Source organism: Pinus tabuliformis, chromosome 3_2 (genome assembly GCF_031772625.1).
Source record: "Pinus tabuliformis cultivar Carrire ecotype Pingquan chromosome 3_2, CPIR1, whole genome shotgun sequence".
Lineage (NCBI taxonomy): Eukaryota > Viridiplantae > Streptophyta > Pinopsida > Pinales > Pinaceae > Pinus > Pinus tabuliformis.
Window position 1 is genome coordinate 1,073,754,936 of NC_142302.1, and position 72,089 is coordinate 1,073,827,024.

Here is a 72,089-nt window from a genome sequence, read left to right on the forward strand (position 1 = left end):
AACCCAAAAACGATGGATGAAGCAGTCCGGAAAGCTCGGATCTGCTACTAGCAAATGAGATAGAAAGGCGAAGTGCATAAGTATTGGCAAAGTAAGAAGGGGCAGAAAATTTTTACAAATAATAAGAACATGAAGAGTTCAGGAACCAGATTCCCAGGACGTAAAGTACCAAATGGACACATTAATTGAAGTAAATATAAGTATAGACCTTAGAACGATATAAGACAAAATGAGGGATCAAGTAAGTTGGAAACCAGTCAGGTTCCCCGACTGTCGTTTTAGCGTTAGGGCTGCGAGGAACCCCATTACTACAAGAAATATCCTCATAGAGGGAGAATAGAACCTGTTGCAAACATTCATGAAGCTTCTGCTATGGGTGACGTGGCACGAAACGTACCTCGAATCAATGTAGCATTAGAAGATCACCAATCGGATTATCAACCTTCAATGGTGGAACTTGAAGGTAAAATATCTGATCATCCTATTTCCATTTTAATAGATCCAGGTGCTAGTTTGAGCTATGTTAGTCCCAAAATAGTTGATGAATTCCATCTAAGAAGTTCAAAATTTAATAACCCTTGGATTGTTCAATTAGCTACCAGTGCAAAAAGAAGAGTGTGTACAAAAGTAGCTAAGAAATAAAATTAGCAGAACAACAAATTAGGACAGATTTAAATATATTACCATTAGGCTCCTACGATGTCTTGATAGGCATGGAATGGTTGGAGCAGTAGTGGGACTTAGTAAACTGTAAAGATAAGACCATTGATTTTTTGTCTAATGATGGTACTAGAATAGAGATTCAGGGAGTCAAGGGAGAAGTCAAGTTATGATTTGTTACAGCCCACCAACTGGAAAGATGTATGCATAAGAGCTGTCAAATCTATGCGGTTCAAGTGGGATTTACAAACTCCAAAGATAAAGTGTCAGCATTAGAAAAAATACATGTAATACAAGAATTTAAAGATGCGTTTCCAGAAGATATTCCTAGACTACCACCCAACAGAAGCCTCAACTTTACCATAGAACTGGTCCCTGGAGTGGCACCAGTATCAAAGGCACCCTACAGAATGAGTGTTCGTGAGTTAACTAAATTAAAAATCCTGTTGCAGGAGGTGTTGGATAAAGGGTATATCCAACCCACTGTATCCCCTTGGGGAGCCCTGGTTCTGTTCATAAGAAAGAAGGATGGTACTTTGTAGTTGTGCATAGATTTCAGACAACTAAACAAGCTGACCATAAATAATAAGTATCCCTTACCCCAGATCGATAACCTCTTTGATCAAGTTAAAGGAGCAGTGGTATTTTAAAGATCGACTTAAGATCTAGATATCACCAAATTCTAATTAAAGACGAAGATATCGTCAAGACTGGTTTTAGAACCCGCTATGGCCACTACGAGTTTGTAGTCTTGCCATTTGGACTTACTAATGCCCTAACAACCTTTATGAGCATGATGAATGTAGTTTTTCATTCCTATCTGGATAAATTCATCCTTATATTCATTGATGACATTCTCTTATATTCCAGAAGTATTAAAGAACATAAAGAACACCTTTTGTTGGGCATGGAATCCCCCCACAACATGTTTTTTGGCTCAAAGCTCAACTTTTGGTCAAATAATATTGTAAGACTCTGCGAATAGTGGGTGCGGAGTGCAAAATGTATGATGAGTCATAGGGTTGTCTGCCCTAAGATTTGTAATTTACTGTCAGCCTACCCATGGTCTGCGAACCATGGGATTGTATGAATAGAGTGAGGCTCTAAGTTCTAAAGGGAATTAGAGATGAAAAGGAATGGAGTCTAGAAGATAGCCATCATACAGAAAAGGTCTAAAGTCTCTTGGGTCGTAGTAGTAGGAAGAGTCTCTGCAGCTGAGTGTGCAGAGGCCTAGTAGAGTCAGGAGCTGAGTGCCCGGACCCCTGCAGCTAAGTCTGCAGGGCCGAGTCGAGTCTATAACCCAAGAAGAAGAAGAATAAAGAGAAGTTTGATTCTCAATTACTGTGTATCTTCTTTTGCATTACTTTCTATGCATTTATATTGTTTGTTTATCATGTGCACTTATCTAAATACTGAACATTGTTAAGTATAATTTGGCTCATACAGATAAGTTAAGTAATCGGATACTATCGGGTTAATAGTAAGGAACTTGGGTAATAACACAGAGCACCCCTCAAACAAGGCTACGTGAAGGCAGCATTGCAGGCTGCATGGGACCGATAGATGCCTGTAGTGACATGCGCGTATGGTCAAACCGCGGACCACCGAAAAACCATCAAACATATCTAGGGTGTGGAAACCTAGTTCTAGCACCCTCCCCTACTATTTCGGATGAGACCTCAGTCTGCACCCCACAAACTATTGCTAAAAGAGCCAGTAGTACCGAGATTTGTTTGGCTAAATCATCTTTGAACCTCGGTCAGGCCCCTATAAGCCAACAAATGGTTCCGTTGTCGGGACTGAGATCCACATAAGGGATGTCTGATGTTGTGTCACTAGAATCAACCAAGGAAAGAAATTGAAGGGTAGTTGGACAAGAATATTCACAAGTTCATGGCGCAGGAAAACAGGAATCCGTGAGTATCTAAGGAACAGTGGTTGGAGCGCCACTTATATATGAAAATCCACAAAATTTTCTTTTCATCCTTTCCTTCTGAGCTGTATGAGTGGATCGCGAAGCTAGCAGATAGTTAGGGAAGGTGTAGGCTCGACAAACCAATCATGTGGACTCTGGAATTAGTGCACAAACTATAAGCGTCAGGAGATAAGATCGCGCGAGCTGTGGACCACTGGCATGATCAAATTATAGGAGGATTTGTCACTGAGTTTGCGGTAGATATGACTATCAGCTATAGTGAGGCGGAACGACACATCCTCAAGGGACCGCAAGGTAAGTATATTAAATCTTTGAACACTTGGATTAAGATGCTATTGTGTGAAAAGCGGGTTATGCGAGTAAATTGATGTTTGGGACTACGTGAAGTGGTAAGATCTATAGAAGTGGAGGTAGTGAAGAATTAGAAACCAGTCCCTTAATTTCACCCTCGCGAGAAAGCGAGGAAGAGCTCGCAAAATTTTCTCCGAGAAGCACGGTCAGTTTGATAAGGCAATGAATTCCTCGCTTACCACCTCAACCTACACCGCCACCTGTCTCACCCTCCTCACCTCCATCTCCACCCACACCACCTCCGCCACTACCACAGTTCAGTATGGCAAGTGCGACAAACTATCGGTATTCGGAGGAATCAGGAATGAAGATTTGGACTAATTTTGGTTCGTAGTAAGGGCGGTATGGGAAGCATAACCCAGCGTGGATGACAATATCAAGAAGGCTACACTGGTAAGAGAGTTGCAGGATCACGCATTAACATGGTACATCAAGCATTCTAATGACCATCCAAACGTAGGAATCGAAGAAATCCAGACCGCGCTAAATAGGGAATTTAGCAAGCCAAAGTCAGAGACACAACCAATTATCGAGTTTAAGGAGATCACGATGCTCCCGGACTAGACCCCCTGGGATCTGGACCAATGAATGAAGAGTATGATTTGCAAAGCCAATATGAATTTGACAGATGGACAATATCGAACATGGTTTGTAGCATCACTAACATCGCGTTTAAGGATGGCGCTGTCACAACAAAAACTTTCCACCCAGGCCGAAGCTTTGGAGATGGAAATGAGAGTGCATGAGACCCCTATACAAGACCCTAGTTTGGGAGTCCAACAAATCCACGTGCAACTGTAGAATCTATGTCTGGAGATGCAGAGTTTGAAATAGGACAGGACACCTCAGCGAATGGTGTGCGAGGAGGTATGGTGCATAAAATGGAAAGGTCAATGGCATGACAAGGACCACTGTCCAGTGTTCATGAATTACTTGGCGGGAGGACAATCGATGCCGTTAAAACCTGAGGCACAAGCAGGACCAAGCACGGTGCCTACACTATGCTGCACATTCTGTCAGATAAGAGGAAAACAAACTATGGATAATATTCACCTATTGCAGAAGTATACGCAGACATCCCAACAATCGTTTTGTAATTTCTATAGGTTGGTAGGCCATGATGAAGGCACCTGTAGAAGCTACAAAGTAATGATGGATCAGACTCTTGCCTACAGGGTTCAGACCGAAACACGAGTCCTCGACCCAAATACAAGAATGGTGCGCACTAGTTTTCAGGGGCGTGGATGAGGTCGAGGTGGAATGGGACCAACAAGGGTTCATAGACAACTAATTTGTTACAATTGCAGAGGGCCAGGGCACTATGCCTAGTGATTGTAGAAACTCGACAAGGATATCATGTTTGTATTATACTCAGTTTGATCATGAGGTAGAAGATTTCCCTACATTGATAGCGAAGCTGCGCAAAAAAGACGTACTCCAGCCTCCTCTGACTCAGAATTTGGAGATGATGAGGTCCGAGTCACGCGAAGAAGACCCAAATGTAAACATAGTGCTCACGAGTGGTATGACCATTGGCGATGATAAAGGTAAGCAGTCAGAAGAAAGTGTGTGGGTTAACAAGGCTCCTATAAAGGAACCTGAATTTGATTTAGAACGCGCGAAGGAGACATTTATGGAAGCTAAGAAGAGCTTCATGGAGGCCTCCACTTCAGGTAGTAAGGATCAACCAGAACCAGGGATGGATCCTTCAATTCTCACTACCTTTCTAAAAGACATGCATGAAACTGCTACACGATAGAAAGGCAGTAAAAGGACTACAGGAACTTATCACGAGGTGCGTGGGGTTAGGAGAACCGCACGTGGTTTGGAAACTTGGAAAGCATGCATTGTGCATAGGAAGGGAAATGAGGTTGACTACTCAAATCGGCGATTATGAAATGGATCAAGTAAACCTGGATCTTGGATCAGACACGAATGTATTACTGAAACAAACAAGGGAATGCATGGGTAGACCCACACTATAATGGTCTCCTATTTAGTTGTGAATGGCGAACCAAGAGAAGATCTTGCCCATGGGAAGATTGCAAGGCATAACGGTGGATATTGAAGGTGTGAGATTGTAGGTAGATTTTGAAGTGATAGAGATTATCGATGATAACAGTCCCTATCCCGTGCTACCAGGAATAAACTGGGCCACCGATATGAACGGAGTCATAAATTTGAAGAAGCACAAAATGATTTTTTGAGAAAAAGTCACTACGCATAGTAGTACCACTAGATCCAGCCGAAGGAGCGTGATACACTAAACTGGTGCGTAATGATGATAGGATGATGATATTGATTGCATCTACAAGATAACTGCATGAGAGCAGGATTGGGTAAACCTGATTGCAGATGGTAAGATCTTGTGGGAGTGCGAAAGCTCATACACTTTGATTCAGATGAAGAAATAGAGCGATGGCAAAATCAGCTACAGGAAGTAACAACACTTAATTGTAACACGATGGTTAGATCACTGCGTTGCATGACAACAAAGGCAAGGGATCTGCATATGTATGATGGGTTGATAGTGGTGGATGAATTCCTGAACAAACTTGAAAGCGCAGTACCAGAATAGCAACAGTTCAATGCTTTGAAATGGGCACTGCATGCAATTTCCACAAGGTGGTGGGGTACGCATTAGGAAAGTATTGAGGAATGGCACGGATGCAGAAGGATCATGTGCCTATGATTTGGGAAACCACAGATACGGCTAGTAGACAAATATGATGGATGGATGACCCATGTACACACCTCGCGAAATAGAACAAGGTCTACTAGGAAGAGCCACAGCCTAAATGGGTACATTTATTCTATTATTCCCTGGATGTCATACCCATGAATTTATATACTGAGATGGAGATCTGCAATGGTATGAGTGAATTAGATGTCTTACACGAGGAATTTCTGTCAACTTTCACGTTTTAAGTTCATTGGTGGGATACTCTTGACGATGTGCTACAGGTAGTAAAAGTAGCTATCTTCAAAATACCCTAGGAGCCAATGGAAGTACTTCAGCCAGAATGGGTGAGAAAGCTAAGCTGCACACTAAACTGTTATAATGTAAATGTTGAGGAGGATGATGGGGACCCACAAAATATTAACATTCTAGAAACGGAAGGCTATCACGAGATTCATGGACAATCAATTGAGGATCCCACATCACTGTGTCGCTAAAAACAAAGCAGGTAAACATTGGAATGAAGGTGGAGCTGAAGTACACAATGCTTGGGGACTATTGGGATGATGCCATTGTGGATAAGGTCGCTGAGTTACTCCACGAATAATAGGAATTGTTCTCAACCAAAATTATAGACTTAAAAGGGATCATTGGCGACTTAGGGATGATGAAGATTACCCTGAAACTTGATGCGAAGCTAGTTAAGCAGCGACCTTACTGCTTGAATCTGAAATACAAAGAAAAGGTCCGTGAAGAATTAAACAAAATGCTCGCTGCCGGAATTGTTGAGCCAGTGGAGGAATCCGACTAGGTGAGTCCTATGGTAGTAAATGAGAAAAAGAAGAAGGGCTAAATAACAATATGCGTGGACCTCAGGAAGCTGAACGACACCTATGTACAGGACCCATTCCCGACACCATTCACAGATGAAGTACTGGAGAATGTTGGTGGTCAGGAAGCATACTCATTCATGGATGAGTTCTCAAGGTACCATCAAATGATTATTGTGCCAGAAGATAAGAGAAAAACGACCTTCACAATACAATGGGGCTGCTTTCAATACACTGTTATGTTGTTTGGACTGAAGAATGTGCCAGCCATCTTTTCGCGCATCGTTGTGGTTGCGTTCAAAGAATAGATCCACAAGTTCTTGGAGGTCTATCTGGATGATTGGACTATCTTTGGACTAGTTAAGCACCATGTAGCAAGCTTACGCTTGATGCTGGATACTTGTTGCAAACACCAAATTGCGTTAAACCTTAAGAAGTGCACATTCCCCATTCCCTTTGGAAACCTGCTGGGACATGTGGGATGCAAACAAGGGCTGATGGTGGATCCTGTGAAGATTGTCGTTATTCTGAATTTGGAAGAACCACGAAGTGTTAAACAACTACGCGCTACCTTGGTACACACCAGATACTATAGGAAGTTCATAAAAAGTGATGCCCAAATAACAATGCCAATGGAAAAGCTATTGAAAAAGGATGTTACATATTGTTGGAATGATATTACATGAAGAGTTTGGATGACCGAAGGGGAAATTGGCCTCCGCTCCAATCTTAGTCTTCCCAAAATGGGATGTGGAATTTCATGTACATGTTGATGCATCCTATATTACACTGGGAGTAGTACTCACACAGGAGGGCGTGGAGGGCGTGGATCACTTGATCGCGTTTGCAAGTCAGAGATTGTCCAAAGCATAAAAGAACTATTCCACCACCGAGTGCAAGGGGTTAGCGATGGTGTACGCAATCCAAAAATACCGACACTATTTACTTGGAGGACATTTCAAGATGTATACCGACCATTCCGCGTTGAAATACCTATTGAATAAGCTTGTGTTGGGGCGGCGCATATGCAGATGGCTCTTACTATTCCAATAATATGATTTTGAGGTCATAGTCAAGTCAGGACACCTAAACACAGGACCAGATCACTTGTCATGAATTGAGACGGGCAAGGAACCCATGAATTTGGAGGGAATACCTGATGCACAGCTCTTTGCAGTGCATGTTGTTATCACCAAAATAGGACCCTAATAGGCTGTTGATTAGGTTATCTCCGTGTAACTATTTCAAACCAATCTTTTAGCTAAGGCTTAGCCTCCTCAGCCTGAGAGGGCTCTCTCAAAGGGTTAATGATATTGATTAAAGATATGGATAGATGGCTAACTCTATCTTGGTTTTATGTGTTTGTAGGTTGAAAAGATGAAGGCTTGCTACCATTGGGATATGGAGTCAAAGTATGTTTTAGTACCACAGCAAGATCAGATTAACATGAAGTCAGGGCATAAAGAGTCTTTATACATCAACAGAACAAAGATACAATGCAAGGAAACACAGTTTATAAATACATGAAGGAAGTTAGAGCATCATTGATGAGTTCTCAGTAACATGTATTCATACCACTGCAAATAAGTGAAAGAGGAAAGCTATGAGTCAATAGGACATTAAAAACTCTCTTTGAATCCTGAGTAGTGAAGCCAAAACATTCTACCTAGCATGGAAGTCAAGGCATTATAGAGTTCAAGTGCAGAAATGCAAATATAAAACAGTGAAACACAGTTAGTTTATCTATGAAGGAAGTCAGAGCATCACTGATGAATTCTAAGTATCATAAGTAAACACCACTGCAATTTAAGTATTGGAAGATTCCATCAGAACAAGAACATACAAGAACTCTTCATGAATCTTGAGTTGTCTATGTAGAAATTCTGCATTTGGTTAAAAATATACACAGTCTGCACATAGAGCAGCAGTTGAGCCAAAAAGCCTCCAACCCTTTGCTAATTCGACCTCTTGCTATATATAAAGCATTTAAAACATGTATTCCTCCATCCCTCATAAAGAGAATTCGAATTTTCTATGAATGACACCAATTCTAACCATAAAACAAACCATTAAATGCATTTGACAACTAACTAACAGTCCTAGTTTCCTAATACAATTAGGAGTGTAACTCCTTATTATGATTACAAAAACCTTATCTAAAAATTTAAATCATTCTTTGACACATAAAACTCGATGAAGTCAAATTTGATGGTGCTCATAACCTTCTAGCTGGCCATTGATGACTCATCCTTTTGTTGTTCCTAGAAACTAGGAGAGTGTCCCTTGCTCTGTTCTGGCCGAAAAATAGGTCTTGGGACAGACCTCATAACTTCTAATAAAAAATGTATTTGGAAAAAATGAAGGAGGATTTTGTGAACCAATCCATTCTAAACAAAAAACTTTCTTGGTTTTTTGAAACATCTTTCCTACTGCCCAGAATGAGTCTTTGAAAAACAGGTGTTAAAGAGGAGAAATATGTTTGTGAAAAACTGCACCTACAACAGTTTCGTAGCGCAAGTTTTATCGTCCATTTCTACCAGATAATAATGGATTTGAAGAAACTGAAAGAGGCTTTTTTATTTCATTAGGTTAGAAATAAAAACCTCTTTCAATTTTCCAAAATATTCTATCAGTTTCTCTAGAGACCTCCTGGAATTTGACTACTTAAAACAATTTTTCTCCTGAAAAAGGTTGCTTCAGTGATTTCGTAGCGCAAGGTTTGGTATGTGTATATGTCTTCATTTCTTGAATTTACCTTTTGATTATGGCTCAAACTTCTCAAGTTATCTTATTACACCTCTACAACAACATCCCTTTCAAAATAATCCTCTCTTTCTTTCAAGGTAGATCCTCAAAAACAAAACTGTCACCTTCAGCAGTTTTGTAGTGCGCTACGAAATTGCTGTGTGAGTCAAAAACACATAGTTATGTTTTTTAAAATTGTCTTTCTTTGGATTTCAGTGACTGCAGATATAACCTCTGGAGAGATTGGTAATTCAAGCACTCCAACCTTTGAATTAAATCCTGTGAAATTGGAAGCAAATTCTTTGGTGACTTGAATGTGACCTCCTTGAAGTTTTTGCAGAATCTCCAACGTCCAACCTGTTTGAAAGCTTGTTCAATCTTAGACACCTGCCTGACCTATGATCCTTCTTTTCTGTAAACAACTCCATGGAATTCCTGCAAGATGAAAATTGAAAGAGCTTGCACCATCTTAATCTCAATCATTGCCTCGCTTGAAATGAAAAGGGAAGCTACTTCACTTGGACTTCAAAGAATTCTAATTAAGTGCTTGTTAATTTGCTTCTCATAGATGAACCCATACATAATCATAACTGAAAATACTTGGCTCCTTTTTTGAAATTTGAAACTTGAGTGCACCAAGACACCTAACGAACCTAATGATAAGAATGAGCAGTTGAATGTGATAGGCAAGGTGTATGGATTGACAATTGATGATGAAAATCTAACAAATTCTAGTAGATTTGATAGTTGGATGAAATTTGACACGGATCTGCATGAATCCCTGATTTCTTAGCGCAGCGAGTGCAAATTCTGGGTTTTGCGCTACGAAAACTCCTAGACTGGGTTTTGCATTACGAAAGCACCTAGACAGTTTCGCTGCGCATAAGAACTTTGAAATAGTATTGACATATGGAGCTTCGGTGTGATGTGAGACCAGTTATGGATGAAAATAGAGTGTTGACCTTTATTTAAACATATCAACAAGACTCCTAGGACTTAGACACTAAAGCAAACATGGAAAAATTAAACTCGGACTAACACCTAGCCTTTACAATCAAACTGATGTGAACAATTTAGAAATTGTTTCCTAAGTGATAATAGTGGCTCCACATGGGATAATGTGCTCCTGTAGTTGGTGGGCTCCAGTATTGTAGCAATAATGCTACAACTCCTGCGGCTTCCTATCTCTAATTTTATCAACCCGGTAGTTCGTACAAACTTGGAAGCGACGGTGCTGTATGCACAAGTACTAGCTCTTGTCACAGCTGTCACTTGGTCAGCTGGCACAAGTCCGCTAGGGCTCAAGCCAACTTCTATATACTCTCAAAAGAAGCTTTCTAAATGATGGACGAAGGCGATCTCAAGGGAAATTGATCTACTTTGCAAAAATGAACTGAAAGCCAACCAAAGCATGGAAACCCTAGTAAACCCTAATTTGACTAGTTTGACCTCTATGATGCAATAGTGAAAGTGCAAATGTCTAAAAAGGATGCCATTACTTCTAATGATGTGAAATGCATGAACTAAAACTACTTCCATCGAAAAGAACATTGTTTTTGTATTTTTGCTTAAGTGGATGGAGTGATTATGGTTTTGTTTCTTATTAGGGTTTGGCTGTGCAGAGGTGGTGCGAAGGGAGAGAAAGCTCGGGAAAGGTCAGGATGGCTGGGAGAGGTCCCAGAGGGTCCCTAGCATCAGTCCACAGAAGTCTACAATGTTCAGATGCTCGGCAACCAAGTTTGCAGGCTTCTACAGGATGTCTGCAGGGGATCCTACAGGAAACTCAGGGATTTCTACAGGAAGTCTGCTAACTTCTACAGGATGTGCTGTAAGTGGAAGTTTTGGGTGATGGTGAAGTGATGGAACGGTATGGGTGGATAGGTAAGGTGGAGATGGAGCTTGTGATGACTCAGGGGCAGAGAAACAGGATGGAGAAAGAGTGCACGAAGTTGGTTGGTGAGTAGAAGGATGGAAACAACGAAAGGTCAAAGAAATGAAGCTACGTGGCAATGGATGAGTTAGAAGGTAAACGAGCTGAACAGAGGTCGAGTAGGTGGCTTGAGGTGAGGTTAAGAAGAAGAAGAAGGAAGTGGAATGATATTGAGCAGTGTAAATAAAACAAATTGCTTATGTCTTGCACCAAAAACGAGAATTCACTAACCAGTGCTACCTGTGCTATTAAACCAATGAACAACAATGTAAATCATGAAGAAAAGTCGTGCATGGAATTGTAGTGAAGAAGTACAGCTCAAGAGCAAAATGCGTGGAAGGATCCATGATTAAAACGACTGTGTTGCAGCTTGCATAAAAGTAGAAAAAGACTGCGTTTTTTTTGGTGGTTGGTATAGACTACACCCCAATCCCTAAACAGAGATGGCAGTGGAGACACTAACAACCTTTTCTTGGAGCTCCAGTGGATTACAAAACTCCTATCCTCATCAAAGCAACTGAAAGTGATTTAACGATAAGCTAATCCTAGTCAATCTTATTAAATAAATCAAATCAGCAGACTGTGTTCTTGAAATGCATATCAAAACAAGGAAGCAAAGTGCTGGAAAGAAAGGTAAATAACACTACAAGAAGAGGAGATCTATTTCTCTCAGGTTGGGCCCTAACCTGAGAGCTATAGCTCCCTTAAAAGCTCAGAATTAGATCTAGATCCAAATATGCTTGCCTTTATTCATAATCAAAAGTCTAATGTCATGCCAAAACTGGCTTACAAAAACAAACACCGAGCTGTGCTCAGAAATTACAATATCAATCCCAAAAGTTCAAAAAGCCCCTAACAAAGGCTACAGCCTTCATATTTATACAAAATGAAGATCAAGCTGGCTTCCTCCATTTGTGGAGCTTGGCTGTACAACTGAAAGTCAAAACTGCTGATCCTGTAGAACGTGTTGGCTGCCTTTAAGCTCGGTGGGGAGAGCTGTTGGAGCTCAGAGTGAAGGTGAAAATCACGAGGAAGGTCATCAAGACTGTGGACAACCTCCCTATGAACCCGTAATGTCACCTTTGCTGTCTCCTTGTCTCCTTTTGCGTGGTCTTTTGTTCTCTTTAATGCCAAAAACCTGAAATCATCATGTGTTAGCCACATAGATATAATGTCTGCCCTTCTTCCTTCAAACAACACGAATATACTAAGAAATGAATGCATAAGTGGTAAAAGATGAATGGTTGAGCAAGGTAAGTAGGCCAATATGAGCCCAAATTGTACCAAAAATTGGGGCTCATCATCACCGCCCAGCTAATGTATTTGCTCATCCTTGAGCAACTTAGTCCAAATCTTCATCTTTCATTGCTTTTACTGCTTCCCTTACATCCCAAGGCTCTGTGGTGGTGTCCTCTTTGCTGATATGAAACCCTGCTTTCTTGTTCACCTCTTCCCATTGTTCACTGTCATCCTCCTCTGTATTTCCTTCAGTCAACCCTAGTAGTAGTGGTGGGCTGAGTTTAAGGCCAATCCAGCTGGCCTGGAGGCTTTGCATGGATTTCTTGTAAAGGTCTACCCTTGCCAAAGCTTCCCTCATCCGAACTGGGGTATGGTACTCTCGGATTTTCAAGCTGTGTGCCAAGGTATTCCATCTGCGTGTACATGCTTGGGCAACACTTTCTCCTAGCAATCTTTCCATGTCTTCAAAATGAGCTATGGCTTGGGCCTGTTGGTCCATAAATCTCAAGGAAGCTGTGGGATCAGTAGACAACTGTTGGTGGGCTGAGATGAGTGCAAGCGGATCCTCTGGTTCTGCTCGAATGAAAAGTGGCTCGCTCACTTCTCGGTTCATGACCGATTTTGCTTCAGCTGCTCTTTGATCCTCATGGTTCAACCATGAAGCGAACGCCATCAATTGCATATCACCCAAGGCAATATTGGGATCCCAGGAGACTTCATTAGGCAAAGCCAAATTGTGGAGGTAAAACTCTACTAATTTGGCTTTGTCTTCTGACGAACTAGTACTGCACAATTCAGAAAATTGTTGTGGGTTTTGGATATGTGAAATACCTCTTTGTGCAAAGGTATTTATTTGGAACTACAACCATTGATCTTTCAAGTACAAACCATAGGATTTTGCAGGTTGTCTGTACTGTATTGCCTCCATGGCCCAACTGGCCATGCAGGCCAATTGTGCTTCCTTTTGCTGCAGCTGTTCTTTTAGAGCTTGCACTTCAATTTTTGTTTGCTGTTCTGCTTCCTGTAGAAGTGTCATTGGCTCCTCAAGACTGGTGGTCAGCTCCTTTTTGCCTTGTTGTTCTTCTGTGGTGTCTTTGGAGGATGTACCTGCCCCTGCCCTTAGTTCCTGTAGCTGCAATCTCAGCTTCTGATTTTCTTCCTGTAGAAGCACACGTTGGCAATTAGCCACATGTTTAGCCATGGTGAATTCACTCCTGACCTCCTTGAGTTGCTCTTGTAAAGGGCCTATGTCCGCCACACCCTTTGACTTGGCGATCTGCATCCATGTGTGGGAACGGACTCTTTCTTCCTCTAATGCAAAAAATAGGGGTACAGTAAATTTCTGCGGTATGATTTTGCCCGCCTCTAAAAAGGTGTAGTATGAACTCAGACTAGGCTGAGGGCTGGGCTCTGGTATATGTTCTCTTTCTGCCTCTTTAGGTGGCTCTATCTCACCTTCCTTTGGTGGTGATGAAGGTCCTTCTCCTTCCCTCTTCTCCGTTTCCTGTAGCCGGGCCAGAGTATCCTGTAGAACATTTTCAGCTTCCTGTAGCCGAGTTTTTTCAGTCAACAGGTCTAACCTTTCTTGCCATGTATTTTTCTTTGGACTTCCCTTCTCGTAGGTGACTGTTATCCTTGAGGGGGACTTTTCCTTGGGAGAAGCAGGGGTATCTTCGATGACAATTGGGCTACTGGACGGAGGCTGTGGCTTGCCCGTCTTTATCCTAACACTTCTTCAAGCTTTAAAGTATATAGGGGTCTCCCTCTTCCTCTTTTCTTTTGGCTTAGGTGGCGTGCTGAGGCCAGCTAATACAGCTGCTGCCTCCCTTGCCAGAATGTCCACCTTCTTCTCCTTGGGTTTCACCTTTTCAGGGCTTCCTGTAGAAGCCCCTGCTTTGGTAATTTTCGGGCTTCCTGTAGAAGCCTCTTTTTCAATGATTTTCGGGCTTCCTGTAGAAGCCTCTTTTTCAATGATTTTCGGGCTTGCTGTAGAAGCCCCTTTTGCCAATTTCGGGCTTCCTGTAGAAGCCCTTGTCTCTGTTTTCGGGCTTCCTGTAGAAGCCTGTTTCTACTTTCCTGTAGACATTGGTGTCACCACCTTTTCTTACTTTGCTGCATGGGTTTTGCTTTTTGCTTTGGTTGCAGGTGATGATGAGGTACTTGGGCTGATGTGGACCACCTCGGCTTTGTCCGTTCTGCTCTTCAACCTCTTTTCTCTTGCTGACAAGATGGGTGTGCCACCTTTTTCTTTGTCATCCTTTTCCTCATGCTTCTTCTTTTGTTCTTTCTTCTGCACTATGGTCGGGGTCTTCTGGCCTTTTTCTCTCTTTCCCTCGGCCACTGCTTCTTGTTCCTCACTGTTGGAGGAACCCGTTTCTTCAATCAACATTTTTATGTCTCCATCTCTTGTCAAATTCCGGAATGATTCCCATGAGAGGGGAGCCTTATATGAATGAAGCGCATCCTCCACAAGAAGTTTGATCAACCCATGGTGGGCTACCTGATCTGGTATGCCTTCTTTTAACTTTGTGGCACACTCAATTAGGGACTGTAGCAGGAAATAAGGAATTCTCAGTTTTTGTTCTACAGGAAGATCAATCCGGTGCCTCAATTAAGTGAGCAAACGAAAGTGATATGCGTACACGATGCTAAAACGACCTTCACAGGTTATATACTTCATGATTTGTAGGCTGGCTTCATTCCATGGTGGCAGCAAGCTGGTTCTTCGCACCCCATTTTTGTCCTCCGAGAATTCCTCCTCAGGTGGAAATAATTCTTTCTTGGCCTGCTGGCTCAACTTCCTTTCCTCCTTATCCCATGGCAAACCCATCGGAAGTTCAGTAATTCGACTGATATATTGTGGGGTTAGCTTGAGGCTTAGACCCCTAAAGTTCACTGTGGCCAGTGTCCTGGATTTCGGCTTCAAAGCCTGCAAAAATTCTTCTGCCACTTCATCATTGTACCCCTGCAATTTGTCACAAAAAGATATCCATTGAACCCGTGTGAAGAGCTCCACCACTTCCTGGTTTTCCCTTAACTTGGTGGAATCAGTGGGTTCTCGTCTAATAAACCCACCCGGCATGATAAAAACAACTTCCTTAACTAGAGGTGGTGATTGTGGAAGAAATTTGGTTTACAGAGACAGAGCGTAGAATGTCATGAACATAATCCACAAAACTTATCCCTGAGGAACTTAACACAGTTTAATTACTCGACATCCTATAGAATGACAGTATAGGCACAACAGACAACGATTTCACCGTTTTTCTGTAACCAGACTGTGGACGACAATTCTGCCACCTTTAATAACCAGTTGCATGAAGAGTTCAGGGTTACCTCTTTAATTGGCCACCTTTTTACGTGAGGCACCAGCTTTCCTGTAGAAAACTGCGTTCCTGTAGGATGACAACATTCCTGTAGAATGCAGCGCGCGATTTTCGGGAGAGACTGCAGTCAGTCTGCGCCTTGGGTGTGCTTCTCCATCGTTCTGATAGCCAAAGGCTCGGCGTATCACACTGCAGAAGGATCAAGATAGCCGCTCGAGTTCAAACCGGTGGTTGATAAATGCATGAATGCAATCTAGCCGATTAGATTTTGAATTCGGCGGAATCCGTGGTGCGGGGGTGAGTTGTCCCTGCCGGACCGTTGGGTGACGTCACCCCATCATTCAACTGCGCGTTCACTTGCTGCCGCATCAATTCCCGCAGATCTGCCGCCGCCTCTTCGTTTAAACTCGGTTTTTTCGACGGGATTGCTCTCACGTGCGTGCTGCTATTCTTTTTGTCATGGCCGCCACCCTCTCATCCAACTAGACCATTAACTGGCCGACGTGGCCGGCCAAATGGCCATACGGCCACTCAACCCATTCACCTTTACACTTAGCAATCAATCAAAGTAACATTCATGCAGTCTGATGGAAGGAAGGGTCGAGACACTTACCTGCGCGGCTGCACACGATGTTTCGGCTCTTTGGACGCTGATGACTCGATTTACCTGCTGCTGGCGAACTTACACAGGCCCGAAGGTCCATGTTCACAGCTGCCGTCGATGGATGGGATGCTTCAGTTGCATGCGCCCACGTTTCATTGCATATGGCCTGCGCGGTGAATGGTATCCACTCTAGCAGGCTTAACTGTTACAGGACTCCCGCGGGATGTCTTGGAACAGTTCTTCCTCCTTGGGTGCATGCTGCACGACGATGGATGGCCTCACGATCACGCTCCCGGAGCTTCTGGATGACTGGGATGCACATGGTGTGAGATCTCTAGCGTTTTTTCATTTACAATTTGCTTTTTCTCGAGACTCATCGATCTGCTTTGCTGGTGCAGGTAACTTTGTTGCATGTCGACAAGGATGGTGGAACAAGATAACAACAATGTGCATGGTTGACAACAGTGGCGTGCATGCGTCCAAACCGATCCTTAGCCGTTAGATCTCCTCATGAAAGGAATTCTGGCCCGTTCTGAGCTTCTACAGGAAGCTTCCTGTAGAAATACAGTGCTACCTGTAGAAAGGATGCGTTCCTGTAGAGAGTCTGCACCTTCCTGTAGAATATCTGCATCTTCCTGTAGAAACTCTGCATTTTCCTGTAGAAAATCTGCGTCTTCCTGTAGAAGACTGAAGCTGTAATAAAATTGCACATACCTTGGAGAAAATGAGTATTCTTGGAGGAGGTGATGGTGAGGTGTCCTAACTGCATGATGAGGACCCTTGGCTTTGAGTTGAGAGGCTTCCTCTCCTCCATAGAACACCTGCATGCAATTTTACATAATGCATCTGCTGACCTTGTTTTTTCCTTGTGTTTTTTTTTTTTTTTTCTTTTTTCTTTTTTTTCTTTTTTCTTTTTCTTTTTTTTTGTTGAAAGATAACAGGGGCACCTCATTGAGTTTTTCACCCTTGCCATCTGCCTTAAGCGCCTCAAAGAGGTTTTCACTCAAGGATCTTTTTCCAATCTCTTTTTTTTTTTTTTTTTTGAAAAGACAATAGGGGCGCCTCCATGAGGTTTTCACCCCTACCACCTGCCTTGGGCGCCTTAGAAAGGTTTTCACCCAAGGATCTTTATTATTTTTATATTATTTTTTTTTATTTTTTTAGATTCTTCAGGGTATGCCGAAAGCAGAGGTAGAACCCTTCTCTATGACCAACACTGCCTTCTCCATAGTTTTGATGAACTCTTGTCTTGAGGGAGGCTTCCTGTAGATCTTCAATCAATGCCCATTGACAAGCATGGGGATGGCTTCCTCATCAATGGTCCGAATAAGAACAGATCCATTGTCATGACATTTTTCCACTGAATATGGCCCTAGCCATCTGATTCTCAGCTTCCCCTTGAAATCTTTGTATCTGGAGTCATACAACAAAGCCCAATCTCCCGGCTGAAATTGCTTGTCATGAAGATGTTGGTCATGCCACACCTTTCTCTGAAGTTGAACCACTTCTGAGTGAAGGAGGGCCTGCATTCGGTGCTCATCCAGGCCATTCAGCTGCAATAGCCTTTCTTGTTGTGCATGGCTGAGATCTAGGTCCAGCTGAGCTGCCATCCTCAAAGTGTTGTATTCAAACTCAATGGACAGCAAAGCTTTCTTCCCATAGACCAGCTCATAAAGTGTGAAGCCGGTGGTGGTCTTCCAAGTGGTGTTGTAAGCCCATGTGGCTTCAACCAGGCGATCTGCCCAGTCCTTTCTGCTGCTGCTCACCACCTTAATCAAGATCCCTTCTAATGCTCTATTGGTGACTTCCACCTGCCCATTTGCTTGAGGGTGATAGGGGGTGGAAGTCCTATGCTTGATCTTGTGATGAGCTAGTAGATCTTCAACCAGGTTGGAGGTGAACTGGCTCCCTTGATCGGTGACCAGCTCTCCTGGATAGCCAAACTTATAGAAGATGTTTTCTCTTAGGAACTCGGCCACCTTTTCTTCTGTTGCTGCTTTGATTGCTTTGGTCTCTGCCCACTTTGTCAGGTAGTCAATGCACACAATGATGTAATACCTTTGCCTCGAAGGGGGGTTGATTGGGCCCACAAAGTCCATAACCCACTTCTCAAATGGCTCAAGAGTCACCTGAGGTTGGAGAGGCATCTCATCCCTTTGGGTCGGTTTCCCCATTCTTTGGCATTGGTCACACTGGCTGACATATCTTCTGACATCTTGATGAAGTGTGGGCCAATAGTAGCCTGCCTGCAGGATTTTGAAGGCATTTCTCTTTGCTGCAAAATGTCCTCCACAAGGCCCATCATGACACGTGAGGAGGATATCAAAGACTTCCTCCTCCCTTACACAACACCTTAAGATCTGATCGGGGCCAAGCTTGAACAGATTGCCCCCGATCCAAGTAAATGAGGCACTTTTTCTGATGATTCTACTCTTCTCTCTGGAAGATAGGTGCGGAGGGAACTGTGCTGAAACAAGGTAGTTTTCTATATCAGCAAACCATGGAGAGAGTACTGAAATAGCAAACAGATGTTCATCGGGCATCTGGTCATCCACCGTTCCATCCTCATCTGCAGACAAATCCAATCTAGATAAAAAGTCAGCAACAACATTTTCTCTACCTGGTTTGTCAACAATGGTCAAATCAAACTGCTGCAATAAAAGTAACCATCTAATAATACGAGCATTCACATCTGGTTTATTCATTAAATATCTAATTGCATCATGGTCTGTATGTACAAAGGTTTGACAGCCAGTAATATAATGTCGGAACTTGTTCAGTGCATGGACCACAACCAAGAATTCTTTCTCGGTTACGGTGTAATTCAGCTCAGATTTGGACAAGTTTTTGCTAACAAAGTAAATGGCATATGGAAGTTTTTGCTCAACTTGTCCTAAAGCTGCACCTATGGCTTTGTTCGAGGCATCAGTGTGGATGTGGAAAGGTAGGGTCCAGTTTGGACCTCTCAGGATTGGGGCTGACACCAACTTGTCCTTCAATTCATTTAAAGCCCTCTGACAATCGTCAGTCCATTTAAACTCTACATCTTTTGCCAGCAGGCCAAACAATGACGAGGCTAGCTTGCTGAAATCTTTAATGAATCTCCAGTAGTATCCTGCTAATCCCAAGAAACTCCGAACATCCCTTACCTTTTGAGGAGGTGGAACCTTCTTGATGAGAGCAATTTTGTTAGGATCCACCTGCAACCCTTGGCGAGAAATGGTATGGCCTAGCACGGTCCCTTCAGTCATTAGGAATTCACATTTTTCAGGACTAAGGGACAAGTTCATCTCAATGCATTTGGTTAGGACTTTTCCCAGATTGGACAATGCTTCCTGGAAGTTGGCCCCATAAGGAATAAAGTCATCCATATAGATTTCCACTGCATCATGGACCAGCTCCGAGAAGATGCTTAAGACAGCTCTCTGGAAAGTAGCAGGAGCATTGCATAGCCCAAAGGGAAGGACTCGGTAGGAAAAGGTGCCCCAAGGACAAGTGAAGGTGGTCTTATCTTGGTCTTTCGGGCTGATTTGGATTTGGTTGTACCCGCTAAACCCATCCAGGAAAGAGAAGAACTTCTTTCCTGCCAGTCCATCCAACACTTGATCTATGAAAGGTAGAGGGAAATGGTCTTTCTTGGTAGCTTTGTTCAGTTCTCGGTAGTCCACACAGATTCTCCATTTCCCATTTTTCTTGGGAACCAACACTAGAGGGGACACCCATTCACTATCTGAGATGGGGTAGATGAATCCGGCATCCAACAGTTTTTGCAATTCTTCCTTGACAATGTCCTTAAGAGCTGGATTCATTCTCCTCTGGGGTTGCCTAACCGGCTTACAATCCTCTTTGATGTATATGTGATGGGTACAAACCGAAGGATGGACTCCTTTCATCTCCTTATAGCTCCAAGCAAAAGCATCTAGGTGACTGGCCGACAGGCTACACAGCTCCTTTTCCTGGGAAGGAGATAGGGAGGAGCTGATCTTCAACGTTCTCTCTGGGCCGAACTCCACATTCTTGACTCTGGGAGTGACAGGGTTGGTTGCACAAAGATCCACTAAGGTGCTAGCTTGGGCATCCTCCACCAAGTTCTCTAAGGATAGTGCACTGGAAGGTGGATTCTGGATCAAGGTCTCGATCAAGTCATCCTCGGTTGGGGGGTCTCTTCTAGTGGTATCTAAGGTGCACAGAGGTGCTGAGTACACCTCGTCTTCCTCTCCTTCCTCTAACCAGAGTGGTAGGTCATGCTCTAAGGAGGGTTGGGCAGTAGGGTATAGGACTAGCTGTTTGGACATAGGACCATTTTTGATGGTCATATTTCCTGCACGGCAACTTATGTAAGCATCTGCAGTGGCTAACCAAGGCCTTCCCAAAATGAGAGGATATCCAGTAAGCTTTGCCTTGGGTTGTAGAACCAAGAAATCTGCAGGGTATTCCCAAGAGTCGATAGAGACCAAGACATCCTCCACAATCCCTTCGGGAGTCACAGTGGAGCGATCTGCTAATTGCAGTACTGTCGAGGTCTTCCTCAAGGAACCCTGAAGATTGAGTTTGAGCATGGTGTCCCTGGTCATCACATTAATGGCAGCCCCCAGATCAATCAAGGTGTGAGGTATGATGGTGCCATTAATGTGGACATCTACTACAGGACTTCCAGGATCTAGGTACTTTGGGCAGATGACTTGTCCTAACATAAGGTCAGACAGTTGTCCTATGACATTGATGGTTGAAGCATCTTTCTTCCACCTGCCTAGGTATTTGAAACACTTTTCCTTAACCAGTTTGTTGTATATTGGCACATCCTTGATGGCTTGGAGAAGTGGTATTTTTACACACAACTGCTTGAGCTCACCCAGAAGCTCATCCTCCTCTGGGTTGGGTTGTGTGGTGGCTGTTAGTCTCTCAGGAAAGGGTGGAATAGCCTTTGGTTCACTTTCCTATTTATCTTCCTCATCCTCTGGGGGAGGAGGTTGGCGATCTGGTAGAGTCTTTCCAGATCGAAGATTGATCTCTTGGATCTCCACAGCATAGGTAGGGCATGAGGTTTCCCAGTGTATACCTGCTGGGCCTGTCTATTGTTGGGGTTCGGGTTCGGTTGAGGAGGCATTTGAGGTTGCCTTGGAGGAGCAGGAGGTAATGGCTGAGGTTGAACTGGTGGTGGAGGCAAAATGGCAGGAGGAGTGTTGTACTGGGGCCTCCACCCCGACTGAGGTGCATTCCACTGAGGCTGTGGCTGGGCATGTGAATGATATGAGTGAGAAGTAGGTTGAGTAGGGTACTGAGGTGGATAAGACCATGGAGGAGGCATGGACCAGGAAGGATGAGCAGGGGGACCCCAAGAAGGCATAGGAGTCGATTGGTTGGGGCTGTAATAAGCTTGAGGTGCCCCTTGCATTCCCTGCTGATAAGGTCTAGATCCTTGTGGCCTCCTTTGGTTGAGGTAATAGAGAGGTTCAGTGGGAGATTCTGTCCCTTGGTACATGGCTTTAAACCGAGGTAAGGTTGGACACTGATTTGTGGGATGGTCCTCCTCACAAACGAAACATACTTCAACCGAATGCAATGGGCATTCGTTCTTAGGGTGTCTTCTTGTGCACCTAGGGCAGAAGACAGCCAAGGCTCTCTCAGCTTCTTCTTTCTTCTGCTGGATCCCGAAGGTGTCCAGCTGCATGGCAATGGTCTGTCTCACCTCACTCTTAAGATCTTCTAATTGATTTGCAAGCTCATGTTTGGAGAAAGGGACACTAGTTGAGAGGAGGTTTCCTCTACATCGTTTCCGAGCTGCCCTGGAGTGATTTCTAAACACAGTCTTGATGTCCTCATAAGGCAGTTGGTAAATGTCCCCCCCAGCTAACATGTGAAGGGTATCTAAGAGGTCTTCAGGGACTCCTCGGAGCAGGACCAACTTGAGGGATTCGGGGTCAAGTGTGCACCTGGCCCGCTTATAGCTAAGTTGGAACCTCTCCTCATAATCCTCTAAGGACTCATCATTTCCCATGGCCATCCGAAAGATTTCTCCCTTGGTTTCCTTAGTCCTACAATAATCCCTGTACTTGGTATTGAAAGCTTGCTGCATCTGAGCCCAAGTGGTGATACTATTCCCAGGTAAGCCCATGAACCAGTGTAATGCTGCATCCTTAAGAGTTGAAGGGAAGAGTTTCAGCTTTTGCTCATCTTCAGTATAGTCATAGGTTCTACAAAGGATAGCAAACTCAAACAGGAAGGTATCAGGATCTTCAGTAGTCAGTCCATGGAAGTGAGGTAAGGCGGAGGGGCTAATGTTCTTCATTTTCATCTCTCCATTGGTCTCTCGGATGGGGAAGGCACCCTCTATTCTCTCATCTTCTCTTCTATTGTCAGCCATAGCTTCAGATGGAGTGGTCTCTAATTCTTCTTCTGCTATAGGATCTTCGTATATCTCGGGCTGTTCACCTATAGGTTCTTCTGGATCACTGTCACCAAAGAAGAGAGAAGGGTGACTCAGTGATGTGGTGGGGGTGTTGGGTAGGAATTTGCCTGATTTATCTCGGTTCCTACGAGGCATGAAATGGAGAAGACTTTCTTTTTTGATTGCTTTTGCTTTTTTCTTTGGTACCTGCAAAACTGAAACAGATTGATCTACAACTAATCTATAAAGATGCAGAATTAAACTGAAAGCAGGAAAGAACTAATCTACTTTGCTCAAATGAAATTGCAGGAATGGAAACACTAGTCTACGCTTGCAGAAATGAAATGCTAGTCTATGAAAGCAGGAAATGCTAATCTATGAAAGTAGGAAATGCTAATCTATGAAAGCAGGAAATGCTAATCTATGAAAGCAGGAAACGTCTATGCTACTTTTGCAGAATGGAAATGAAATAAACTACTTAGCAGAAGATTGTAGTGGAAAATAGAAGAAAAGCAACAATTACTAATACTCTGACGCTTCCCCGGCAACGGCGCCAAAAAGATGGTGGGATCCAGTATTGTAGCAATAATGCTACAACTCCTGGGGCTTCCTATCTCTAATTTTATCAACCCGGTAGTTCGTACAAACTTGGAAGCGACGGTGCTGTATGCACAAGTACTAGCTCTTGTCGCAGCTATCACTTGGTCAGCTTGCACAAGTCCGCTAGGGCTCAAGCCAACTTCTATATACTCTCAGAAGAAGCTTTCTAAATGATGGACGAAGGCGATCTCAAGGGAAATTGATCTACTTTGCAAAAATGAACTGAAAGCCAACCAAAGCATGGAAACCCTAGTAAACCCTAATTTCACTAGTTTGACCTCTATGATGCAATAGTGAAAGTGAAAATGTCTAAAAAGGATGCCATTACTTCTAATGATGTGAAATGCATGAACTCAAACTACTTCCATCGAAAAGAACATTGTTTTTGTATTTTTGCTTAAGTGGATGGAGTGATTATGGTTTTGTTTCTTATTAGGGTTTGGCTGTGCAGAGGTGGTGCGAAGGGAGAGAAAGCTCGGGAAAGGTCAGGTTGGCTGGGAGAGGTCCCAGAGGGTCCCTAGCATCAGTCCACAGAAGTCTACAACGTTCAGATGCTCGGCAACCAAGTTTGCAGGCTTCTACAGGATGTCTGCAGGGGATCCTACAGGAAACTCAGGGATTTCTACAGGAAGTCTGCTAACTTCTACAGGATGTGTTGTAAGTGGAAGTTTTGGGTGATGGTGAAGTGATGGAATGGTATGGGTGGATAGGTAAGGTGGAGATGGAGCTTGTGATGACTCAGGGGCAGAGAAACAGGATGGAGAAAGAGTGCACGAAGTTGGTTGGTGAGTAGAAGGATGGAAACAACGAAAGGTCAAAGAAATGAAGCTACGTGGCAATGGATGAGTTGGAAGGTAAACGAGCTGAACAGAGGTCGAGTAGGTGGCTTGAGGCGAGGTTAAGAAGAAGAAGAAGGAAGTGGAATGATATTGAGCAGTGTAAATAAAACAAATTGCTTATGTCTTGCACCAAAAACGAGAATTCATTAACCAGTGCTACCTGTGCTATTAAACCAATGAACAGCAATGTAAATCATGAAGAAAAGTCGTGCATGGAATTGTAGTGAAGAAGTACAGCTCAAGAGAAAAATGCATGGAAGGATCCACGATTAAAACGACTGTGTTGCAGCTTGCATAAAAGTAGAAAAAGACTGCGTTTTTTTTGGTGGTTGGTATAGACTACACCCCAATCCCTAAACAGAGATGGCAGTGGAGACACTAACAACCTTTTCTTGGAGCTCCAGTGGATTACAAACCTCCTATCCTCATCTAAGCAACTGAAAGTGATTTAACCATAAGCTAATCCTAGTCAATCTTATTAAATAAATCAAATCAGCAGACTGTGTTCTTGAAATGCATATCAAAACAAGGAAACAAAGTGCTGGAAAGAAAGGTAAATAACACTACAAGAAGAGGAGATCTATTGCTCTCAGGTTGGGCCCTAACCTGAGAGCTATAGCTCCCTTAAAAGCTCAGAATTAGATCCAAATCTGCTTGCCTTTATTCATAATCAAAAGTCTAATGTCATGCCAAAACTGGCTTACAAAAACAAACACCGAGTTGTGCTCAGAAATTACAATATCAATCCCAAAAGTTCAAAAAGCCCCTAACAAAGGCTACGGCCTTCATATTTATACAAAATGAAGATCAAGCTGGCTTCCTCCATTCGTGGAGCTTGGCTGTACAACTGAAAGTTAAAACTGCTGTAAAACTGCTGATCCTGTAGAACGTGTTGGCTGCCTTTAAGCTCGGTGGGGAGAGCTGTTGGAGCTCGGAGTGAATGTGAAAATCACGAGGAAGGTCATCAAGACTGTGGACAACCTCCCTATGAACCCGTAATGTCACCTTTGCTGTCTCCTTGTCTCCTTTTGCGTGGTCTTTTGCTCTCTTTAATGCCAAAAACCTGAAATCATCATGTGTTAGCCACATAGATATAATGCCTGCCCTTCTTCCTACAAACAACACGAATATACTAAGAAATGAATGCATAAGTGGTAAAAGATGAATGGTTGAGCAAGGTAAGTAGGCCAATATGAGCCCAAATTGTACCAAAAATTGGGGCTCATCAGTAGTACACTAAGAACTTGCAGGTCCAGTGCTTTATCCTCTGATGACAAATGGAAATTTGCTTGACAAGCATCCCCTTTAAGCTTCTTGGGCCTTCACCTCGGGCTTAAGCTTGATGATCACTGTAGGAGAAAGAAATCTATATCTACTGAAATATGCTCAGTCAACCTTGAGCTTATTTGCATTTTCCTACCTACCTACTCTATCAATTTCCACTTTAGGTCAAGCAACATGATATTTCCAGTGAAGCCAATCAATTGTCCTTTCTAATATTGGAGGCTCTTGACTGCATTCAACCTCAAAATAACCATGATAGTGAGATGACCAAATCAACTTATAATGTATATGATCTTCATAATGCAAATGAAAATGAAATACTGATGTGCAAAACTTTGCCATGTATTCATTTATAGGGTCAAAGAAAACATGGTTATTTTGATAATCATCATAACATTCTATCTCTTCAGACAACTGATCCTCAGCCACACAAAATTCCTTTGATGTGCTATCCAACTACCTTTCTACATGATTTTCATAGACAATGTAATTTTCCTCACTATTGTGATCATTCTTTGAAGTAAGCTGCTGCAACGAAGTACACAATTGAACAACCTTTTCCTCTGCCTGAGGGCTATAAAAGCTATTTTCCAGTACTTCTTCTTGATGTTTGCAATCAATTTCATACTCATAATGATCTGAAGCCTGACAAATCGGTTGCATCTCTACATAAATCTCAGAGGATGTAATATGATTTTCATAAGTAAACCCCTGCTGATCTTCATGCTGCATTTCATGAGATGTTACACTTTCTTCTTGGTGTTGAAATGCATTGTTATGAAGAGCCTCTAAAATTTCTTCATCCATAAATTCATCATCATCATAACAATCCTCCAAGTACTGAATAAGACTTAAAGAATGTCTACAGCAATCTTTGAGCAACAATAAGGAAGGATGACATTCTTTATACATCTCATAGAATTCATCATGAAAATTAGCAAGTGAATATATTGAACCATTTTGCAAACCTTTATACCAAGACCATGCTTTTCCTTCTAAAGTGGTCATAAACATCTTCATGAGACAATCTTCAGGGAAATGAACCTTAAGACTGCGTACATGCATATGGAACCTAACCAAATGAAGAGCAGCATTGTCCTTCTTTTCATATTTGAATATTGGAAGATCATCTAACCATTCAACCTTTGGCATAGGATTTGGAAAACCAGGGATATGAGACCGATTCATAGGAGCATACTTGGCATTCATTCTTGAAGTGGAACTCATCTTGAAACTTCATCAAGATACTGATCCTCTAGCAGTGGAGTCACCTTCCAATTTCTTATTTGATGTGTGGAGTCGCCAAGGTAGTTTTGCAGCCTCAAAAATATGTCTGAGCTCCTGCTACCTTCAGAAGTACAGCTTCTTGATTTCGGGAATGAATAGACTTCAAGCTCCCCGCAGATGCACCAAAATGTTATCACCAAAATAGGACACTGATAGGCTGCTGATCAAGCTATCTTAGTGTAACTATTTCAAACCAATCTTTTAGCTAAGGCTTAGCCTCCTCAGCCTGAGAGGGCTCTCTCAATGGGTTAATGATATTGATTAAAGATATGGATAGATGGCTAACTCTATCTTGGTTTTATGTGTTTGTAGGTTGAAAAGATGAAGGCTTTCTACCATTTGGCTATGGAGTCAAAGTATCTTTTAGTACCACAGCAAGATCAGCTTTACATGAAGTCAAGGCATACAGAGTATTTATACATCAACAAAACAAAGATGCAATGAAAGGAAACACATTTTATAAATACATGAAGGAAGTTAGAGCATCATTGATGAGTTCTAAGTAACATTTATTCCTACCACTACAAGTAAGTGAAAGAGGAAAGCCATGAGACAATAGGACATTAAAAACTCTCTTCGAATCCTGAGTAGTGAAACCAAAACATTCTACCTAGCATGGAAGTCAAGGCATTATAGAGTTCAAGTGCAGAAATGCAAATATAAAACAGTGAAACACAGTTAGTTTATCTATGAAGGAAGTCAGAGCATCATTGATGAATTCTGAGTATCATAAGTAAACAACACTACAATGTAAGTATTGGAAGATGCCATAAAAAAAAGAACATACAAGAACTCTTCATGAATCTTGAGTTGTCTAAGTAGAAATTTTGTATTTGGTTAAAAATATACGCAGTCTACACATAGAGCAGCAGCTGAGCCAAAAAGCCTCCAACCCTTTGCTAATTCGACCTCTTGCTCTATGTAAATCATTTACAACATGTACTCCTTAATCCCTCATCAAGAGAATTCGAATTTTCTATGAATGACACCTTTTCTAACCATGAAACAAACCATTAAATGCATTTGACAGCTAACTAACAGTCCTAGTGTCCTAATACAATTAGGAGTGTAACTCCTTATTATGATTACAAAAACCTTATCTAAAAATTTAAAGCATTATTTGACACCTAAAACTCCATGAAGTCGAATTTGATGGTGCTCATAACCTTCCAGCTGGCCCTTGATGACTCATCCTTTTGTTGTTCCTAGAAACTAGGAGACTGTCCCTTGCTCTGTTCAGGCTGAAAAATAGGTCTTGGGCCAGAGGTCATAACTTCTAACAAAAATGTATTTGGAAAGCCTGAAGGAGGCTTTTGTGAAAAAATCCATTCTAAACAAAAACCTCTCTTGGTTTTTTGAAACATTTTTCCTACTACCTAGAATGGGTCTTTGAAAAGTAGGTGTTAAACAGGAGAAATATGTTTGTGAAAAACTGCACCTACAATAGTTCCGTAGCGCAAGTTTTGTCATCCATTTATACCAGATCATAATGGATTTGAAGAAACTAAAAGAGGTTTTTCTATTTCATTAGGTTAGGAATAAAAACCTCTTTCAATTTTCCAAAATATTCTTTCAGTTTCTCTAGAGACCTCCTGGAAGTTGACTACTTAAAACAGTTTTTCTCCTGAAAAAGGCTGCTTCAGTGATTTCGTAGCGCAAGGTTTGGTATGTGTATATGTCTTCATTTCTTGAATTTACCTTTTGATTAGGGCTCAAACTTCTCAAGTGATCTTATTACACCTCTACAGCAACATCCCTTTCAAAATAATCCTCTCTTTCTTTCAAGGTAGATCCTCAAAAACAAAACTGTCACCTTCAGCAGTTTCGTAGCGCGCTACGAAACTACTGTGTGAGTCAAAAACACATAATTCTGTTTTTTAAAATTGTCTTTCTTGGGATTTTAGTGACTATAGATATAACATCTGGAGAGATTGGTAATTCAAGCACTCCAACCTTTGAATTAAATCCTGTGAAATTGGAAGCAAATTCTTTGGTGACTTGCATGCGACCTCCTTGAAGTATTTCGTAGAATCTCCAATAGCGAAACTGTTTGAAAGCTTGTTCAATATTAGACACCTGCTTGACCTATGATCCTTCTTTTCTATAAACAAATCCATGGAATTCCTGCAAGATGAAAATTGAAAGAGCTTGCACCATCTTAATCTCGATCATTGCCTCGCTTGAAATGGAAAGCGAAGCTACTTCACTTGGACTTCAAAGAATTCTGATTAAGTGCCTGTCAATTTTCTTCTCATAGATGAACCCATACATAATCATAACTGAAAATACTTGGCTCCTTTTTTGAAATTTGAAACTTAAGTGCACCAAGACACCTAACAAACCTAATGATAAGAATGAGCAGTTGAATGTGATAGTCAAGATGTATGGATTGACAATTGATGATGAAAATCTAACAAATTCTAGTAGATTTGACAATTGGATGACATTTGATGTGGATCTGCATGAATCCCTGATTTCGTAGCGCAGCCAGTGCAAATTCTGGGTTTTGCGCTATGAAAACTCCTAGACTGGGTTTTGCGTTACGAAAACACCTAGACAATTTCGCTGCGCATAAGTACTTTGAAATAGGATTGACATATGGAGCTTAGGTGTGATGTGAGAGCAGTGATGGATGAAAACGGAGTGTTGACCTTTATTTAAACATACCAACAAGACTCCTAGGACTTAGAAACTAAAGAAAACATGGAAAAATTAAACCCGGACTAACACCTAACCTTTACAATCAAACTTAGGTGAACAATTTAGAAATTGTTTCCTAAGTGATAACACGGGTCACGGACGGACACTTCGAAGATATAATCCATTTTTTGACAACAGGGACTACGCCGAAGGAATACTCAGTCCAATAGAAAAAGGAATTGGTGGTCCATGAGGCGGACTTTTCTGTCATCATGGGACACCTATAAAAACTGTGCAATGATGAGATATTGCAAAGATACATACCTGAATTTTAATGAGCTCAGATCCTCACAGGAGCACATGGGGGTGCTGTAGGAGGATGCTATGTAGGACATGTGACCACACAGAAGATTCTTCGCATAGGTTTATGGTAGCCAAACTTGCACCAGGATTCAAAAGTGCACTATAAGGCCTGCGATATATGTCAAAGGACTTGAAGACCATCACGAAGGGACGAGATGCCATTAAATCAACAAATGAAACTGCAGTCATTCGAAAGATGGGAAATATGCTTTGTCAAACTGATCAAACCTCAGGGAAAGATGGGTGGGCACTACATCATCACTGCGACAGAGTACCTGACACGATAGGAGGAAGCACAACTAGTCAAAGATTGCACGGCTGCTACGGCTGCAAAGTTTTTGTTCGAAAATGTGTTGACACGATTTGGTTGTCCAAAAATTTTAATGAGTGATCGTGGAACACATTTCTTAAATGAAACCATTAGCATGCTCACAAAAGAGTTCCAGTTGTATCATTAGAAAAGTACACCGTACCACACACAAGCTAATGGGACACTAGAGGCATTCAACAAAATACTAGAGACTGCACTGAACAAAGTGTGCAATGCACAACGAAATGACTGGGACCTATGCGTACCTGCTGTACTATGGGCTTACTACACCACGTGCAAGAAATTGATGGGACAGACACCTTTGCGCTTAGTCTATGGCATGGAAGTTGTCATGCCGATGGAATATATCATACCTTGTCTGCGAATAGCAATGCTCACAGGCATGATAGACCGCAAAGCTCTGGAAGAAAGGCTCACGCAATTAGAAGAACTCGAGGAAGAATGGTTTCTGCCTGGATTTCATCAGTAGGTACAAAAGCAGCGTGAAAAGGCCTAGCACGATCGCCATATCAAGTTGCACACTTTCAAGGTAAATGACTTAGTGCTGCTGTATGACAGTAAGTTTGAAAATTTTCTGGGAAAATTCAGAATGCACTGGCTGGGGCCATACGTGGTTAAGGAGGTCATAGACGGAGGCACAGTCTAGCTAGTCAAACTAAATGGAGAACCCTTCCGAGGCAAAGTAAATGATAGTTGCTTGAAGCCCTACATGAGTGGGCTGGCTATCTGACTAACTAGCCGAAGCATAGTCTTCGCAACCTAAGAAGCCAAAGAAGGGTGCAAGACTATAAACATAAGCAGTAGATGCTAACACAAAGGTAAGGACACAATTTAGACAAACATGATTTAGAAGCAAGAATACAACAGGTTCAATGGGCAACAACACAGTGTGCTGCTGACATTCAGGCCGTTTGGGACCAGTTGGAGACACTCAACACCAAGATTTCCGCACTGACAGATTGACTCGAGGGCAAGTCACGGTGTTTGTGTTAGGGGCCTGTTGGGCATGGAACCCCTGCACAACATTTTTTGGGGCTTAAAGCCAAATTTTTGGTCAAATAGTGTTGTAAGACTCCATGAATTGCTGGCGTGGAGCGTGAAATGTATGTTGAGTCATAGGGTTGTCTGCCTTAAATTTTGTAATGTATTGTCAGCCTGCCCGTGGTCTGTGGACCATGGGATTGTATAAATAGAGCCAGGCTCTAAGTTGTAAAGGGAATTAGAGATGAAAATGAATGGGGTATAGAAGATAGCCAACATAGAGAAAAGGTCTAAAGTGCCTTGGGTCGTAGTAGTAGGAAGAGGCTCTACAGTTGAGTGCGTATAGGCTTAGAAGAGTCCGCAGCTAAGTGCGCCAACCCCTGCAGCTGAGTGCATAGGGTAGAGTTGAGTCTGTAACCCAAGAAGAAGAATAATAAAGAGAATTATGATTCCCAGTTACTGTGTATCTGCTTTTGAATTACTTTCTATGCATTTATACTGTTTGTTTATTGTGCGCACTTATATGAATATTGAACATTGTTAAGTATAATTGGGCTCATACAGACAAGTTAAGTAATTGAATAATATCAGGTTAATAGTAAGGAACTTGGGTAATAACACTGATCACACCTCGAGTAGGGTTGCGCGAAGGCAGCATCGCAGGCTGTGAGGGACCTATAGATGCGCGTAGTGACGTGTGCGTAGGGTCAAACCACGGACCACCAAAAAACCATCAGACATCTCTACGGTGCAAAAACCTGGTTCTAACACCCTCCCCTACTTCAGGTGAGACCTCAATCTACGCCCCCTGGACTGTTGCCGAAAGGGCCAGTAGTACTGGGATTTGTTTGGCTAAATCATCTCTAAACCTGGGTCAGGCCCCTATAAGCCAACATCTTCGCATAGTACTGCAAACCTTGAGAGAAAATCAGATTTTTGCTAAATTTAGCAAGTGTGATTTCTATAAAGATCAGATCCAGTACCTACGACATGTTATATCCTTTGAAGGTATAGCGGTTGATCCGAAGAAAATAAATACCATTATGAATTGGTTTGTTCCAGCCAATGTAGCAGACATACGTTCTTTTATAGGACTTGTAGGTTATTATAGAAGATTTATATGGGGATTTTGGAAGGTCGCTTACCCAATTACTTCCTTACAAAACAAGGGAACAACATTCAAATGGTCAGAAGCATGTTAAGAAAGTTTTGATAAGTTGCATCATTTTCTCACCACAGCTCCAGTATTAAAAATTACAGATCCTGGAGAAGATTTTATAGTTTGCACAAACACATGCAAAGAAGGTGTGAGTGGCGTTTTAATGCAGAATGACAAGGTCATCACTTACGAATCCCGTAACCTCAAGGAACATGAACATAAATATTATGCTTATGATTTGGAGCTAACTGTGGTGGTGCATGCCTTAAAAGTATGGAGGCATTATTTGTTGGGGAAAAGATTTCTTCTCAAAATGAACCACAATAGCCTAACTAGTTTTTTCAATCAGCCTACCTTAAACACACGCCAAGATCGATGGACTACATTCTTAAGCGAAGTTGATTTTGAAATCAAGCATTTGAAAGGAAAATAAAATAGCATGGAAGATGCATTAATTAGGAAGTTGCACCAAATTTATGATATTTCTTTTAATAAAGTTGAACTTAATTTTGTGGATCAACTAAATGAGGCAGCCCAAAAGGATCTTGAATATAGCTACCTATGGCAGTAAGTAAAATTTACACAAGGTTCAACAAAGCAAAAGGAGTATAGTATTAACTCTGAAAACTTATTTTTGTTCAAAAATTGTATCTACATACCTAATCAATTGTCTTCAAAGCAAAGTATGTTACATGAATTTCATAGAAGCTCCTATGCTACTCACCCGGACTATCAAAAGCTTTTGAAGACTATCAAGAAAGCCTACTACTGCCGTGGAATGAGAAAAGATATTTTTGAGTACCTAGCTAAATGTTTAGAGTGTTAGCAAGTCAAGGCAGAACATCAGCACCTTGCTGGATTGCTGCAGCCGCTACCCATTCCTGAATGGAAATGGGATACTATAACTTTGGATTTTATAACAAGATTACCATGATCTAAAAGACAAAATGATTCAATTATGGTTGTGGTAGATAAATTGAGCAAGACAGTTCATTCCATACTTTTCAAATCCACATATCAAATGGCTCAAATAGCCTATATATTCATGAAGGAAATTTTTAGGCTACATGGTATGCCGAAAGTCATAATATCTGACCGAGATGTTAAGTTTACCTCTGGCTTTTGGAAAGCATTGTTTATCGGGTTAGGTACATAAATCCACTTCAGCACCGCTTATCACCCCAGACTGATGGGAAAACCAGGCGAGCGAATCAAGTGGTAGAGGACACGTTGCGCATGTATGTGATATAGAAACCTGGGCAATGGGAAGAGTATCTACATCTGGTAGAATTTGCATACAACAACAGCTATCATGAGTCACTTAAAATGAGTCCTTTAAATTACTTTATGGAAGGAAATGTACCATACTTGCAAATTGGAATAGTCCATAGAATAAAATGATATTAGGATCAGATATGTTGGAGGAAATGGATAAAACCGTGAAAAAGGTTCGACAAAATTTGAAGGCTGCCCAAGACAGGCGTAAAATGTATGCTGATTAAAAGAGAACTTACTAAGAATTTCAAGTGGGAGATCACGTGTATGTAAGGATTAAACCAAAGTAGAGTACGTTGAGGTGGGGAACGTGTGCTAATTTGGCCCCCCGGTTCTATGACCCATTCCAAATATTGGACAAAATTAGGCCAGTGGCCTACCAACTAGCCCTTCCTAGCCACATTCAGGTCCATAATGTATTCCATGTTTCCCTTTTAAAGATGTGTATGACCCCAAAAATATCATAAATTGGAAAGAACTTCAGGGAAAAAAATAATATATATTTATATACATACATACATACATACATACATATACATCTATATCTATATATATATATATATATAGATGTATATGTATGTACATACATAAATATACATCTATATATATATATATATATATATATATATTTGCATCGATATATGTGCATAACACATAATTTACTTATTTAAGGATGTAGTGGTTATGTACATGTCAATTATATAACAATGATATTTGTGGCAGGTTGAACTGGAAGGAGAATTCTTGGTCGAACCCTTACGCATACTCGATTAGAGAGAAGTAACATTGCAGAAATGAGCTATCATCCAAGTTAAAGTTAAATGGAAGCACTTCAGCCTAGAGGAAGCCACTTGAGGAGATAAAGACTTCATGCAAGATGCATATCTGAAATTTTTTCGGGAAAAGATGGAAGAATGAACATCGACGATGGTGTTCTACTAAGAGGGGGAGGATGTGACACCCTAGGACCTTAAGTTACTTTTACTTTCATGTTTTTACTTTACAGTGACAAACAAATTCTTTTTTTTACTTTTGATAAATGGACAATAAATGCATTCAGTGATAAGAGTAGTTTAATTTAATCAAATAAAAAGTTATGGCAGATATGATATGGTTCCATGGTAATTTTAAAAGAATTAGTGATGAACCTAAGTAACTCTCTTTTACCCAACATTTATTAGCTATTAGTTAAAGAAATAGTTACCCCTCCTCTGCTCTTCTCTTATATAAGGGAAGGGAGAAGGAGGGAGGGGGCTGGATTTTTCTCGAAAAGAAAAGAGAGGAATTCCTTGAGCTGAAAGAGGTTTCAGTGGGAACAAACCTTGAAGAGACTTCCTAGGAGGAAGTAGAAACCATTGGTGGCTGGACCTGGAGTCTTGAGGCCAAAGAAATAGAAAATCCTACATTAAAGATAACTGATTGTTAGGAAAAGAGGAGCTTGTGGAGGGAATACTTGGACGTGATTGCCAGGTTCTCATTGGAAGGGTGAAAAGGTTCATTGATCACAATTTAGTATTGCAATGGAAAATAACTCGAATTGGTTAATTATGTTATGATTATTCTGATTAAATGCTAATCTGGCCATAATATGCAAATAGGAAATAAACATTATGGTATTGGATTTTGTGTTTTCTTTAATTCTTTGTGAGTTAGAAAAATAATGTAAAAAGGTAGAAGTATGTTAATTTAGGTGTGCAGGTAATAAGCTGTTAGGAGAATGTACATATTACAGTATGTGCAAGCTAAATGTACAGAACCTGTACCATGCTTCCTGGATGCATTAGTCTATTTGCCTAGATTCAAGAATCTGGGCAAGGGTCAAACTATGCATCCATTTCCTAGAATAGAGTCTTTCAAAAGAAAAAAGAAAAAAACCTGAATATGCAATAGCATATGAAAAAGGTTAGACAAGAAATTATAAAAAAGAATGAAAACTAGCAAATATGAGATAGAATATTTATTCCTATGTATGACTTGAAACGAAAAGACAAACAGACGATAATTCATACTTATTCAGGATTAATATTAACAAGCAAACGAGACAATTTATATCATTGATAAATTCAAGCTATATTCTTTTAATTGTGAAACCAACTCAGCATACCAACAACCATAGGAATGGAATGCACACAAAGTTATCCACACATTAGACATTCAAGAGACATATACATATATACATGGTTATATTCACCCTGAATCAGTCGAAAGAGAACCTTTAGTGTTAATCAAAGAAAACTCAAACACGTTAGCAACCGTAACTGTTTTTTGGAATGCGAAATAAATAAATACAATAAATACAACGCAGATGCAGAAAACCCAAATGAGAGGGCTTCTAGTTAAACATAAAACAACACTTTAAACAGTTAAATAACTTTCAGATTTGTTCAGAAGCCATCCCTGGGAAGGACGCCAAGAACGACATTCTGAAAGTGGAATAACCAGGTTAAAGCATCGAACCGAGGTTCCAAACTCATAGAACAAAATTATTCACAAAAATATTAGGAGAAATCTTCATAATAGATTAATCATTATATCAAAAAGAATAATTGTTAAATAGTTATTCTATTGATTCATTCACACTGATAAAGTTTACAAAATGAAAACCCAAAAATTACAGACATCAACATGCCGAAATGTCCCAATTGAAAGTGGCTCAAGGAGCCATAACCAAGAAGCAACATAATCTATGTGCATGACTTCACAAAACATGAAGAGTAACTGAAGCGAGGGAAAACCCCACCCAGAGAAAGAAACCCTCATTCAGGGCAAGAACGACTGGCAGCATTCGTGCAAGGAAAGGCCTGGGGGTTTGGAGTTGGAAGAAACCAGGCTGTGTAAAGGTCTAGTAACCACGCCCATCCTCCACTTGAGCAAACCCTACACCATAAGCATGGTGATTAAACAATTTCATTGAACTATTAATACAAAGGAAAACAGGGAACGGGATTACATAACTAGACCTACATTAAAAGGCAAGAGATGAACCCCTATTTACATACCTGAGGGAGAGCAGGCAAAAAAGAGGCTTTCTGTGACATAGGCTCTAGACACCATCATAGAGGCAACACCTGCAGAAACAAAGACAACGTTAATACCCTACCAATGCGAGAATGTTTAAACGAGTGAGGCAAGAACTAGCTTAGAATGAAGAGCAAATACAAACACTCAAATTCAAACTCGGAATAAGGATTTACCTAATAAGAGAAAATGATTTTGAACTGGCAGTATGCAGCCCAAACGTAACCTTGTCTGCATGAAGGAACGTTTGGCAAGCTCTTCACATTGTATAGACAATAGGAGAAGATGTATTGTAGAAGAACCTCATCATAGAGACCAAAACGTAACATCTATAGCCATACCCATCAGAATGAGCTCAGAAACCAAATAAGTGCCAAGTCATAAGGGCTTACCCTCGAAGTTCAGCAAAGCATTGAACTCGTCGCATTCCCCGTATTGTACTTCGAACAATAGGTGGTGAACGATAGGAGTGAGTCCCGGCAGTTGGCAGCCATCCAACCATGGACCGACCGAATAAGGTAGTGGAATGTCAACACATTAGATGTAAGATCCGGGCAATCAACCATATAATACAATCTTGTACAACCCTATCAGGTTAGGTATTATAACGAGTATGATAACGTTAATCAAATAGTTGTAACCTAAGCACTTTAATTGTGTGGTACCGTGTATCAATGTGCATGTTATAATGCATTAACGTAATATGATGTAATATCATTAATGATAAGTCGTCATTCGTAAAGTTTTTTTATCATACATGGTATAATGTTGAATAGCTAGATTATTTAGGTGTTACAGTGAAATCACTAATATTGATTCATCTTAACCAGGATGTATCAAGTCTCAAGAGGGATAAAATCTATGTTTTACAAATCAGTGGTCAAGATGGACCTATACTAGTTTCTATCTTTTTGAGATAGAAGATTTTAATTCATTAAACACTTTTGAGTGACATTATTTTGAGAATACGAAATATGATATTATTAAAAATAAATAAAATTTTTCCAGTATTATTTATAAAAAGAGTCAAAGGATCTTATTATAACTAGTTTACTTGATTTGATCCCCTCTACATTTGCAAGATCAATAGTTAAGATGGATCTATACTAATTTATATCTTTCCAAGACAGGAGATCGTAATTGATTAAACACTTTGAGTCATATTATTTTGAGAATAAGAAATGTGATATTATTAAAAGTAAACAAAAGCTATCGATTATTATTTATAAAAATAGTCAAAGGAGCTTATTATAATTAGCTTGTTTGTGGTATTTATGAACTAGTTGTAGAAAGATACCATCCTCTAAAAATCTAGCTATGATTTAAAAAAATATTAGTTATAAAAATCAATAAAATAATTAAATATTAAAATAAATAACAACTCAAAATAAAAATAATTAATAATTATCAAAAATATTATTTTATAAAATAAAAAATTAAAATATAATTGAATAATTAAATCTAAAAACTTTATACAAATAAATATTAAAATATATTTGAACAAGGGTAATAGTTGCAATCTAGCAAGTCCCTACAAAGTAGCTAGTCCATCATCTTATACCATGGTTTGTAATTTTTCTTTGAAATTAGAAAATAGAAATGAAAAAAATTACATCACATTGCATTTACTATCATTGAAGCATTGTATCGCATAGACATCTAACTATAGTCTCTATTGAATTTATCATCAATGAATCATTGTATTGCATAGACAACTAGCTATATGGAAAAACATGATGAGATTTAAATATATAATATGTATCCAAATCAATGGTATGTATAAAACAAGAAGTATATGATTGGGTGCATTTAGCTAACTAACTAATTTGATTTCTTTCTATTGTTCTTATTTTTACATTTTTTCCAAATAAACATTTGAGAAGGCATAATATAGAAAAGTTGTATTCACACTAAACTACTAGAAGACTTTAAAAGAAATGAGCTAAAAAGATGCTGAAAAGGGTGAAACAACAACTTACTAAATAGTAAACAGGCAAGCTAGAAACAAACAATTAATTGAATAGATATACAATTATTTCATATGAAAGTATTTAAACAAAAGTGTTCCACATGAACTTTAAATGTACACGGTATATGACATGTAAGAAACTATGCTTCAAAAAAAATTAGTTCTAATTTTTTGAATGTCATGATTCCAAAACAAGACAATACACGAGAGTAGCATGTTTATTAAGTATGCATAATTGTTAAACATAGTAGATAAAAAAAATCCGCATGCTAGTAATTTTTTTGCCCATTTGTTTAGGAAAAGGGAAATTTCATAGTGGTAGTTCATGGTGAAATGAAACAAAAAAACTGCACAAGTAGAGGAAAAAAACATCAATAATTAGAAGCAACATGTGTGAAGGGAAAAAATAAAAAAAATATTATTATTATTATTAATTTTCTTTTTTCTATTTCAATATCCTCAATATTGGTACCATAAGTGACAAGGTGATTAAATGAAGTGATATAAATATTATACCACAAAATTTTTGGAATCACAACATGTGGAATACAAATAGTTAATAGCATTGAGTACAAAAGTGTGTAAGAAAGGATAGGTGCAAGAAAGCAATTGTGCAGAGTAGTGTGTGTGAGGAAGAAGTGTTGTGTGGGATGGAAGTGTGCAGAAGAAGTTTGCAAAGGTAGGAATGTGTGTGGAAGTGAAAAAGTAGGGATATGTGAGGAAGGAGGAGCATGCAGTAGGGGAAGTGTTGTGCGAGAGAAGGATGTGTGGAGGTATGTCATGCATAGAGTTAAAGACTATGTAGAAGCAGGGTATCCACAAAGCCAAAGTCTCTGTGAAAGAAAAGTATGTGCAGAATTATGTGTGGAGATAAAAGGGTAAGCATCCTTTGATTCCTTCTGAAATATTAAAGAAGCATGAAAAAGTGATGTAGAATCATTAGAGCTTCCAAGCCATGAATATTTTTAAAGAAAACATCCAAGATGTGGCTTCAATATTGTAAAGGAATTATAATTCCTTAATTGTAAATATTCTTAGTTTCTTCTAATTATTATACCACAGTTTTAGAAAATCTTTGGATAGGAAATATTTTAATGAAAAAGCTAACTTACCTTGAAAATCATGAGAGGTTTAGGGAATAAATCAGGAAGTGATTTGTGGATGTACAAAAATCTACTTTTCTAGTAACTTTGTATTTAATCATTTTAAGACTATGGGCAAGGCTAATGGCCAAATGAATGTAGAATCGGGTCAAGAGAGGAACAATATATCTTTTGAGTATTTGTGTGTGTACCCATTTTTATTAATGGATTGGAGTTTTCATACATTTATTGTGTTCATGAATTTTCCATGTGTTTATGTTCTTGAGATGAATTCTAGTCTTTGTGAAAGCTAGAGTTAGCAGAGTTTTAGCATCTTTGTGAAGCTTGAAACTAATGATTGATTAATTTATAATTTTTTTATGTGAAAATTTATTCCTAGGTAAGGATTAAGGATAATTTATAATTAAATGAATGAGAGAAGGAAGATATTTTCATCTGTATTTATTTTGTAGGATAGAGAATTGAACCATGTTGAGGCCACTGTCCAAGGTGTTCTGCATTGAGAAATCATCAAACATGAAGAGAAGATGCTAACAATATGTGTGTAAGAAAATAAATTTTGACAAATGTGTGGTCAAATTTTAAGGGTTAAATCATTGGAGTGGAAATGCCATCTGAATAAAATTACCAGTATGTCAACAGGAAATTGTAGAATGGGAAAATTGATCTAGTTTATCAATGCATGCAACTATTTGTTTGAACTGTGAATATTACTTCCTGAAGTCATTTGAGTGAATAACACAATATTTTCATGTAATCCATATTGGAAGACATTTTATTTGTGTGCGAGAATGTGGAGCGAGTAATGATATTGACAGGACTCATTTAAAGCGAAGATTGGTAGAATTCCGACTTGGAATTCTAACTGGATCAAACATGAATTTGGGTAGAACCTATTGAGGTAACAAATTCCATAGAAGTCTCTATGTATCAGAGCTAAATTGGTGGAAAATTTTTATTTTCCCTACATGAAGTGTATCGAAGCTAGAAAACTCTTGCTGGGAGGATCAAAGAATGACAAAGCTTGTAAAACTGGTAGAGGATCTGATTTGATGAAATATGAGAGGCAAAGATTTAATGTTCTAATGAACTTGGTCTTTTTGTTTTAAACTATTTTGTGAGGAAAATTGTTGATTACAGGTAGCATTAATGAGGATGTTTATAGTAGGAGGACTATAACTATGAACAAGTGAACTTTTGGAAGAAATATGGCAAAGAACCTTTCTAAGTTCCAACTGAGGTTAGAAGAAGGAGGACAAGTGGACGTTCTCATAGGAAGTGAAAAATTGTAGAAGCCTAAGAGATTAGAGAATCTCAAGAGGTTCTAGAAGAGAGAACCAAGGATACCAAAATGCCAAGTTCAAATATAGCCTGGTGAGGTATTGTAACATGTTAAGGAGTAACATGTTATTACAAAGGTTTGGAGGCAGTCTACAGGTGGACAAGGTAAAGTTCACACAAGAAGAAGGAAAATGACTACTGATTGTAATGACATGGGTTCATCGAGAAGACACCATAGAGGAAAAGAAAATGCCAAAGAAAATGGCATAAAGAGTAGAATGAGAGAAGATGAAGTTGACAAAGAAGTTGTTGAGATAAAAGTAAAATTGAATATACTAATAGAATTGCTATAGGAAGGTGAGGATGACCTAAGGAATAGATGGGTTTTATGGAAGAAAGTGAAGTGGCCTAGGTTGCAAGTGAAGTTGGAGCATAGGTTGAATGCTCAATTGAAGGATGAAGATATGAGGGAAGTAGAGATGAATATTCATTATTTTGAACATGAACAATAACCTATCCTTGGTGAAGAAGAGGATGAAGAAGTTGACGAGATCCAAGGATCTCATGATTTTAAAAGTAATTAAATGTTTGTTAATGCAGATCATGTAGGTGTAGATGATGGAAAATTGTCTCATGAACAAAATAATGAAGAAATTCCAATTATTACACCAGAGAAAGGAGAGACCCTTGGAGAGGAGGATGAAGAGAATGAGAAACTTACTACAAGTCTCATGAACTATTGTGGAAGTTCAAATAAACATGAGGATTTGATGTATAAAACATAAATAAGGCCACAAATATATGATTTTAAAGCTAACAGTTTATGTATGTTTACAGGTTGGATAGACAATCATATGAAGGTATCATGAAGATTGAGGAAGATGACGGAGATATGATTTCCTAACGCATCAAAGAAGAACATAAACAATTTTCTATTATGAAGGAAGATGATACAACATTTTTTTTATACAAGAAGTCAGAGTGGAAGTCATATGCAAAGGATAAATATAGTTAATGATGCACAATTGTATGAACCTATTAGTGCAGTGAATAAGACAAAGATGTCTAATGCAAAATTCCCAAAGAAGGATCAAGTAGATGATCATGAAAAACATTTATATGAAATTCTTATGAAAAGGTGGTTGAAAGAACCTAAGATTACATTTAGAGATGTAAACAAATATTATTACGAAGAACAATTGATGCATATAGAAGAAGATAAACTAATGGAAGGTGGGAAAATTTTATCTCATAAAAAATGAATTATATTTCATTTTCAGCGATATGATATAAAGCAAGGAATCTTCTTTGAACACAATAATGAAGATGAATTCATAATTGATAATTCTGAAGAAGACATTACTCTATAAATTTTGGAGCAACACGGGATAAGACATCCAAGTGTGTTAACATCTTGGAAAACATGTGTTATGATGAAGAGTGTTAGCATAGAGGTTATGAAAACAATGAAATGACCACTGAAAGTTTCTAAAATTAGAGATTCAGTTACAAGTAAGTGGTGATAATAGCATGTCCTAGAAAGAGGAATATTTGAACATGGAAATTGACAAGATTAGAACACTTATGATGAAAGTGCATGAGAAATTTCAAACTAATGTAAGAGGGGCAGTCAACTGTAGAAGGGAAATTACTGTACAAAAGTGCATCGAAAAATAGAGTGGACAACTACAATATAATGTTTGGAAACCTAGAATGTTAATGAAAATAACAACAACAAAAACAAAGCAACAACATGAAGAAGCAGGTGATTAGTTACAGTAAAAAAATTTGGACCCAGGATGATTCAAGCATTAATGACACATGATCAAGAGTTCGTGAAAAGTTTCTTCCTTGGGAGTTTGATCGAGGAGCATTAGAGATTCAAAACCATCAAGCTTTTTAAAGAAAAACTCAAAAATAGGGCTTCAATATTGTAAAGGAATTCTAGTTCCTTAATTGTAAATGTTCTTAGTTTCTTTTAATTATTATATAATAGTTTTAGAAAATCTATGGATAGGAAAGACTTTGTTAATAAGGAAAAAAATAAATTACCTTGAAAATCATGAGAGTTTAGGGAATAAGTCAGGAGTGATTTATGGATGTAGGAACATATAATCTTATTGTAACATTGTAGTTAATCATTATAAGCCTATGGGCAAGGCTGAGAGCCAAATAAAAGTAAATTTGGCCAAGAGAGTGGCAAGAGAGTTTCTACGTATTTATTTGTGTACATATTTTAATTAATGGATTGGAGTATTCATACAATTATTGAGTTCATTAAATTTATATGTGTTTATGTTCTTGAGAAGAATTCTAGTCTTTGCGAAAGCTATAATTAATAGAGTTTCAACATCTGTGGGAATCCTGAAACTAGTGATAGATTAATTTATAAATATGCCACGTGAAGAAGTAATCCTCATTAAGGATTATGGACAATTTAGTATTAAGTGAATGATAGAAGGAATATTCGTGCATGTGTATGTCACACACTCCTATACTAACTACCAATTACATCACAATAACTTAAAAATTTTATATGAAAAACCGACTTTTCACATAGAAATAGTTTGATAGGTTAAATATTGTGTCATTAAACAAATCATGTTCCTATAATATCTTTATATGATACATAGGATGTCTCTATACAAACTATGTTATAATGATAAAGATGGTGATATGGTTTATTTCAAATCACAAGTAAAGAAAACTGTGATGATTTGGAAGCGTCTGGAAACAGAGTTAGCCTCGTCAACCTAGCAGTATTTTCTTGGGATATGCACCTTCATCTACGGCTCACTTGTGTTGGGATAATCAAACAATGGAGAATTAGTGGGGTAGAAGAGCAAGTAACTAACTCCCCCACTCTCCTCTCTACCAAGAATCATTGGCTCCTTACTTTTTTCGTGTTGGGGATCCCACCTGCAAGATGGTTTGTTATCCTAGGATCTATATATCTGTGATCATCTATGGAGTTTAGCCAAGGTTCTGGAGCCCAACTGCAACGACTACCGGGGATGTGACTTCATACAAAGAGTGTGCCAAATTTTCCAATGTAAGGGTTTCTTCTATAGTTAGGTAGCAATCTTTTCTTTCCTTCTGTGTGCAATTTCCTTTATGTTTACTAATTTCCAATATTCCTAGTGTAGAGGCTTACATTTCCGCAGTGGAATTTAGTTCAACGATTTCATCAAAGCTTCCCAAGCCTAAAATGATTTACCCCTTTTCTCCACATCTAATTTTTTCTGTTGTTAACATGTTTATAATTTCTCCTAAGAAGACAATCCTTGACCAATAACCCTTTCCACTATAGATTCATTTTACAGGCTAGGGTTTCCTTTCTCTCAACTTCCTCATCCAGGTATTCATTTGCATGGTCATTTCCATGTTAGGTCCCTATAATACTAGTGATTCCCCCATTACTATTGTTGTTGTATCGCTTATTTTTATTGTTGTGCCCCTATTGTCCCCATATTTTTATTATTGTGCCCCATAGAATCCCACTATTGTTATTTTTGTGCCTTTATATTATTATTGTTAGGTTAGCTTGGTTATATTTTGGCCTCCTAAACTTCAATATAAAGAAAGGAGGATTTTTCATTTGAAACATCCAAGAATTGTTGATTTGTGTAATGTAAAGGAGGTTGCCCCCTCAAAGAGGCTTACTTCTAAGGCGTTCATCTATCTTTTCTATCTTCTTGTGAGCTAGTTTCATAACATTTGGTATCAGAGCTTTGGATTCTAGGGTTTCGCTGCTCTAAACATGTCATCGTGGAATTTTCACTATAATTTTTTTTTGCAACGTTTCAGAAGCAAAAAAAAAAACCCATTTGAGACGAAAACTCACTGAACCTCGGGTCCAAATTTCATTTCTCTCCTCGCTATATTTTCGGAGATATGATCTAAGGAAGTTAGGGTTTGTGCAAGCTCCAAAATTTCATCTAAAACAAGCCATCGTGGAATTATCGCTATAAATATTTCACTACAAAGTTTTAGAAGCTAAAAAAAACCCATTTTATAGGAAATTGGTTTGAACATCATCACCAAATATCAAATGTTGTCTCGCTATAGTTTCATAGATATAATCTGAGGAAATTAGGGTTTTTGCAGACCCCTAAATTACATTCCAAACAGGTCACCTTGGGAAAATTGTCATAACTATATTTTTTTGCATCAGTTTAAATTTTTGTCAGAATTTACAGAAAGAGGACGGATTGTAGTTTTCTGGGTACGATTTTTAGAACCTAAGGTTGAAACAGTGGCCCGCGGAACGTCGTACATGTTCGCTCTACTGAAAACGTCTATACCCATGTCAGTGTAGGAGATTTGGCATAACTCTTCATTGGAGAATCCAATCTTGATCATACTTGCAGGAATAAATTTCAGACCTTGGAGATCCACAATTACAAAGATACATCAGATTCAATATCAAGCTCCTACAAAGTGAAAAAAGGTGTGTAGTTTTTTTAAAATTTTTGTATAAGCTTGGTTTGAAAAATTAGTTTGAAGGAATTCAAAGGCCATAGTGAAGAATTATTATCAGTAATTGATGCCCCAAAAAATGAAAATGGAAACACCTAGTAAGAAACCTAAAAGCTCTAGCATGACACATGAAGAAGAGGAAGAAATGCAACATGATATATCAAAATTACAAGACCAAGTGCAACAAATTCCACTTGCACAAAAAGTAATAGAATCTAAGATGGATGGTTTAAAGAAATACGTAGAAGCTAAGATATATGGCGTGGAAGCTAAGATGGATAGTGTAAAGAAAGGCGTGGAAGCTAAGATGAATGGTTTAAATAAAGGCGTAGAAGCTAAGATGGACGGTGTGGAAGCTAAGATGAATGGTTTAAAGAAAGGCGTAGAAGCTAAGATGGATGGCGTGGAAGCTAAGATGGATGGCGTGGAAGCTAATGTGGATGATTTAAAGAAAGGCATGGAATATTTGAAGATAGATTTGGCAAAGTTTCTATAAGAAATGCCTACTAATGCTGAAAGGGTAGTAATGGGAACTCATGATGAGAACAACATAAATGTTAATCATGATTTCATAGACTCTAACATTGGATTCGAGAACCACCATGTTCCAAAGATCGATATGAGGAAGTTTGATGACAAGGATCCTGGAACATGGATACTACAAATGGAGCAATTTTTTAATCTCCATAATGTGCGAAACACACAAAAGGTATGCATTGCAACTTTATATTTGGAACCAAATCAATTTGTATGGTATCGATGGATTTTCTCTCGTAAACAAATTGTCACTTGGGCTATTTTTACGGATGAAATGGTGGCACATTATGAGGATACAAAAAGCAACACTTTTTTTAGCCAATTGATAAATCTCAAACAAAAAGGTTCAATGATGGAGCACGTTGAGGACTTCCAAAAATTGAATATAAGGGTAAAAGATATTCCAGAGGAGCATAGGATTGATGTGTTCATAGGGACTTTAAAAGATAACATCCAACATGAGGTTCGCCTATGGGAACTAGATTCATTAGAGAAGGCATTTAGGTTGGCAAGAAAAATGGAAAGCAAAATTATGGCAACAAGGAAGCCTACCACTCACAATCACAAAGATGGAAGCGTTGCTACCCCTAGCCATCCACAACCTACAAGGTTAACACCACAACAATTGGAAGAAAAAAGAGCAAAAGGGCTTTGTTACAGTTGTGATAGCAAATACAATAAAGGTCATAAGTGTTCCAAGAAGAAATTATTTTACATAGATTGTGAAGAGGAGGAAGAAAAGGAACAAGAAACGTCAAAAGAAGACGATATCCACCAGGAACAAACCCTAGAAAAAGAAGAAATGAATCCAACCATATCTTGTATTGCATTGGCTGGAATTACTAGTCCTCAAACTATCAAGATCGAAGGGCATATCAAGAAGAAAATGGTAATAGTGTTGATTGATTTGGGAAGTACCCATAATTTTATTGATTGTAAGATAGCCAAGGAATTGAATTGCTTCCTATATCTAGCACCAAAGTGTCAAGTGATGGTTGCTAGTGGAGGAACCATAAATTTCTCAGGAAAGTGCCATAATATCAAGTTATCCATGGGACAATATTTATTGAATAGCCTAATGCTTTCCACTCCAATGGGTGGTGCTGATGTTGTACTAGGATTCCAATTGCTATAATCCTTGGGTACAATAGCTTTTAACTTTCAAGAACATTTCATGAAATTCTATTCAGAAGGAAAGGAAGTTGAATTAAGGGGTATCGTAGGGAAACCGAGAAAGATAATCAGCTCTAACGGAATGGTAAAGCTTCTAAGGAAAGAACAATGAGGCATAATTGCACAATTATGTTCACTAGAGGTTCCCACATTCAAATCATCCATTTCTCCAGATCTCCAAAAAGTCTTGGACAATCATTCCAAGGTATTTGAGACTTCTAAAGGCCTCCAACCTATTTGTGATCATGATCATGATTTTAATTTGATTCCAGGAAGTTTTCCTCCAAACATCAGGCCTTACAGATATCCCTATCTCCAAAAGAGTGAAATTGAATGTATGGTTACAGAAATTCTAGAGGCTGGCATAATTCAACCTAGTCAAAGTTCTTTCTCTGCTCTAGTAGTATTGGTTCATAAGAAGGATGGATCATGGCACATGTGTCCAGATTATAGGGAGCTCAACAAGCTCACTATTAAATGTAAATTTCCCATTCCTATCATTGATGAATTATTGGATGAATTTCTTGGATCAATTTACTTCACCAAGTTGGATCTTCATTCAGGATGTCATCAAATCAGAATGAAGTCCGAAGACATTCCAAAAATAGGATTTAAAACTCATGAGGGTCATTATAAATTTTTGGTCATGCCTTTCAGCCTTACTAATGCACCTTCAACATTTCAAGGTTTGATGAATTCCATTTTCAAACCCTTCCTTAGAAAATTTGTGTTATTATTTTTTGATGATATACTAAACTACATCATGTCCAACATGTTGACATGGTGCTCAAACTATTGGAGGAGAAATAGTTATATGCAAAAATCTCCAAATGTTTCTTTGGAGTACAAGAGGTATAATATCTGGGTCATATTATATCTCATGAAGGTGTTAAGGTAGACCCTAGAAAAATTAAAACCGTTAAGGTATGGAAGATCCCCACATCCATAAAGCATCTACGAGGATTTCTCAGGTTAATAGGGTATCATCGCAAGTTTGTTAAGAACTATGGGAGAGTACTAGCACCTTTAACAACATTATTGAAGAAATATGCATTCTCATGGACTCCAGAAGCAATGAAGGCCTTTGAACATCTTAAAGAGGTAATTTGCCAAGCACCAATCTTAGCTACACCGAACATCACAAAAACCTTTATTGTGGAATGTGATGCCTCGGGAAATGGAATTAGTATGGTTTTAATGCAAGAAGAAAGACCCATTTCTTTTGAAAGTCATCCAATCAAAGGAAAGTATTTACAAAATGCTATTTATGAGAAGGAAATGTTGGCAATACTAGATGCACTTAAGAAATGGTGACCCTATCTAATGGGAAGACACTTCAAGGTAAAAATAGAACATGGTAGTCTTAAATACTCTTTAGAACAAAGATTATCTTCAGAAGAGTAGCAAAAATGGGTCACAAAGATGTTGGGCTATGACTTTGAAATCATCTACAAAAAGGGGAAGAAAAATGTTGTGGTAGATGCACTCTCAAGAAAGGATGAGGATGTGGAAACATTTCTTTTTCATCATTTCTATTATCCAACCGGATTGGATAAATGAAGCAAGGGATTAATGAAAGAATGACAAGGAATTGTGGGCACTCATTCAAAAGATACAACAAGATCCCATTAAATCTGATACATTTAGCTGGAAAAATGATTCTTTATGGTACAAGGATCGGTTATACCTATGTAATAATTCCCAACTCAAACAACACATTCTTAGGGAATTGCACACCTCTCCCTTAGGAGGGCACTCAGGATTTCTAAAAACCTTCCATATGGTTAAGAAGGATTTTTTTTGGGATGGCCTTAAATCAGATATTCAAAAATTTTGTGGCAGAATGTTTGGTTTACCAACAAAATAAAGTTGAAACAATTAAGACCCCAGGAATATTACAACCTTTATCCATTCCAAGCTAACATTGGGAGGAGGTTTCAATGGATTTTATCATAGGTTTACGCAAGTCCGAAGGAGAGAGTGTTATCATGGTGGTAATTGATAGATTTACCAAGTATGCACACTTTTCCGCATTATCTCATCAACTTAAAGCAAGTACAGTTTCTACTGCATTTATGGATACAATTCAAAAGCTACATGGAAACCCAAAGATTATTGTAAGTGATAGAGATCCCATTTTCACTGGAAATTTTTGGATAGAATTATTTTCTTGTCTTGGTACTCAGTTAGCTCATAGGTCATCTTATCATCCTTAATCTGATGGGAAAACTGAGATAGTAAACAAATGTTTGGAAGGATATCTTCGTTTCTCTGTATCTGATAAATAGACACAATGGGTCAAATAGTTGCCTCTAGATGAATTGTGGTATAACACTTCCTTCCATAATGCAACAAAAATGACCCCATTTGTGGCACATTATGGATATCATCAACCATCCATCACATCGTATTTAAGAGAAAATTCTAAGGTTCAAGCAGTGGAAGACCACATCGAGCATTAGCAACAAGTTCTTCAACTCTTAAAGTATAACCTCACCTTGGTGCAGAATAGAATGAAACAACAGGCAGATCACATCGCAGTGAAAGAATTTTTGATGTAGGTGATTGGGTATTCCTACGGATACAACCATATAAACAAATCTCCCTCAAGAAAGATAAGAAGGATAATAAATTATCACCAAATTATTATGGTCCGTACAAGTTGTTACAAAAGATAGGTACTATGGCATACAAATTGGAGCTTCCTGTAGCTTCTTGAGTGCACCTAGTTTTCCATGCTGCATGCTTAAAGAAGGTTATGGGTGACAAGCATCCAATTCAAACAATATTGCCAGAACTTGATGAGGAAGGAAAAATCATATCGGAACCAGAAGCCGTCAAAGAAACAAGAACTCGACAGCTACGAAATCGATCAATTTCAGAGTATCTCATCAAGTGGAAGAACTTACCCATTGAAGATTCCACATGGGAGGATGACAATTTTATACAAAAGCATCCAGAACTACTCAAGCATTGAGGAAAACACTTTTTTGAAGGAGAGGGGCATGTTAGTTCCCTATAATACTAGTGATTCCCCCATTAATATTGTCGTTGTATCCCTTATTGTTATTGGTGTGCCCCTATTGTCCCCATATTCTTATTATTATGCCGCATAGAATCACACTATTATTATCTTTGTGCCTTTATATTATTATTGTTAGGTCCGCTTGGTTATATTGTGACCCCTTAGACTCCTATATATAGAAAGGAGGTTTTGTCATTTGAAACATCCAAGAATTTTTCATTTGTGTAATGTAAAGGAGGTTTCCCCCTCGAAGAGGCTTATTTCTAAGGTGTTCATCTATCTCTTCTATCTTCTTCTGAACTGGTTTCATAACAGCCCACAACTTATCTATAGTTGAGTTTAGTCCCCATTTTCACTAATTTGTGTGCTCATTTGGTTTACATAGGTATGAATGGTCTTTTTGGAGTGGTACTTGCTTGATATCTTGCTCTTCTATTGAAATTTAACAAGGGTTTCCTTTTTAACCTTCCAAGTGTGTTGTTCTCTCAATTTAACTCTCATATTTCTAAAGGCTCTATGGTCCTTCCCAAGAGAGGGTGGTTTCAAAGTGAGCGGGACGATACTTGGACTATTGGTGCTTGGGTCGACTCAAGTCGTACTTCTTTCCTTTAGTTTTATACTGTGATAAGGGGGTTCTGTGCCATTCTGAGGCCTTATTAATTTAATATTGGTTAACAATTATCAATTTGGTTTATAGATATTTGGCTCATCCCGAAGGACTATTACTATCTCTGGATTTGTTTTATGTTTTCCTTTTCTGTGCATATAAACTTCTTTACAATGCTACGATAATTATATAAAGGATATCCATTATGGTTTTGGAATTATATGAAGCATACCCATTTACGGTTTTGGAATTATATGAAGAATACCCATTTACGAGTTTTTTCTTTTGACTATTATGTCTTATGGGAACAACTATTTACTCCAAATTATGTCAGTAATATTTTCACTATTTTGTCAATTTAAAAGAAACTATATCTATGGTTTATTTATATCAATACTATTCCCTGTAATATTATTATGGTGATATTAGAATCTGTATAGAAATAACATGGGCTACTTAAATCCTTTCTCTGTTACAATTCGATCTTAGTATTAATGGATTGCTTTCTCTATTACAATTTCATCTGAGTATTAAGGGACTGCTATCTCTATTATGATTCCAGTCGAGCATTAAGGGACTGCTCCAGGTCTGCTAGTCCCCTAACACCACCTGAAGTTGACCCTCTCTCTAACAATGATTACTCTATGTCCATGGCCCTATTCTGGTTATTTTCGAATCTACATGATTGATGTCCTATAATAATTCCTTATTTATGGTCTATGTTGGTAGAGTTCGTACCATCATTCTTGTCTTTTTCTTGTAATGTTTATAACAATTGTTTATTGTTTCCACAATTGCATTGTTAGAGTCATTACAACTTAATCTATTTACCATCCAGTTTCCTAAACCTTAATCAACCTAAAATATAACATTATTCTTCCCTAACACAAATACTCAATGTACTGTAATTTAAATCACAATCTTGTGTTATTCTAAACACAGTAAATACACTGAGTTAGTACAATACTTCATAAAGGAAAAAGATTCAATACTTTTCTCAGATACCTATTGAATTCCTTAAGTTATTACATAAAATTTCCAGCTAAGGTTAGAGAAATATGTTCCTTTATAGGCATTTATTCTAGCAGTAACTCTGCAGCTAAGTTGTCTGGCTCAGATATTTCAGTTCCCTCTCAATCATTATAAGTTCCAAGTTTCACTTTTTCTACCTATCATTAATATTGTTTGTATTGTATAATTATGAAATTCTGCACAATACCAATTTTAGATAATACTGGGTAGTTTGGCATACTAATTTTGTAGGTAATGGCACTAGTTTACCTTAGTATTATCTACATCTCAGTTTCTCTACCTTCAACAAGTATACACTGTTGATAATGCTTGTAAGGATATTAACTTGTTTCCCTTATGTTATAGTTTTTTTTCAATTCCTTACAGTGCTCTAGTAAGTGGACCCCTGTAATTCCACCTCCAATATATTCCCAGTGTTTGATATTTTCTAATTTCATAACCAATTATTTTTGCATACATTTTAGTCCCTTTTTATGTTAACAATTTCTTATCAGACATGCTCTATCCCAGAAGGAGGAGTAAACCCCTGTAGGTATAAATGCCATAAATTTCACTAAACAACCTCTCTCTCTCGCTCATTCCTATGTTCATAATATTTACCCTAGTAGGTTCATCCTCTTATCGTAGTTTACAGATTCATATCATCTAATATACACACATCACAATTTAACATTCTCATACATGTGATTTCTTCAATTTACAAAATATATATCTTCCCTTAATAGCATTATACATTCGATCACATGCATTAAAAAGGAAAATACCAAATTCTATAAGTATTAGAATCAACCATAGAATCTGTATGCACCATATGTAAAATGACTCCGAAATCCAAAGTCATCAAAATTCATGGAAAAATTTATATACGATAAAATCATTGCAATATTAATAGGCATAAGAAATAATGATATGGTTCAAATGCATCAAGTAATTTCAGAAGTATTTGGAGAAATAATTATGCACCAATTTTCTAATTAGGAAACACTGTAGCAATTCATACTTATTGAGCACACCCACAATCCAATCATGAATTGTACATCAAGTTCCACTCGAGCAGAGATTAAATTGCCCAAGGATCAAAAACCTCTTGATCCCCTTCTCAAGTATTAAATACTTGTCTTTCATGATAAGGTTTCCTTTTAGTGGCATCCCACTTTTGTGGATATTCTTATCCACTTGCCTAGGCTTTTCCATAAAAGCCCACTTTTCTATCCCATGTGCTTTTAGGATTTTCTAAGCTTAAAATCTTTCTTCAACTAAGCAACTTAATGGATATTTCTCTCCCATCCATTAAGCTTATCTATAATTTTATTCTAGAATACTTATCATGAAAGAATTATCAAATCTCATTTATCAATGAGATTTTATCTTTATTTTATTTTGCCAAGAAACACATTCCTAGGTGTCTCATTCCCAAGTACATACATCTCATCTATTCATTCATCAATAAATAACCATTTACATAATTAATTCAATATTTTTCTTTGGCTTTTCCATCATTCCTCTAACCCAACTCAGTCTAACCAGAGCGGTTTTACTGCAACGAAGGGATACTATAGTGTATTTGTTTTGCAGGACAAAGAATCGAATGATGGTGATGCCATTATCCAAGATGCTATGCACTTAGCACCGATTGAACACAAAAATAGAATGCTAACAATATGTGTGAAAGAAAATAAGTCCTGACCAATGTGTGGTAAAATTAAAAGGGTTGAATAATTGGAGTGGAAATGCAATTTAAAGTAAATTTTCATTATGTCAAAAAGAAATTGTGGAATGGGTGAATTGATGCACTTATCAATCATGTAGTTGTTTGTTTGAACAATGAATATTCATTTTTAAATATATTTGAGTGAATAATGGAATCTATGCATGTAATCCATATTATAATACATTTGATTTGTGTAAGAGATTGTATAAGAATTAACAAGATTGATAGAATTAATTTAGAGCAAAGCTAGGTAGAACTCCCACAGGAATTCCTACTAGATCAGGGTTGAATTTGGGTAGAACATATTTAGGTTTCAAATTCTATAGAAATATCTTTGAGTTAAAGCTTAATTGTAGGAAATTTTGAATTTTCCTACACTAAGAAGTCATAATATTTTATCTTTCATTTTACTTGATTTGGTATTACACCTAGTATATTGGGAGAGGATAAGGAATTTTATTGGTATATTAAGTAACTAATAAATATCATGTTTATATGATTTCTTTGGTCGTAGAATTAATTTTTTGGTTAGGTGGAGAGAAATCAAGGCACTTCAATGGATGAAAGACAAATACAGAGACAAAAGTAGTATATTCTATTTAAATTCACATTAATTATCTAACTAGAATAATATATTTAATTTGATATATTCCACTCAGAAATATTTTCAATGGTATTTATATAAATATTAAGTGTAAAGTCAATAATGAAATTCTCTGTCATTTTGTAGAAATATTTACCTTTCCCCCTATATTTTTAGCGGTCTAGAGTAATTTCTTGTGTGAAAAAAGATACTATGTGTAAATCTAATTTTCATGTTTTTACTTGGTAAGAATTTGAAAAGAACTTGTACTTACGAGATAAATTTTTAATTTTTGAAAACAATAATTATTGATTTGATTAATAGAAATATGTATGTGAATATATTAATGTTTATAAGCCTATGTGACAAGTCTATCTCCTTGAAAAATATTATTAAATCTAAAACATGTGGAAGGAATGTGTGGAGGTAGTGCATGTGTGGAGGTAAAAGGGAAAGTATCATTTGACTTCCATAATATTTTAGAAGCAAGAAAAAATCAAAATATGTTATGTTTTATTTTACTTGATTTGGTCTTACACTTGATATATTGGGATAAATTAAGGCATATTATGGATATGTTAAAGAACTAATAAATACCATGGTTATATAATTTATGTAGTGATATAATTCATTATTTTGTTACGTGAAGAGAAATGAAGCTACTTCATTGCATGTAAGACAAATATAGAGTATAAAGCAGTATGTTGAGGTAAATTAATTACCTATCATTTAATTGTCAACCTGGGGGTTTCGTAAAACTTGCGAAGCGTGTGTGCACTGTATATGCTAGAAATTAACTTCCAATTTAGGTCATTCTAACTATGAAACCAAATAAAGACAAAAATAATTCACCTATTCTAATTCAATAGTCAATTCAAAAGAAATTATAGTACAGTGCGCGAAATTAAAATCTTAATCTACCACACTTGTTGGATTTGAAATATTAATCTACCACACTTGCAGGAATTGGAAAGCACACCACTCTTTCAAAAATGAAATTGCATGAAATGCGATCTACTCTAAGGGATCATGTGTGAATGATCAAATCAGGATCCTATGAAATGAGTAACCAAAACCACATGAAATCAAATGAAAGTAAAAATAATCATTCTTAACCTCTAACATAGGAAAATATATGAAAGCAAATAAAAACAATCACTCTTAACCTCTCACACAGGAAAATATATGAAAGCAATAAATCTTAATCTATGAAAGCAATAGATCTTAATCTATGAAAGCAATAGATCTTAATCTATGAAAAACAATAAATGTCACAAATTATATGTGGCCAATCCAAAAGAATGAGAGATGGCAAGTTGAGAGGCTTCAAGTGAAAGCATTGCCGATCAAGGTGAACATCACTTATGAGCATGGTGCTAAATCTAAATTCCATTCATAACATGAGTAATCTTAACTTTCCACCTGAGTATCTCCAACTTTAAACATGCCTTTGAAAGGAGGAGGCTCTTCTATTTATACAAAAACTTAAGAATCTACCTCATTAATGGGGTCCATTATTCTCTCCCTAAATCCCTATAAAATCTCATAGAGTTACAATTCAAATAGGTAATGATGAGACACATATCCTCTTTGACCTTTATCCAAATCTCCTTCCATATCTTGAAGGGAGTTCGAATTTGAGAATTGGAGGACACATAAGGGTGCCTTCGAATCTTCCAAATGACCTACACATGTCATGAAACTCAATCCACCTTTAAGTATTAGCAAGTATATGTCATGTTTCTAAGTTTTAACCGTCAATTAACTTAAAATACTAGAAGTCATTAGATTTTGGAAAACACAAAGGTAACCCCATGTAAACATGAAAATGGAGGCTAATGAAAGGTTATATGGTCATGGAGTTGCGACATGTGAGTGAAATGGTGGCAATAAATGTGAAAGTGGATGATATTTTGAAGACATTTTGGGGACTCTACATACCCCCCAATTGTCGTTAGCATTGCTTAATCATGATTTTCTTTTGAATGAGCTTGACTTATCTGAATTGTCCTTAAAATTTTCATTTGACAATTTCGTTTCTTTTTGCAAAGTATTCCCTGTCATACATTGAATGGAAACACATTTGGTTGGCTCTTGTGTGAAAACTAAATCTTAATTTCTATTGGTTCTTGTGTATCAACACCTTGTTTCTTTTTGTTGCAACAAGATTCACTGAACATATCTAAGAATGCATCTTTAAATTAGCCATATAATGTGCTCATCATCTAGGCATTTATTTGTAAATCACATAACTTTTGAACCATAATGCAATCATAATGATTAGGACAAGTATGTTAGGATGAAATGAAGTGAAATGGAATGAAGTGGTATGAAGAGTGATCATAAATGGATGTCCCTTCCCCCCCAAATAAAGGTGTTTATTGTTTTTTTTAAATGAGAAAGGAAATATGGTGAAGTATTTTCCAAAATTATAATTTCAGTATTCAAGGAATTCTATGTTTAAAAGAGAGAAAAGAACATACCTTTACATACCTAGCAAGTGGACAAATTGTGCATATGTAAAGAAGTTGTAGCTGTTGTTGGGTCGTGGAATAGAATTTATAATTTCATCTTCTTCTTGGTTGCATAAATGGTGGATGAGGTGGTGAAAGTGGATTCTTTATTTATGTTGTTAAATCTATTGTATCTACTACAAAATTTTGAAATGGTATGGTCTTCACCTGCTATAAAACCCGATGGTACAAATCTAGTCATGCGAATAAAGGTGTTGTTACCGAGCATGAAGAGAAGTCATTGGATTATCGACCATTGATGAATTCCATTGACCAATTTAAGGAAATATCACCATTAATGTCAACGAGTGCTAAGGTACCTAAGTACATATTGCAAAGCATGAATAGATGAGCTGATGTCGAGCCAATTGCAAGATCCAATTATCAAGGGGCATTGATGTATTCCCATGATTGTTGGCGAGAGAACTTGTCATTGATGCATACAAGCCTCAAGGTACTAATAAGGAATCTAGCCTTGAACCTAGATAATGTGATGATTTCGATAGGCCAAGACCTAATAAAAGGGAGGCATTAATGAATCCTCCATCATCTAACGTGAGCATAAAATAATAATTTTGAAGGAATATGGGTGAAAATTTTTGTAGTGGATCAAGGTCAATTTGAAAAAGTGAAAAGGAAAATGGAATGAATCAAATTTGTAGGGGATTTGAATGGTTTTATTTCTGGGTTACAGGTTAGTGAAAGCGAGGCAGGAAAATGACTGTGAAGGAAAATGAGATGAAGATTTTATTGACTAAATAAGTAGGAATACAATGGTAAGACTGGTATCTGAAAGGCTTCCAAATGGTATACTGAATATGATTTGACATTCTTTATCCAAAATTATGTGTTGATTATTCGATATTTAAACTTTGATGTTGCTATGATCATGTTCTTTTGAAAGAAATGTTGACTTTGAGAGACACTGCTTGTTTGTGTCCATCTATTTATCTTCCCAGAACCTACAAAAACTTAGTACTTTTTCTTCAATGAAATGTAAGATTATCAAAAGAGAGAGGTGATCAATCTCTCTATTTATGACATTTACACAAAAAACTGAGAATTTGTACTAATAAAACAGATTCATGAAAGAAAATCAAATGAATTTTACATGTTTCGAAACTAGTGCCTCAAGTTACCTGTCATGCCTTGTCAGAAATTTCATTCTTTCACTATTTGAAATTCTGATGAAAGCTTTCTTGTTTTGTATATATCATTGAGATATTTCTGATGACGTTTGAATCATCAAAAATCGATGTCGTATGAGAAAGTTATGCTTGGTCAAATATTTTTGAAACAGTGAAAATTGTCATGCTTAAGTGTGGCATGGGAACATGATGCTGATGTGAAGGATGAAGTAGGTAAATTATATGGCATTCTTCTCACAAATTTTTATTATAATGCGTGGTCAAAAGATAAATCATTGAATTAAATATAGAGCTGCATAATTGTTTTTCGGTTGCAGAATTGTGTAGTTTTTGCATCTAAAAATCCTGATAGGTGTACACAACTATGCAAGTAATCAGTCCAATCTTTGAATTAATAAATACCTTTTCCAGAAAAAATAGCAAATAACCTACTTGTTTTATTGATTATTTACTGGAAAATGATTAATGAAAGAGAGAAAATTGTATTGAACAATTATTTATTTATTAAAAAGGCAAGGTATTTCCGATCTTCTTATTTCACCTATAAATCTTCTTTGGCTGAGCAATGACAGAGAGATTTCCAGTTGTTTATGTCGTAGGCTTGTTTGCTGCTCTGTGTACAAGATTCAAAGAAACATTATCATCATGTATAGAAATGCTTGTGCCAGAATTGTTTGTATAATTACAAAAGGACATTTTCGTTAACAAACAAATTGCAGACTCTCTAAATGTTGACTCTCGAAATCAAAATAAAACTTGATAAATCTAAATGAAAACACATATTTCTTCTTCATATGAATTGGATGGTAAGAATCTCAAAAAAAAAACAAAGAATTGTGAGTCGAAAATGGTTATATGTACAATCAGATGAACGGTAACCCCATTCATCGTAACACTTTAAATCAAAAGCTCCAGAACATGGGGTATAAGCTTCCCAAACAACACTACTCATTTGTTCTTTTATATTTGGGTGGAGGCTTCAAAGATCACAGCTGTGTATGAGAATCAGAAAGCATGATGCAATCACTACGAAAAGAATTGCAGATGTTGTGTTGATATCAACCACACCTTTATCCCCATTATCTTCTTCAATGACAAAAGCATATGGATAATCCTTCCATCATGGTCGCAACTGAAGCAATTGTGCATTAAATTTGAAAATCCATTTTTTCACAAAATTTGACAAATAAGGCTCAAAACAATCCCGAAAATCTCTCAAATGGTTATGAATTTTAAGGAAATCACTAATAAATGTAATTCACCCTGTTCTGAGAAAAACCCATGTTTTATTATTTTGAGGTTCATTTTCACTTGGTCACAAAACATGCTTTAAAAGTGACGTTTTAAAGTTGCTACGCATTTCCTCTGCAAGTATTGCACTCAGGCTTTCTGGGTTCGTGGTCTCATTCATTAAGAATTTGCACCAGTTTCATAAAAAAAAACTTGGCAACCAAACAAGTATTCAAAGTCTGCAAATAACCCTGCAACCAAATAATCTGGAAAAACAATTTTAATCATAGAATCTCCTAGTGGGTTTTCTTCCACAAATTTTCTTCCATAACGAAGGAAATTGCTCTTTATTAGTGTGGGAATTTTGTTACCGTTTCCAGTATCTTCATAAGAGTCTCCAAAAACAATACTGCTCTCCTTATTGAAGCCTGAGCACGCCTCATCTCGAATTGCATCTAAAACTTCGTGACTGAGATTATTCTGTTTGATATAAGAAGCACAATCAGTCATATCTTCCATCACTATGAACAACATCAACACACAAGACAACACATATGTAGATGGTCATCGAAAAGAGGCAAAAATTGGGCAATCATGTGTAAAATAGTTTGATTAGTGGAGGGCTCGCTTCTTGAAGTTTTTTCAAAGAGGATTTGCAAAGGATAACAAAGACATTTACTGTGGTCAATGTTTTATTGTGGTCAAGCCATCAATATCTATGTTGCATTGAACTCTGCCTACACCACTTCAAACATTGTGCAAGACATCAAATAGATTCTGCTGCCCACCTTGTGGAGTAGTGGAATGTAGGTTGGGATTGCAATGAGGAGAAATCCAGTGATATCACGATTCTAAGGATTTTTCTTTGCCTAAACATAGAAAAATTGAGTTATAGTGATCCTTAATCATAACAACCATTCGGTGCACTTGTCAATCGTTTTTATGCCACAAACACTTGTTTCAATTAGAACTCTTCCATAGCAACCAAGCTGAACCTGCAGAGCAAACAATATACACGTATCATTTATCATTGTACTGGAAGTTGGATGGCACTTTAATTTTTTATTTGTAGGTTTGATTTGGGGTTGAAGTCAGAACAAAGATTGCAGACTGTAAGAGCCTCCACTGTACAAGGTTGTGTTGGCGCCTTATTTCTTCCATTAATTTTCTCAACCCTTATTTTATATATCCGTTTCGTTGCTTTCAGCCCTGCATGGTTTTTTTTATTGTTTAGTTTTTGGTTTTTCTTTGTATTTTTTATGCATTCGTTTTGTCATTTATTTGTTTAGTTATATGGTGTGGGATTTGTTTTTATTGTTTAGTTTTATTCATTTTAATTTGTAGTTTATTTGTTATCTTTTAATTTATTGTTTTATTTTATGTTTTTTTTATTGTTTTGATCTTGTTTTTATTGTTTATTTCTTAATGTTTCGTTTTGTATTTTTATTTATTTAGTTTTTTTATTATTAAATTTTTAAATGATTTTGTTTCTAATATTTTTTTTTATTCGTGTTTTGTTTTTGGTTTATTTTTAACGACTTAAAAAAATAAATAGATGTTTTTTTTTATATTTTATTTTTAAATATATTATTTTATAAAAAATATTTTGTCAAATTATTAAAATGTAAGAAAATAAATAGAATTTAAAAATTCTAAATTCTAAATAAAATTGCAATCAAGCTTGATTGTATTTCCCTATTTTATCCTACTTGATTTTTTTTTTTAAGTATATGAATGTTTCCAATGGAGCCATTTACAGATTAGACATTCTAGAATGTTAATATCCAAATTTGTAAAATGTACCCCACTGTGCTTGAGGACATCAAAAATCATTTTAACCTTTAGATTTTCCACAAATATCTCTTGAAGAACGAATGAATGTCATAGCACAATCCCGTTTCGATACCTTTCCTCAATGTAGTCCTTCTGCTCCAAAGAATGTTTAATCTGCATTCTAGATCCTTTTTCCACTAATCATTAGTATCGATTTTATTTTTTATTTTTTATTTTTTAATTAAAAATGACATGTAGCTAAATGATTTATGCATCTACAAGCTTTAATCATGCATCTAGGAAAAAACTGAAAAATGAATTCTAGGATGAAAGCTAGTTCTTATGGACACTTTCCCGACAATGACGATGAAATGTTGGGGCAAATTAATTACTTATCATTTAATTCTCAACCTGGGGGTTTCGTAAAACGTACGAAGCGTGTGTGCATTGTATATGCTAGAAATTAACTTCCAATTTAGATCAATCTAACTATGAAACCAGATAATGAAAAACCAAATTCACCTATTCTAATTCAACAATCAATTCGAAAGAAATTATAGTAAAGTGCACGGAATTGGACTCTTAATCTACCACACTTGCAAGAATTGAAATCTTAATCTACAACACTTGCAGGAATTGGAAAGCAGACCACTCTTTCAGAAATGAAATTGCATGAAATGAGATCTACTCTAAGGGATCATGTGTGCATTATCAAATCAAGATCCTATGAAATGAATAATCAAAACCACATGAAATGAAATGAAAGAAAAAACAATCATTCTTAACCTCTCACATAGGAAAAGATATGAAAGAAAATAAAAACAATCACTCTTAACCTCTCACATGGGAAAAGATACAAAAAAATAAACCTTAATCTGTGAAATCAGTAAATCTTAATCTATGAAAAAAATAAATCTCACACATTATAGGTGGCCAATCCAAAAGAATGAGAGATGGAAAGTTGAAAGGCTTCTAGCGCAAGCATTGCCGATCAAGGTGAACATCGCTCATGAGCATGGTGCTAAATCTAAATTCCATTCAAAACATGAGTAATCTTAACTTTCCACCAGAGTATCTCCAACTTTATACATGCCTTTGAAAGGAGGAGGCTTTCCTATTTATACAAAACATAAGAAGCTACCTCATTAATGAAGGTCCACTATTCTCTCCCTAAATCCCTAGAAAACATCATAGAGTTACAATTCAAATAGGTAATGATGAGACACATATCCTATTTGACCTCTATCCAAATATCCTTCCATATCTTGATGGGAATTCGAATTTGAGCATTGGAGGCCACATAAGGGTGCCTTGGAAGCTTCCAAATTACCTACACATGTCATGAAACTCAAGCCACTTTTAAGTATTAGTGTAGGTTTTAACCCCATACAAAAATTACCTGCATACGAATTTTAAAAAACACATAAAATAAACAATGTGAGAGCAGAACACATAAAACACATATACACAGATATTTTCCCTTGGATCCCAAAAGAGGGACTACCATCTTGATTTTTCATTATGTTCCTTTCAATGTTATAATACATATTTATACATGCTAAAGCATCCAATACCATGGACCAAAAACCATTGCATCCAAAAGCATGTACGAAAATCATGCACAAAACCATAGGTGGGTCCGCCCAACCTAAACCAAAATTTTTCATGGCACTGCCCTGGACCCCATAGAGTGGGGTTACCTACACCGCTCAAACCTCATGTGACCCCCTCGCTAAGCAATAGATGCAACAAAGCGGGTTCTGCCCACCCTCTAACCCCTCAGTTAACTACATGGGCTAGTCGTGGAAAGAATATAACACAACCCAACATTCTCCCACTTGTTGTTTTCTTTTCACAGGGGTCCACAAAAGAGCTTAGTCATTTATCCAGCCCTGCAACTCCCATTATTTCTCTACACCAAGAAACTTCTCAGAGCTCACAGATTTTGACAATGCATCTGCAATATTCTTCAAAGTGTCCACCTTTACCATCAACAACTTTTTTTATTCTATCATATCCCTCACAAAGTGATACTGAAAATCAATGTGCTTTGTCTTTGAATGATATGCAGGGTTCTTTTCCAAGAAAATTACATTTTGGCTATCACAGTCTATCCTTATAGCTCCCTGTATTAACCCCATACTTGAAGACAATCTCTGCAACCAAACTACTTCCTTGCTTGCATGAGTGGCTGCCATGTATTTTGCCTTTGTAGTTGATAGTGCCACTACAGATTTTTTCTTACTCATCTAACTGACTGTACCTCCAAATAGGTTAAACACATACCCACTTGTAGATCTTCTATGATCCAGATCTCGAGCCCACTCTAGATCAAAAAAGACATGAATATCCAACAATCTGTCCAATCCTGGTCTTCCTTGGTACTATAAACCATAATCACTAGTGCCACACAAATACCTAAAAATCTGTTTCACTATTGTCCAATGCTCCTTTCCTGGTTTTGACATAAACCTGATCAATACTCCCACTGCATGTGCAATGTCTGGTCTAGTACAGACCATTGCATACATCAGGCTACCAACTGCACTTGCATATGGAACATGGGACATTTTCTCTTCCTCTTCTTGCGTCTTGGGACATTGTTCAGGAGATAACTTTACACCTACAGGAATAGGAACCTTCACCGATTTACTATCCTGCATATTAAATCTCTAAAATATTGTCTCGACATAATTCCTATGGTTTAACCAGAGCTTCCTCTTTACCCAGTCTCTTTTAATTTCCATGCCCAAAATATAGTTTGCAGCACCAAGATCCTTCATGTCGAATTTGGAGGACAATTGGGTCTTCAAATCCTGGATAATTTCTTTGTCATTTCCAACTAGCAACATATCATCCACATAAAAGACCAAATGAATAACACGGTCACCAATTAATTTAAAATACACACAGTGATCTGCTTAGCTTCTGGTGAAGCCAAGTCCCCGTATAAATGTATAAAATTTTTGATACCATATCCTTGGTGACTATTTTAACCCATATAGAGACTTCTTTAACTTGCTTACTAGTTCCTTCGTACCCTTCACTGCAAAGCCTTCAGGTTGCCTCACATAGATTTCCTCTTCCAGATCCCCATGAAGAAATGTTGTCTTCACATCCATATGTTCTACCTCAAAATCAAAAGTAGAAGCAACAGATAAAAGTAATATAATAGAAGTTACCTTGGCAATAGGAGAAAAAATGTCACCAACACCAATTCTCGGCACCTGGGAATAACGTTTTGCTACCAACCGAGCTTTGTCTTTCTCCACCTTTTCTTCTACATTTGTATTCTTCTTGAACAACCATTTTTTTCCAATGGGTTTCCTTCCAAATGGAAACTCCACAAGATCCCAAACCTCATTTTTGTGCAAAGATGTCATTTCATCAACCATGGCCTCTTTCCAGAGTTTTCCATCCTTTGAATCTACTACTTCCTTCACAGTTTTGGGATCATCATCAGTAATAGATAAAGAAAAATTTGAACAGAAAGTAGATGGACTTTACCTTTATAGCTGCGTTCTTTATCGAACTGATCTTCTCACACCCAGAGTTTGTGGTTCTTCATCTTCTGATTCCTCCTCTACTGTAGAGTTGTATTCTTCCTCCTTTAGCTAAAACTCTATCTTCTCAGGTTCCTTTGTTTGGACTTCATGTTTAATAACATCTTTCATCTCTCTGAACACCACATCTAGGTTGTACACAACCTTCCTTGTTACTGGGTTCCAAAGCTTATAACCCTTTAAACCATCCTTATACCCAATAAAGATGCACTTTTCAGATTTATTATCCAACTTGGTTCATTTCTCCTTTGGAACATGTACATATGCATCACATCTAAATACCCTCAGTTGTGAAAGAGAGGGTTTCTTACCAGTCCATACCTCCTGTGAACTTTTATCCTCCAACACTGATGAAGGTGATCTGTTGACCAGCTAACATGTTGTCTCCACCGCCTCTTCCCAGAATTGTTGTCCTAACCCAGTACCACTGAGCATGCTTCTTTCCCTTTCCATCAACGTCTTGCTCATTCTTTTTGCGACTCCATTTTGCTGAGGTGTATATGGAGTAGTCTTCTGCCGTGCTATACCACACTTCTTACAGAATTCTTCAAATTCCTTACTGCAAAACTCTCGACCATTACGTGTCCTCAACACCTTTATCTTCTTCTCTGTCTGGTTTTCCACTAGAGCCTTGAATTCTTTAAACCTGTCAAGGACTTCAGGTTTATTCTTAGGGAAATATATCCATGTATTCCTTGAGGAGTCATATATAAATGATAGTACACAGACTTACCCAGTGATGGAACATTCATAGGTCCAAACACATTACTATGCACAAGTTCTAATATATGTTTCACCCTCTTACCACCAAAGGGAAAACACACCTGATTCTACTTCCCATATACACAATTTTTACAGAAATCAAAATCCAGAGTGTGATTACTCATATCTTCTACCATACCTTTACCATGAAGTATTCGAAGGCCCTTCTCTCCAATATGTCCAAGCCTTTGATGCCACAACATGGTCTTCTCTCCAGAGACTACTAGATTTTCTGCTCCACTTTCAGGAACCATAGAACTGTTGCACCCATCAACAACTGTGCTACTTTGGAGCTTGTACAAAGTTCCAATCCGAACTCCCCGCATCAATACCAGTGCTCCTCGAACCATCTTGTAGGTATCCTTCTCGAACACTGTTTTTACACCTGTATCATCCAACCTGCTTACAGAAATCAGATTTTTAGCCAATGCAGGAATATGCAGAACACCTCGAAGTGTTCTAACCCTTCCACCTTGCAACTTCAACTTTACTTTTCCACGACCAATGATTCTAGCCTTCCTATCATTCCCTAAGAAGACATCACTACCATCGTATTTCTCATACTTGTAGGACCACTCTCTATGGGGTGTGAAGTGAAAATATGCACCTGAGTTAATCAACCATGCCTCACGATCTACATGTGTACTTGAAGAAGCCAAGTACACATCCCCACCTTCATCTGAGGTGGTTTTCGCCTCTACAAAAGGAGCATCATCAGGTCCCTTTCCTTTATCAGGAACTTTAGATTTACAGTCCCTTTTGTAGTGCCCTTCCTTTCCGCATTTCTGGCAAACCACCTTTACAGGTTTTCCTGGAAATTTAGATCTCCCACTCGATGGCTTATTTTTCTTTCTATTATGGTACCGTCCTCGTACAGATAAGGCATCACCATTCTGGCTCTCCATATTTTTCCATCTCATCTCCTCCATCAGCAAGGATGACACTATTTCATCAAACTGCAAGGCAGTTTCATTGCTACCTATTGCAATAACCAGACTATCCCACAAATCTGGTAGAGAACACAACAAACTAATGCACTTATCTTCATCTGAAATTTTAATATCGACAAATATTAACTAACTTACCACAGTATTAAATGTGTTTAGATGCTTTGTTACCGAGTTTCCATATTTCATTCTCAATTTATATAGCTTTTCCCGCAGGAACAGTTTATTCACCAGAGACTTAGATTGGTACAAAGTCCCTAAATTGTCCCATAAAGCCTTTGTCGTAGCTTCCTTTGATACATTCAACAATACTGAATCTGAGACTAACAATTGTATTATGATCTTTGTTTTCCGGTCCAACTTCTTCCATTCTTCATCAGACACTCCCGTTGGTTTAGTACCCGGATCTGCCACAATCCACTGATCTTTATCCACCAACAGATCATCCATCTTGAGTTTCCACAACTCAAAACTCTAACCATTAAATTTATTGATCTCCATCTTTCCACTGCTCGCCATCCTCTTTCACCACTAGAATCGATCTCGTAGATCTACCACTCAACAGGGTCTACCATAGGCCCGAGAAAAACGCCTCAACAATAAAGGTGTCCCCTTGAAGCCAAAACAACTGTGATACCAAATGTAGGTTTTAACCCCGTACATAAATTACCTCAATACGAATTCTAAAAAACACATAAAATAAACAATGAGAGCGCATAACACATAAAACACATATACACAGACATTTTCTCCTAGATCCCAAAACTGGGACTACCAGCTTGGTCTTTCATTATGTTTCTTTGAATGTTATAATACATATTTATACATGCTGAAGCATGCAATACCATGGAGCAAAAAACATCGTGTCCAAAACCATGGACCGAAAACCATGACGTCCAAAAACATGTGCGAAAATCATGCACAAAATCATAGGTGGGTCCGCCCAACCTAACATAGGTTCCAAAATCAAAATTTCGAGGGCGTTGCCTTGGACCCCATAGAGTGGGGTTACCTACACCCCTCAAACCCCCTATGACCCCCCTGGTATGCAATTGGCGCAACGAAGGGGGGGCTCTGCACTCCCTATAACCCTTGGGTTAACTACATGGGCTAGTTGTCGAAAGAATATAACACAACCCAACAATTAGCAAGTATATGTCATTTTTCTAAGTTTTAACCATCAATTCACTTAAAATACTATAAATCATTAGCTTTTAGAAAACACAAAGGTAACCCCATGTAATCATGAAATTAGAGGCTAATGAAAGGTTATATGGTCATGGAGTTGCGACATGTGAGTGAAATGGTGGTGATAAAGGTGAAAGCGGATGATATTTTGAAGACATTTTGGAGGCTCTACACAGTAAATTCAGTTTAAATTCATATTCATTATTTAATTAGAAGAATTCATTAAATTTGATATTCCAAAAAGGAACATTTCCAATGGTACTTATATCAGAATTAAGTGTAAAGTGATTAATTACACTCTCCCTCATTTGGTGGAAAAGTTTCATTTTTCCTTTACATTTCTGTTGCGTTAGAATTATTTTGATTGCTAAAGAAGGTACTATGTGAAAATGTAATTTTTTTGTTTTAACTTGATAAGGATTGGAGAGGAATTTATACTTACGAGATATTAAAATTGTAATTTATGGAAACAAGGTTTTTTAATTCCATTAATGGAAATATGTATGTGCATATATTAATTTCTATATGCCTATGTGATAAGTCTCCCCACTTGAAAAATATTAGTATGTCTAGAACTAGATGAAGTAAGGGATGTGTGGAATAAGGCATGTGTGGAGTTAAATATTGTGTAGAGGCAAGACTATACCTTAGAATACTATACCTTAGAATACCTTGGAAGAGCTGATATGCCTAATCATAGGAATCCATATTCCATTGATCTCATTCCCACAATCCCTGTTGAGGTTATTCGAACATTTCCTAATCTCAAGCGGCTCTCTGATTTTCCCTTTTTTAATAATGATCTTCCCTAGAAATAATTTTGGCATTCTCCATACAAAAATGATGCTTGGCTTTTGAGGTGTTCTTTGCAAGAGCTGAAGTGTGTGATCTCCCATTCTTGATATCTTCTCAATGTTCTTTCAGTCTTGTTTTTAAGGAATGCCCTATATCTCCAATATAACTTATGTCGCAAGAACAATCAATCTTATAAGCTCCCTTAAGCTACTATTGATCGATGCTATCCTTGGCAGATCTCATTCTTTTCTTAATTGTTCCACATGTCGTAAATTGAGTTAATATGTAGTTCTTTCTTAGAACCTTAGCAATTTTATTCGTAAACCCTTGAATGAATGGAAGGTAAACTATCTTGAAATTTTCTTTAGGACCCTTAGGGATGACCTTTCCTTCATCTCTTTTTATAACCTTCTTAATATATTTTCCTTGTATTGTATATCTTTGAATACATAGGTTAAGTTCTTAATCTCCTCATCAAGGTGATCGGCGCCAAAAATTATAAGTGCTCTAACAGCAAGAGTGTTAAGGACCCCAAATTTTTGGGATGGATGATGGTATGAATCAGCATGAAGGTAGCTCCCAATGTGGGTTTTCTTCCTAAAGACCTAGTTTCCCAAAGTACCATCCTCTTTCATGATCACGAGGACATCTAAAAAAGGAATTTTACCTTTTTCTTCAAGCTCCATAGTAAACTTAATTTCTGAAGAGATAGAGTTAAGATGATTAAAAAACTTCTCAAGCTCTGTCCTACCATGGGTCCATTTTAAGTTTGTACCATCAACAACTCTTTTGCACCATGCTGGTTTGAAGGAGTAAGATTCAAAAGCATTTTTCTCAAAAATATTCCATGTATAAATTGGTGACTATTGGTGAGAGGGGGAAACACATTGTGACCCCATATATCTACTTAGAATAACTTCTTTGGAAACTGAAGAAAGTGGAATGCAAACAGATTCCCACAAGTTTTTCATTTTCTGGATCAGTGACTTCTTTTATAACATGAATAGCCTCATCCAAGGGGATCTTGGTAAATATGGATACTATGTCAAAACTAACCAAAATTTCATCCTTATCATCTCTCTCATTTTTTGTTAGTTTTATGAAATCATTAGATTGTTTTATAAGAGAGTCTGTGTTCCCAACTAGAGGCTTCCGAATATTCACAACATATTTGGCTAATTCATTGGTGGGGATCCAATGGTATTAACTATTAGTCTTAGAGGGATCCCTTATTTCTGCATTTTTAGTAACCCATAAATCCTATGGATAACCTCATAGGAAGGCATTAACTTATTTTTTATTTTATAATCAATGTTGGACTCTAAGATTTCCTTCTTGCTTCTTTAATAGAATTGGGAATGGGATTTGTTATAGACATTTTTGGGCACTGCAACCCCAAGCATAAAATGTCCATAAAGCAAGGGCTCCTAAGTCCCTAAAAGTGTTGTTCTAACCCCTAAAGGAACAAGGTCAATTGATTACATCTTCTCCCAGAAGTTCTCCATGAAAAACTGCTCAGAACTGGTCAAAACAGGATCATTTCAGCTGCTCCATAGACAAAGTGCGTTGCATCTCACCTAAATACACTATGTGGGTGCGTTGCATTTCAAAAAGCACTTCTATGGGGTGCGATGGGTGAGAAGTGACAAATGGCAGTGTCATTCTGCAAGGTGGAGAGGTATGGAGTCTTCCAGAAACTTCTCCTGTGACACTTGCCTCTCTGAATTTGACCTAGGATGAGTAAGAGATCATCAATCTCCAAGTGGAAGCAAGAACTATCAGAGGGAAGACACTAATCAAATCACAAGCTGACTCATCTCCCATACAGATATCTATATATGGATCCCTCATCCCAGAGATCGAGAGGCTGGAATTTTGCATATTGTAAGGAATTGCTGTTGGTTTCTTGAGACAAGTAGAAAAACGCCGCTTTAGTCAATCTCCAGGATTTGTTTATAAATTAAACAACTGATTTACAAACTCTCTGATTGCCCTCGTGGTAGCTCTTGGGACCTCATTAGATCTACCCCTAATTGTTGCATTACTGATTACCATTTGCTTGGCCAAAACCCATGAATTGAACTGCAAACTGTGACTCGGAACCCAAGCAAAGTCTCGTCTCTGGCCCAATACAGGTACTGTTCTTTGAATCTGAAATTCAACGCACTTCCCGAGTGTAGTAGGTGCGTTGCATTTCAAATTCCCTGTGTTACAGGTGCGCTGATCAGACTATGCAATGTTCAGTTTTGGTTTCTGTGATTCATTCTCTTAATTTCTATTCATGAATTTTGCTGCCTGTAATCAGTATATCTCTGTTTGAAACCCCTTTTCTTTGCTGTTATTCCACCTCCGTTGTGCAAAAGAACTGTAAATGTTTTTTTGTATTTGTTGAGTCATTTTCAGTTCTCCTTTGCAAAAAGTAACGTAATTGAACTGTCGTCCTTTGATTTGAAAGTGTTGCAAGTGTCGTTTTCAGTCATAGGAAAGAGTTTGGTTGCTATTGATAGTCGGTTACCCTGTTACTATTGTATTTGGTCTGAATTTGCAGTTTTTCTAGTGTCGAAAGCAAGTATTCATTTCCGAATCATAAAGTGTTGTGATTGTCTCCATTTCTGATTTCAAAAAGAAACTTGTTAGTAATTGTCGCTTGAAAAGTAATTCAAATTTGTGCATTAGCTTTCTTTTTACCATTCACATACTAAGAAAGCCGAAAACAAATACATGCATGTGCATTTTCATTTAGACTGTTTTATTGGTTTGATTTAGGACAGTGCATCTAGTGTGTGCTCTTTGCTCTTTGTGAAAGAATATTGTCTCTCTTTCCTTAGTAGCTAGGATTTTCATTGCACAAAGAAGATAAAAGACTGTTTATCATCTTAGATTTCATTTTAGGAATTATACATCTACATCTCGCGGTGAACCTGAAAGGCAAATTTCTTAAGCAAGATCAACTATAAAATAAATTTAATGAATCTAACAATGCTTTGGAACCTAACGCACAACATCTAGAAGTATAGGCTAGAGACGTATTCCGGCGTCGTAAAGCCTGGTAACTGTTGTTCTCACTGATGGTTGGGTGATGCCTCCACTTTGAGACGATAAGTGCCAGTACGGACTTGTGCTCCCACGTACCGTCAAGTATATTTTGGGAGACCACAATAGGCTTAATCCTTTATCCATAGGAAGTCGTGTCTACCACCCTATCGATCGCAATGCACTGAACACAGCATTCAGGAAGATTGACTGCTGTACCGTAAAAAGTATTCTACAGTTTTGTGATTGGTTTGGTAATCCCTCTACCTAGATTTCTAGAGCAGTCCCTTTCGTTCCTTTTCAGACTCCTTAATGGAAAATGTCCATCTGAGCACTTGTAACTTTAGGTTCATTAAAAATCGAAGCTGACTAGATTCATCTTTTGTTTTTTCTCGACTCTTAAAAATTGAAAAAACAAGTTGTGTCAAAGCGTCCAAAATTTATTTTAAACGGAATAATCGTCACCCTTTCCTACATTGATCTTAGGTTGAGAAAATGGAACCCACCAACCAAGGATTTCCCCTTGGAGGAAATCCTAGTCCCTTCTCCTCTTGGGGAGATGTTGGTGCACCCCATATGGCCACATTGTCGCTTCCAGGATTGACAAACGGCTTGCCCATATGGCTCTTCTCAACCTCTGTCGTTTAGAACACCGCAATTCCTGAGGAATCGAGTCAGCAACTCGATGAATCCAGAGTTACCCACCAACGTTCTACTTCCTCCAATTCTTCCTCTCCTCCTTCTTCTTCGCTTGATGGGGTTGGTAAAGCCAAAAATCAAGTACCTGAGAAGAAGAAGGAAAAGAAGAAGAAAGAAAAGAAGAAGGAGCCAAAAGTGAAAGGGGGCAACCAAGCGTCGTCTAGCGAAAATCCACACACTCCACCGACCAGGCCTAAATCACCATGTGTCATTTGCAAAGGACACCACTATCATAGAGATTCTCCTTGCATCCCTTAGATCTTAAGGGACTGGTCTCCTCGTTTGCACAACTCGGTGTCGTCAACCTCTTATGATCATGTTGAAAACACACAGTCGACTAGTGAAAGTGAAGCCCCAGGACAAAAAGGAAAATATAGATTTCCTTGTAAACTGTGCGAAGGCGATCATGCCATCCACCATTGTCCCTAATTAGATGAGACTAAAAGAGTTGTGGACGTTCGTTCGGTTTCAC